Genomic DNA, 72,089 nt, shown 5'->3' on the forward strand with positions numbered 1-72,089 from the left:
TTTGCCTTTCTCTGAATTACCTTGCTTAGTGTGATAATCTCTAGGTCCGTCCATGTTGCAGCAAAGAGCAATATTTCATTGTTTTTTATGTTATGCCTTCTATTATGTTATGCCTTGTATTAAGTGATATATTTTCTATCGCCAATCTTCTATAAGACTTTTAATTGTGTCATTGCTTACTGTACTTTTTAAAATCAGGAATACATTAATGTCAATATTATAAAACTATAAGACCTCATTTATTTAGAATTGAAATCATAATTAATACATATTTTTCTGGCTCTAAAATCTAAAATCTTGCTATATAGATGTAAAATATAATGTTTAACAAAAAATTATAAACAATACTGGTATATTTTCATAATGGTAAAATGTCTCACACTAGTTTCTGATTCTCTGAAGCATGTGAGTATATTTTTCAGGTATATTATTTATACCTGAATAATAACCATATCCTAAATGGGCCTTATTAAATGAGCAATACAAAGAAATAGAGGAAAGAAATAGAAAGAGAAACACTAGAGCTCTCCTCAAGAAAATTGGAGATATCAAGGGAAACTTTCAAGCGAGGATGGGCACAATAAAGGACAGAAAAGACATAACAGAAGAAGAAGAGATTAAGAAGAGGTGGAAAGAATGCACAGGATAACTATACAAGAAAGACCAGGATACCACAATGGTGTGGTCACTCACCTAGAGCCGGACATCCTAGACTGAGACATCAAGTGGACATTAGGAAGTAATACTACAAACAAAGCTAATGGAGGAGATGGGATTCCAGCTGAGTTATTCAAAATCCAAAAAGATGATGCCGTTTAAGTGCTGCACCCAAGATGTCAGCAAATTTGGAAAACTCACCAGAGGCTAAAGGACTGGAAAATGTCAGTTTTCATTCCAATTCCAAAGAGGGGCAATACCAAAGAATGTAGAAACCTCCACACAATTGTACTCATTTCACATGCTAGCAAGGTTATACTCAAAATCCTTCAAGCTAGGCTTCAGCAGTATGTGAACCAAGAACTTCCAGATACAAACTGGGTTTCAAAGAGACAGAGGAACCAAAGATCAAATTGCCAACATTTACTAGAACATGGAGAAAGCAAGGGAATTCCAGAAAAATATCTACTTCCGCTTCATTGATTACACTAAAGCATTTGTGTGAATCACAATGAAGTGGAAACTTTTTAAAGAGATAGGATTACCAGACCACTTTCCCATCTCCTGAGAAACCTGTATGCAGGTCAGCAAGTAACAGTTAGAAGTGGACATGGAGCAACCAACTGGTTCCAAATTGGGAAAGGAGTGCTTAAGTCTGTGTATTGTTTATTTAACTTATATACAGAGTACATCATGCAAAATGTTATGCTAGATGAATCAAGCTGTCAGGGGAAATCCCAACAACCTTGGATATGCAAATAATGCCACTCTAATGGCAAAAAGTGAAGAGGAACTAAATAGCTTCTTGATAAGAGTGAAAGAAGAGTGTGAAAAAACTGGCTTGAAACTCAATATTAAAATAAAAAAAAAGAAAACCCCAAAACTAAGATCATGGCATCTGGTCCCATAACTTCATGGCAAATAGATGGGGAAAAAGTAGAAGCAGTGACAGATTTTATTTTCTTGGTCTCTAAAATCACTGCAGGTGGTGACTGCAGCCATGAAATTAGAAGACACTTGCTCCATGGAAGAAAATGTATGATAAACCTAGAGAGCATATTAAAAAGCAGTGACATCACTCTGCAGACAGAAGTACATATAGTCAATGATATGCTTTTCCCAGTAGTCATGTGTGGATGTGAGAGGTGGACCATAAAGAAGATAGAGTGCTGAAGAATTGATGCTTTCTAATTGTGGTGCTGGAGAAGACGCTTGAGAGCTCCTTGGATAGTAAGGAGATCCAACCAGTCTATTCTAAAGGAAATCAACCCTGAATATTCATTGGAAGGACTGATGCTGCAGCTGAAACTTCAATACTTTGGCCACCTGATGAAAAGAATCCACTCACTGGAAAAGACCCTGATGCTGGTAAAGACTGAGGGCAAGAAGAAAAGGGAGCGACAGAGGATGAGATGGTTGGATGGCATTACCAACTCAATGGACATGAATTTGAGCAAACTCTGGGAGATAGTAGATGACAGAGGAGCCTGGCGTACTGCAGTCCATGGGATTGCAGAGTTGGACAGGACTTAGCAACTGAACAATAGCTACCATAAAATTATAATTCACTGGCATACACTTAACAGAAACCTAACTAAGTGGCTTAATACATGCCTGCTTGTTAGTTTGTTTTTCCTGTCTGACATGGAACCTAGCATCAGATGAGCCATGTATAGTACTTCTATTTAAGATCTAGGCTCTTCTCTTCCTACTTTGCATTCTTGAAGTGAAGTGAAATGAAGTGAAAGTCTCTCAGTCGTGTCCGACTCTTTGTGACCCCATGGACTATACTGTCCATCCAATTCTCCAGGCCTGAATACTGGAGTGGGTAGCCATTCCTGAATACTGGAATGGGTAGCCTTTCTCTTCTCCAGGGGATCTTTCCAACCCAGGGATAGAACCCAGGTCTCTCACATTGCAGGTGGATTCTTTACCAGCTGAGCCACAAGGGAAGCCCTTGGTTGAAAACCATCTGTTCCACTTTCCAGGTGGGAGGATAGGTAAAGAAAAGGAGGCAAAAAGAAAAACAGCCTCAGCTGGCCCATCCAGATACCTGAGCTCATGGTTAGGACTGCATCAAATGGACATACCTAATTACAAGGAATTCTAAAAAGTGAATAAATTGAATGAGCACATTATCATCTTAAAACAAAAATGGAATTATCTTAAAAAATGAGAAGTGAAAGTTGCTCAGTTGTGTCCAACTTCTTGTGACCCCATGGACTTTATAGTTCATGGAATTCTCCAGGTCTGAACAGTGGAATGGGTAGCCTATCCCTTCTCTAGTGGATCTTGCCAACCCAGGAATTGAACCAGTGTCTTCTGCATTGCAGGCTGATTCTTTACCAACTAAGCTATGGATATTAAATTTAATATGCACTTATTTAATATCTGTATTTAAGACTCCAAGATTTTATTTTTTTTACCTTACCCTATTTGAAACCACATATTTAAGGGTTATTTCTATCTTTTCTTAGTAAAGTAAAAGCTCCAAAAATATGGAGAATTTGTTTTCCTTTTGCTCATTTTATTTTGGGGGCATAGACCAGTTCTTGGAATACATATGGTAGCCAATTAATATATATTTGTTGAATGAATGAATGAATTTTTTCATTCCTAAATTCAGTACAAATGTATTAAATGTCTATTTTGCATCCTTGTACTTGCCAGGATGCTGTTAAAATACAAACTCAAATAATGTCAATTTCTTAACATCAGCGTTCTTAAAGTTTATGAAGTCAGTCATGGGAACAGGTGAAATGATATGTGATAAAGGCCATGATTAAGGTTTGTACAGGGATGTTTTCCTGGAGATAGGGCATCTAAATCCAGGTTAAAAATGAATGGTTCTATGCGCTGGGGGAAGTACCATGAGGATTAGATGGTCAACAAGAGAGAGAGGAGGTTAATCAATAGGACAGAAAAATAGTTCATGAAATTAGGAGCTCCTGGCACACTCAGGAAATTTTAAGGAGTCTACTATATCCAGAAAAGAGTTTGTGTGTGTTGGGCCTGGCAGAGAAATTGTGGTAGCAGTGTGTAGATTGTGTGAGGACGGTTGAATTAGAAGACAAAGGCCAGGTTATAAAAGGCTTATTTGTCAATCTAAGAAAGTTGATCTGGAAGGCAAATAGAAAATTTGAAACTGCGTGACATGATTTGATTTTTAGAAGTACATAAGGTAATTTAGAGGTAAGGAGAAAATCAAGAGCAAAAAAGACGGTATAAACCTAGTTGGATGAGAGAATAAGTGAGATGGATTCCTAAAGAAGAGAGAATTACATGACATGGCAGCAGTTTAGGTGATGGGTGAGTATGAGAACAAGAAGAAAGAGTTGTACATGATTTATGATCTGAACTGACCACACAGAAATAGAGAAATACTGATTACACCTCAGGGTGGACAAAGTGGATAATTCAGTTTTACAAGTGTTTAGTCATTTTTCCATTTCTCAATGTTTCTTTGCTTGGCTTCCCTGGTGACCCAGATGGTAAAGAATCTTCCTACAGTGCAGGAAACCTGTGTTTGATCCATGAATTGGGAAAATCCCTTGGAGAAGGGAATGACTTTCCACTCCAGTACTTTTGCCTGGAGAATCCCATGGACAGAAGAGCCTGGCAGGTTACAGCCCATGGAGTTGCAAAGAGTCAGACATGACAGCGACTTTGACCCTTTGTTTTCTTCTCTCCTGATAATTAATAAAAAATAATTTTAATTCTTCCATTTGTAACACTCACTTAATACACTGTAGGAAATATAAGAATCTTTTCTTACCTTTCTAATTTAGACTTCATGGGGTTTTCTCTATTCTTAGTCCTTAGAGGAAAAAAATGCCTAAATTAACTTGAAGCAACTTGTAGAATTAATTTTACGTATGACATAACTTTTCCCCCCATATATTAACATTGATTCAGAAAATTTATCCTGCTACAGAACAAATTTCAATGAGTAAACAAAGAATGTGTTCAGATTACTCTGTTATAAGTTTCACTTGGAAATGAGAAAAGTCTCATCCTACCTGGAAGACATGAGAGGGACATACTTGCATTATCATAATTTTAATTTCAGCACCAATGAGTTCTGATTGCCAACAATCCTAATCTTGAATCTTACTTTTGTGTAATTTATTAACACTTGATAATGGAGGCCCTCTTTATAAATAGAAAATTGTTGCTTTTCACTAAGAATATGATAGCATGCTACATATTTATATTCAAAAGAGAACAAAATAAGGCAAATAATAAGTTGTTCAGACTCATAGACCTAATAAATTAGGTATGCGATTTGAAGTATTGAAGAATAGTAATAAGAAAATGAATCTCAGACTCCGTATTACTCTAGAGTGCCCTTTACACTCTATTGTGATCTTGTTTCTGCTGCTGAATGACTTTCCAGCTCTATTTATAATCAGCTACGTTAGGGACACCATAGTCGTGAGCATCCCCCTGAGAATGGTGCAAGGGTTTCTTGACTCCAGTGCATGAAAGCTATCTGTCACTTTATCTGATTGAGCTCTCTTAACTGATGCCAAGCCTGCTTATATAAGGGCATCTATACTTTGTCAGAAAAGCTTGTGTGGTTAGCAAGGCAGTGAGGCAAGATGGAGGGAGGAGGGGATGCCTTTGCTGAATGAATAATTTGATCCATGTGACTTTTTATTCTGATTTTAATTGTGATATTTAATGGTATGGCCTCTCAATTGGGAGAACATGAATTCTTATGGGGCAATTTCATCACTTGTGTCATAATTTGGCATGTCACATTATTTATTTGTTATAAACCAAGAACCCTGATACTGAGTTTAAGAAATCTATAGATCTACTGCTTGATAAAGAGAAAACTACATGTTACAGTATTTGTACTATAAAATCAATCATTTACTATTAAATTAGCACTAGTTCAAGGACAGTAGATGGTAGAAAGGATATTAAAGAGACATAAGATGCAATTCTTAAATTCACAGATAAATAATAATCATATCATATGACACTGATGATAAATCTGTAGGGGTCAGAAAGTGGATAAAACCACCATGAGGAGAAAAAGAAAAAAAGCACAGAAGTGCAGGGGTAAAATTAAGTTGTGAGACAGTGTGAAAATAAATCACTTAATCTTTTTGGTTTGCTTTTAATATCACATTTTTAAAAGGACAGTCTCAAAAAACAGATGTGGTACTTTAAGATAGCATCTTCTACATGAACCACACTGCAGATCTGTGGTTCCCTACAAACATGAGTAACAAATAAAATTTCTGCTTATTATAAACCACTTGAAGTGAAGAGGAAAATTTTGAGTAGAAAAGAGTTCAAAAGATGCATTTTCAACAAAACAAGCTTATGAGAAATGTGCTGTTTGGGTCTAAAGTAATTGTCAAGGTGTACCCTGGAGTAGGAAATGGCAACCCACTACAGTATTCTTGCCTGGAAAATTCCATGAAAAGAGGAGCCTAACAGACTACAATCCATAGGGGTGCAAAGAGTTGGGTGTGACTCAATGACTAAACAACAAAAACAAAACCATACTCCAAGGGTCGAATCACATCATCACAGGTTTAGAAGCAGGTGAAGAAGACATGAGTGAATCTTACGGATAGGGAAAAGGAGTGAATTTTGTGTACAGTTGGGAAAAAAAGAGTGGGAAGAACATCACAAACAAGGCAGAAAATTGATGAGCCTGTTACTATACTACATGTTATGGCAAGGCCAATGTTCAAATACCATACAACAGAATGGGCATTATGATCGACAAATGCTGGGATACTACCATGCAGATGGTAAACAGTGATTGTCCCAGACCCTCCAAATATTTATGCAGTTCTAGTCCCTTCCTTGAAACTCTCAAGAGTTTTCCCGAATCCTCAATTAAGTGGTTAAACCTGTAGCAACAGGGACTTTAGAACACAGTGCCAAACTAAGGTCACCTTCCATTCTGATGGCCCCATTGGTGCTAATGGCTTATTATCAATGTTATGCCAGCATTAATAATCTGGAATAATCAGATTAGACTATTAGAGCATCAAAAATATGCTTTAAATAGATATTTTAATTTCTTATATATGAAAATAATACTTTGGCTACCTGATGCCAAAAGCCAACTCTTTGGAAAAGATCCTGATGTTGGGAAAGGGCAAGAGGAGGAGGCAACAGAAGATGAGATGTTTGGATGGCATCATTGACATGAGTTTGAGCAAATTCTGGAAGATAGTGAAGGACAGGGAAGCCTGGGGTCCTGCAGTCCATGGGGTCTCAAAGAGTCGGACATGACTGAGCAACTGAACAACAACAAAAAAGCTGCAAAACCTATTCCTAGCAAATGTTAGCATCAGCATCCTCCTCCTTACCACATTTAGTGAACAGCAGGCATCTCTGCACCATCTCATCTAATCTTCTCTCAGAGCTTACCTGACAAGGTGGGAATTATTAGCCCCATTTCATAGATGAGGAAATTGAAGACTACAGAAGTTAAGTAAATTACTGCAATCACACAGCTGAGTTGGTTGCTATAGAAGTGAAAAAAAAAATTAAAAACAATTTTTTTGGCATGCAGCGTGTGGGGTCTTAGTTCCTTGACCAGGGATCAAACTGGGTTTTCCTGCAGTGAAAGCGTGGACTCTTAACCAACAGACCACCAGAGAAAGCTCTACAGAACTGAATTTAATCCTAGGTATATTGATTCCTGAATTTGGCATTTAACCTTTCTTTGTGTATAACTTTATTTTTCTGGGCTCCAAAATCACTGCAGATGGTGATTGCAGCCATGAAATTAAAAGATGCTTACTCCTTGGAAGGAAAGTTATGAACAACCTAGATAGCATATTCAAAAGCAGAGACGTTACTTTGCCAACAAAGGTCCGCCTAGTCAAGGCTGTGGTTTTTCCAGTAGTCATGTATGGATGTGAGAGTTGGACTATAAAGAAAGCTGAGTGCCAAAGAATTGATGTTTTTGAACTGTGGTGTTGGAGAAGACTCTTGAGAGTCCCTTGGACTGCAAGGAGATCCAACCAGTCCATCCTAAAGGAGATCAGTCCTGAATATTCATTGGAAGGACTGATGTTAAAGCTGGAACTCCAATCCTTTGGCTACCTGATGCGAAGAGATGACTCATTTGAAAAGACCCTGATGCTGGGAAAGATTGAGGGCCAGAGGAGAAGGGGAAGACAGAGGATGAGATGGTTAGATGGCATCACCGACTCGATGGACATGGGTTTGGGGGGACTCCAGGAGTTGGTGATGGACAGGGAGGCCTGGCGTGCTACAGTTCATGGGGACGCAAAGAGTTGGATACGACTGAGCTACTGAACTGAACTGAACTGAACTGTGTATAAAGCTGAAGGCAGAGGCCTTGGAACAGAAAACCTCAGAGGTTGCCTGCCTAAACGAAGAGGGGAACATCACTTTGTGGCTAAGATTAGAGGTTATAAAGCCAGAATGCCCAAGTTCAATTGGACTAGTTACTAAGCCTCTCTGAACCTCAGTTTCCCAGAGATGATAAGGGTGTACTTCCCCCATGTACTATTTTGCAAACAAAATAGGTGGAAAGCTTCGAGAAATGCCTGACAGTCATTTCTCTGGAGGCATCACTTTTTATTGACAATGTGGCTCTTTCAGGGTCTTCTAAAGGAGTCTGAGTGCCTTGTTGTTCAGTCTTGAAGTAGTGTCTGACTCTTTGTGACCTCATGAACTACAGCACGCCAGGGTTTCCTGTCCTTCACTATCTCTCAGAGTTTGCTCAGACTCATGTCCATTGAGTTAATGATGCCATCAACCATCTCATCCTCTGTTGTCTGCCTTTTCCTCCAGCCTTCAATCTTTCCCAGCATCAAGGTCTTTCCAATGAGTCAGTTCTTCACATCAGGTGGCCAAAGTATTGGAGCTTCAGCTTCAGCATCAGTCGTTCCAATGAATATTGAGGGTTGATTTCTTATACATGATTATACATTTGTAATGTGTATGTTGTAATACACATATGTAATAATATGTGTCCAGATTGAATTCTTGTTGAATTAGTTTTCTGTGTGCCACCTGTTAAATGCTGCTTTTTGTCAAGAATATGCTTTATATAGGACATTATTGGAAAATATTAATATTTGGATTTTAGAGAAAGCATTAATGTTTCATTTCCAGTAGAATAAATCTAGGTGTGATGCCTGCTAATTCAATTTTGTGTGCATGTTTCTTCATCATTAAATATGTATTTATATAATAATTGGCTTAATTATAAAAATATGCAGTTATTTGTATGTTCTATGCTCTAAAGAGCTAAAATAATTATTTTAACTTTGATTAATATTATAGTGAATTATTTATTGGGGCTTCCCTAGAGGCTCAGATGGTAAAAAATCTGCCTGCAATGCAGGAGACTCAAGTTTGATCCCTGGGTCAGGAAGATTCCCTGGAGAAGAAAATGGCAACCCTCTCCAGTATTCTTGCCTGGAGAACTCCATGGACGGAGGAGCCTGGCAGGCTACAGTCCACAGGGTCACAAAGAGTCAGACATGACTGAGTGACTAATATTTTCTTTGTTTTTCTTCTTGTTCTAGAGAGCTAAACTAGTTATTTTAACTTTGATTAATGGTAGAATGAATTATTTATTGAAAGGGAATTCTAAAAAGAGAGGAATCAAGTGTATTTTTGTTTTAAAAATTTAATAAAAATTGTTTAAGTGAAAGATTATTACCCATGCATACGTGCATGCTTAGTCGCTTCAGTCCTGTCTGACTCTCTGCGACCCTATGGACCATGGCCTGCCAGGCTCCTATGTCCATGGGATTCTCCAGGCACGAATACTGGAGTGGGTTGCCATTTATTATTACCAGAATCTTCTTTTTTAAAAAATCAAATATTTCATCTTTTCACTTTATTAGGGAGAACTATTACTTCAATAGAATTTGTGAGTTTCCGAAATTAAACTTAGTTATTTAAAACATAGACAATTAATTGTGTATTTACATATATGTCCCTAGGACCCCCTAAAAAGGCATGCTTTTTGTCAACAGTAGTTTTACAAGGTCCTTATTTTTGCATGCAATTTAATAATGAATTGTTGAAACAAAGCACTTTAATTTCCCAACATTCCAAGTTACATTCTCATTCTTGTTTTTGTTACTAAGGCTGTTGCTTTCAAATAATTGGAATTTATTGTTTAAGGGCTTCTTGGTTTCCTTAAATCAATCAACCATCCTCTGCTTATGGCTTCCTTGTGATTGCTTTTATCATTTTAGATAAAGAAATAGGAAAATTTTAGAAAAAAAAATTATATATACTTTAGCTCCGAATTTGCTGCTTGCACATGTTATGCTTATTCAACTTTAGGTTCAAAATTCTTTATACGCCTGTGTTCTGTGTGTGTCTGTACTTGTGTTCTTTGTGTTGCATGCCAATTGCAAAATGTATGAAATTATTTTCTAAACTTTTCTCCTTAGTAACAAATATATTATTTTCAATTTAATTTTGATTAAAGTTGGGTTATTTTATTATGAAACAATGATAATAAATTATAATAAAAGAAGAATCAGAGATCAGAAATTGTCCTTGCCTTCCATATTCAAAGATTCAGTAAATATTTGTTAAAGTGAAAGATCATTATAAGAAAATATGTTTCTTTCTATTCAGTTTCCTATAAAGGTAGGGGGTGAGCAGTGGAATTAGTTATCTGGGATTTCTTGAATTTAATTGCCTCAAAGTCTTGACATGCTACTTAGCAAATTTTCTTACCTAAAACAAATACCTTCTCTATTTCTCTGTATGTTGAGATGTAGAGTTGAACTCACCAAGCTGTCTTTCATATCCCTCACTCATCCTTTTACATGTTTAACAAGTTGAGAACTCAAAAATGATTCATGAATCTCATTCTTTAAAGTTGTTTTTTACCCCCAACAAAACCATCATTCTTCTGAATCCACTAGCTCCTAGGGGAGAGGGATAGAAGCTTTGGATAAGAATGTTCTAAAATACAACAGATTTTTAAGAAGCATCTGAATATGTCCCTAATTTATCATATGACACAAGATGAGAGAGTTATTTGTTTTTGGGCAAATTCAAGTTAAGAGGAAGGTCTGTATTTAATTACTGGATGAGAAAAAAGATAATTATGGTTAAGAACTGAAAATAGTATTTGTTTAATTTCCCACTATTAATAAAAAGTAAACTCTCTATTATGTGGATTATGGTGTTGACTTAAAGAATATTCACAACATAAAAGTTGAGAGTTATGTTTTATTCAGTGAGAACTTTTAACACTTCAAGTCTGAGAGACAGTATTTTAAGTGATCCTGTGAGACCTGCTCTGAGGAGGCAGGGAGAGGAACCAGTTTATATTGAAACTTTGCAACAAAGGGCAGGTAGTCTGAAGAGCAAAAGTATTTTTGTGAATTAAAACAAACAAACAAAACAGATATTCCAAGTTAAAGAATTTAACACTTTTCTGTTTATGGTTACAAGAGAAGACTTGGGCTCACTGAAATCATTCCTTTAATATACACCTCAGCAGTCTGGGGCCAGATTCCTGTGTTTTCATATCTTGAGCTTCCTTTTCTCAGGATCACCTTAGGGAGTGGCTACTGTCTGTTGGCTGTGAGATACCAGGTATTCTTCTTCCTGGGTTACTTCAGGGCTCAGTAGCTAGCATTGGAAGGATGTGATCACTGATGACTGCCATCTCAATGGCATGTGGACATTTATATCTCAGTTGTTCATAGATAATCAGTTGATAAATATAACAGAAGATCAACAATGCATCCATGAACTCAGAAAAATTGTAATAATAAGAGGAGGAGATTTGGAATAAAACAGATTGGATTTCTATTCCTACTGATCACTAACATCCTGTCATTTGATTTTCCCTTTTATTTTCCTAAAGGGTAAATGGGAAATGTCATGTAAGAAGATTATTTTCAGTCTTTAGCTAAGTATATTTTAATTACCCCTGCTGTTATCTTCCCACTTTGGCCGCATTCCTCCCCTTTTCTTCTTTACCTGTTTCCACATATCTATTGATACACAGATTTCACCCCATTGTCTTTCCCTTGTACCTCTTTTCCCTTGTCTGTATTCTGAGGTGTAGTCAACTCATATGTCTTTGTCAACTGTGCACAGGACTCCCACATCTCCAGCTTTCACACTGAACTGCTCCAGATCTTACATCTTCTTACTTATTCTCCATGAGTAATGTTTCTTTCACACTGAAACTGCTGCAGATCTGACATTTTCTTACTTTTCTCCATGAGTAATGTTTCTTTACCTGTTCTGTTTTACGTAAAATTATTGAGGTACAACCATTATTTACATCCATCCTCTGTAGATCGTTCCTTTGTCTTTTAATATTTTATTATTGAAAAAATGCTCATTTTATTGTCCAGATACTAGTGCTCATTAGATTTTCTTTTCTTTTCCTTTGTAATTAAACAAGTTGGTATCTTTTTTCATTAATTTACTTAGAACACAGGGAGCTAATGAGTTTAATTTGAATTTTTGTTATAAATAAACTATATTATTCAAAATTGTATAACTAATTCATGCTGCATTTTAGAATTTCATTTTTAAAATTCAGGCTAGAATGTTTATGTATCAAGCTTCTTGACTTGAATTTGAAGATAAAATATGTAAAATAACACCCACTAATTAAAAACTAATTTAGAAGAAACAGGGGCCATAAATTTTAACTTAGAAATTTTATAGGGTCTTGTTTCAGAGAAACAGTCTAATCCTTAATTTTGAAAAGGGTACAGTTCCAAGAGGTTTGGCAAACACAGCCAAGATTTAGATGGCTCCATCATTCCTCAAAATATCATCCTATCTTTTTGTAGTCAACTCGTCCTGCCAATCCTAGGCCTTGCCAGCCATGATCTGTTTGCTTTTTGTCTCTATGGTATTGCCTTTTACCAAATGTAATATAAATAAAACCATTTAGCTGTATTCTTTGGGCCTGGCTCTCTTCACTTAGCAAGATGAGTTTGCAATTCATCCATTTTGTCATGTATATCAATAGTGTTGTTACTTTTTATTGCATATTAGTATTTCATTATAATGTTAATATTAGTATTCCATTATATGAGGGTACTAGTTTGTTTAGCCCTCACCAGTTAAGGGACATTTGAGTTGTTTCCAGTTTTTGACAATCCAGTTTTCGAGGAAAGCTGCTGTAAATATTTTCATATAGATTTTTGTGTGAACACAAGTTTTCATTTCTTTTCAGTAAATACCTAGTTTAGAATTGCTAGGTGTTATGGTAAATACGTGTTTAATTTTAAAAAACATTGCATAGGTGCGTGGATTTATCTTTGGGCTTTCTATTTTGTTTCATTGATATGTATTTCTGTCTTTGTGCCAGTACCATACTGTCTTATCTTTGACAAAGGAGGCAAGAACATGCAATGGAAAAAAGACAGTCTTTTTAACAAGGGGTGCTGGGAAAACTGGTCAACCACTTGTAAAAGAATAAAACTAGAACACTTTTTAACACCATACACAAAAACAAACTCAAAATGGATTAAAGATATAAACATAAGACCAGAAACTATAAAACTCCTAGAGGAAAACATAGGCAAAACACTCTCTGACATAAATCACAGCAGGATCCTCTAAGACCCACCTCCCAGAGTAATGGAAATAGAAACAAAAGTTAACAAATAGGACCTAATTAACCTTAAAAGCTTTTGCACAACGAAGGAAACTATAAGCAAGGTGAAAAGACAGCCTTCAGAATGGGAGAAAATAATAGCAAATGAAGCAACTGACAAATAATTAATCTCAAAAATATACAAGCAACTCCTGCAGCTCAATTCCTGAAAAATAAATGACCCAATCAAAAAATGGGCCAAAGAACTAAATAGACATTTCTCCAAAGAAGACATACAACTAACAAACACGTGAAAAGATGCTCAACATCACTCATTATCAGAGAAAAGCAAATCAAAACCACAATGAGGTACCATCTCACAATGGTCAGAATGGCTGCTATCCAAAAATCTACAAACAATAAATGCTGGAGAGGGTGTTGAGAAAAGGGAACCCTCTTACACTGTTGGTGGGAATGCAAACTAGTACAGCCACTATGGAGAACAGTGTGGAGATTCCTTAAAAATCTGGAAACAGAACTGCCATATGATCCAGCAATCCCACTGCTGGGCATACACACTGAGGAAACCAGAAGGGAAAGAGACACATGTACCCCAATGTTCATCGCAGCACTTTTTATAATAGCCAGGACATGGAAGCAACCTAGATGTCCATCGGCAGATGAATGGAAAGAAAGCTGTGGTACATATACACAATGGAGTATTACTCAGCCATTAAAAAGAATGCATTTGAATCAGCTCTAATGAGGTGGATGAAACTGGAGCCTATTAGACAGAATGAAGTAAGCCAGAAAGAAAAACACCAATACTGTATACTAATGCATATGTATGGAATTTAGAAAGATGGTAACAATAACCCTATATGTGAGACAGCAAAAGAGACACTGATGTATAGAACAGTCTTTTGGACTCTGTGGGAGAAGGCGAGGGTGGGATGATCCGAGAGAATAGCATTGAAACATGTATATTATCATATGTGAAACAGATTGCGAGTCCAGGTTCGATGCATGAGACAGGGTGCTCAGGGCTGGTGCACTGGGATGACCCAGAGGGATGGGATGGGGAGGGAGATGAGAGAGGAGTTCAGGATGGGGAACACATGTACAGCCATGGCTGATTCATGAATAAATATTAAAAAAAAAATAAAAGACATTGCAAGCCTATTTTCTAAAAAATCCTACAGTATGTGTTTCCACAAGTAATGAATTGACATTCAGTTGTTCTAAGTCTTTGCAGCTACCTGGCATTATTAATTCCTTCTCCTTTAAAAAAAAATTAAAATTTATTGTCATTTTGTTAGATACGTAGTGGTATCTTGTACCACTACAATGGTGGTATAAAATTATTTGCATTTCTTTAAAGACAAATAATTATGAGTATATTTTCATTTGTATTTTACCATCAGTATGTCTTTTTGGTGATCCGTCTGCTCAAAAGTTTTGTGAATTTTTTATTGGATTGTTTTCTTACTCTTGAATTTACTTTACTCTTTACTCTTGAATTTGTATAAGTGTATATTTATACAAATATAGATATATGTATCTTTTTCCTGGATAAATATTCTTTTTCTCATGGATTTTTCATTTTTTTTTCATTAGCCTATGAATTATCTGCCATCAAAGGGCAGACACGCTGAAACCATACTCACAGAAAACTAGTCAATCTAATTACACTGGGACCACAGCCTTGTCTAACTCAATGAAACTAAGCCATGCCTGTGGGGCAACCCAAGATGGGCGAGTCATGGTGGAGAGATCTGACAGAATGTGGTCCACTGGAGAAAGGAATGGGAAACCACTTCAGTATTCTTGCCTTGAGAACCCCATGAACAGTATGAAAAGGCAAAATGATAGGATACTGAAAGAGGAACTCCCCAGGTCAGTAGGTGCCCAATATGCTACTGGAGATCAGTGGACAAATAACTCCAGAAAGAATGAAGGGATGGAGCCAAAGCAAAAAGAACACCCAGGTGTGGATGTGACTGGTGATAGAAGCAAGATCTGAGGCTGTAAAGAGCAATATTGCATAGGAAACTGGAATGTCAGGTCCATGAATCAAGGCAAATTGGAAGTGGTCAAACAAGAGATGGCAAGAGTGAATGTCGACATTCTAGGAATCAGCGAACTGAAATGGACTGGAATGGGTGAATTTAACTCAGATGACCATTATATCTACTACTGCGGGCAGGAATCCCTCAGAAGAAATGGACTGGCCATCATGGTCAACAAAAGAGTCCGAAATACAGTACTTGGATGCAATCTCAAAAACGACAGAATGATCTCTGTTCGTTTCCAAGGAAAACCATTCAATATCACAGTAATCCAAGTCTATGCCCCAACCAGTAACGCTGAAGAAGCTGTAGTTGAACGGTTCTATGAAGACCTACAAGATCTTTTAGAACTAACACCCGAAAAAGATGTCCTTTTCATTATAGGGGACTGGAATGCAAAAGTAGGAAGTCAAGAAACACCTGGAGTAACAGGCAAATTTGGCCTTGGAATATGGAATGAAGCAGGGCAAAGACTAATAGAGTTTTGCCAAGAAAACACACTGGTCATCACAAACACCCTCTTCCAACAACACAAGAGAAGACTCTATACATGGACATCACCAGATGGTCAACACTGAAATCACATTGATTATATTCTTTGCAGCCAAAGATGGAGAAGCTCTATACAGTCAGCAAAAACAAGACCAGGAGCTGACTGTGGCTCAGACCATGAACTCCTTATTACCAAATTCAGACTGAAATTGAAGAAAGTAGGGAAAACCACTAGACCATTCAGGTATGACCTAAATCAAATCCCTTATGATTATACAGTGGAGTGAGAAATAGATTTAAGGGCCTAGATCTGATAGATAGAGTGCCTGATGAACTATGGACAGAGGTTCGTGACATTGTACAGGAGACAGGGATCAAGACCATCCCCATGGAAAAGAAATGCACAAAAGCAAAATGGCTGTCTCGGGAGGCCTTACAAATAGCTGTGAAAAGAAGAGAAGCTAAAAGCAAAGGAGAAAAGGAAAGATATAAACATCTGAATGCAGAGTTCCAAAGAATAGCAAGAAGAGATAAGAAAGCCTTTTCAGCGATCAATGCAAAGAAATAGAGGAAAACAACAGAATGGGAAAGACTAGGGATCTCTTCAAGAAAATCAGAGATACCAAAGGAACATTTCACGCAAAGATGGGCTTGATAAAGGACAGAAATGGTATGGACCTAACAGAAGCAGAAGATATCAAGAAGAGATGGCAAGAATACACAGAAGAACTGTACAAAAAAGATCTTCACGACCCAGATAATCATGATGGTGTGATCACTGACCTAGAGCCAGACATCCTGGAATGTGAAGTCAAGTAGGCCTTAGAAAGCACCACTATGAACAAAGCTAGTGGAGGTGATGGAATTCCAGTTGAGCTATTCCAAATGCTGAAAGATGATGCTTTGAAAGTGCTGCACTCAATATGCCAGCAAATTTGGAAAACTCAGCAGTGGCCACAGGACTGGAAAAGGTCAGTTTTCATTTCAATCCCAAAGAAAGGCAATGCCAACGAATGCTCAAACTACCACACAATTGCACTCATCTCACACGCTAGTAAAGTAATGCTCAAAATTCTCCAAGCCAGGCTTCAGCAATATGTGAACTGTGAACTTACTGATTTTCAAGCTGGTTTTAGAAAAGGCAGAGGAACCAGAGATCAAATTGCCAATATCTGCTGGATCATGGAAAAAGCAAGAGAGTTCCAGAAAAACATCTATTTCTACTCTATTGACTATGCCAAAGCCTTTGACTGTGTGGATCACAATAAACTGTGGAAAATTCTGAAAGAGATGGGAATACCAGACCACCTGATCTGCCTCTTGAGAAATCTGTATGCAGGTCAGGAAGCAACAGTTAGAACTGGACATGGAACAACAGACTGGTTCCAAATAGGAAAAGGAGTACATCAAGGCTGTATATTGTCACCCTGCTTATTTAACTTATATGCAGAGTACATCATGAGAAATGCTGGACTGGAAGAAACACAAGCTGGAATCAAGATTGCCGGGAAAAATATCAATAACCTCAGATATGCAGATGACACCACCCTTGTGGCAGAAAGTGAAGAGGAATTCAAAAGCCTTTTGATGAAAGTGAAAGTGGAGAGTGAAAAAGTTGGCTTAAAGCTCAACATTCAGAAAACGAAGATCATGGCATCTGGTCCCACCACTTGATGGGAAATAGATGGGGAAACAGTGGAAACAGTGTCAGACTTCATTTTTCTGGGCTCCAAAATCACTACAGATGGTCACTGCAGCCATGAAATTAAAAGACACTTACTCCTTGGAAGGAATGTTATGACCAACCTAGATAGCATATTCAAAAGCAGAGACATTCCTTTGCCAACAAAGGTTCGTCTAGTCAAGGCTATGGTTTTTCCTGTGGTCATGTATGGATGTGAGAGTTGGACTGTGAAGAAGGCTGAGTGCCAAAGAATTGATGCCTTTGAACTGTGGTGTTGGAGAAGACTCTTGAGAGTCCCTTGGACTGCAAGGAGATCCAACCAGTCCATTCTGAAGGAGATCAGCCCTGGGATTTCTTTGGAAGGAATGATGCTAAAGCTGAAACTCCAGTCCTTTGTCCACCTCATGTGAAGAGTTGACTCATTGGAAAAGACTCTGATGGTGGGAGGGATTGGGGGCAAGAGGAGAAGGGGACGACAGAGGATGAGATGGCTGGATGGCATCACTGACTCGATGGACGTGAGTCTGAGTGCACTCCGGGAGTTGGTGATGGACAGGGAGGCCTGGCTTGCTGCGATTCATGGGGTCACAAAGAGTCGGACACGACTGAGTGACTGATCTGATCTGATCTGATGAATTATGTTTTGTTTTCATTGCTTTAAGTATTTCCTGCCCCTGATTTGTAGTATAACTTGCCTTTTTTTTTTTTTAAGGGACTATTATTTTTGGAGTATTATTAGGTTTATTACAAAATTGTGAGGAAGATACAGAAATTTTCCATATACATTCAGCCCCTGTGCCTGCATAGTCACCCACATGATTACTCACCAGATTGTATATTGTTTACCAAGGATGATACTACACTGACATACCATGATTATCCAGAGTCTGTAGTTTACCTTAGGGTTCAGTCTTGGTGTTCTCTGAGACTCCAGGGTCTGTAGTTTTGTGCCTGACATTGCTTTGTGTGACTACTCAATCATTATCGTTTCAAACATTTCTTCTGTTTTTTCTCTTTTTTTTCTTCTGATATTTAAATTACAAGTATGCTATACTTTTGTAGTTGTTGCACAGTCCTTGAATATCCTATTCTATTTTTATTTCCAGTCTTTGTTCTCTTTGCTTTTTGGTTTTGAGAAGTCAGATTCTTTCCTCAGCTGTGTCCAATCTACTTATGAGTCCTACAAAGTCATTCTCCATTTCTGTTATAGTTTTGTCTCTAGTATTTGTCCCTGACATCCCTGTTTCTTTTTGATTCTTTTTTCAGATTCATATCTCTCTGCTTAGATTGCCCATCTGATCTTGCACAGTATCATCTTTCTCCATTAGAATCCTTAGCATATTAATCATAGTTGTTTTAAATTCTCTAATAATACCAGCATCCCTGCTTCCATGCTTATCTGTCTCTACAAGTTTGTGTTTTTTGTCTTTTGATATGCCTTGTAACTTTTTACTGATAGCTGGACATGCTTTAGCATTAATAGAAAAATGGAACTGCGGCAAAAAACCTTTAGCAAATGTGGGGATGAGGTGTGAGGGGAGGGCAAGTGCTTTATAGTCAATTAGGTGTCAGTCCTTTAGTAAGCCTATGCCTCTGTGGTGTGAGCTTCACAGTGCTTGCATATTTTTCCCCACTTGGGTAGGACAGGATGGCTAGTGTGGACTGGAGTTTGGTACATATTCCCCCTTTCCCAAGGAGAAGGCTAGAGCTAGCTTGAGTTGGATAGTTCTCTCTCCCTGGGTTACTCTGGCTCTGATAATACTCTAGCAGGGTAGTTTTTAGTTAAATAGCTTCACTTGAGGGCAAGCCCCATTAAAAGGAATGGAATGCTCCACAATATTTCAAAATGGCTCTTATTCCCTCCCACCTGCTGGAAGGCTGAGAGGATTTTTCTTCTATATTTGCTGTGGGAGTTTAGTCAAGCTCCAGGTGGCGAATCTCATGATACTGATGACTGAGTCTTCCTGTACTTTTAAACTCTTCAGTTGTCTGGATTGTTTGTTTCAGTTCAGTCACTCAGTCATGTCTGAATCTTTGTGACCCCGTGGACTGCAGCATACCAGGCCTCCCTGTCCATCACCAGCCTCCAGAGTTTACTCAAACTCATGTCCATTGAGTTGGTGATGCCATCCAAGCATCTCATCCCCTGTCATCCCCTTCACCTCCGACCTTCGATCTTTCCCAGCATCAGTGTCTTTTCAAATGAGTCAGTTCTTTGCATCAGGTGGCCAGAGTATTGGAGTTTCAGCTTCAGCATCAGTCCTTCCAATGAATATTCAGGATTGATTTCCTTTGGGATGGATTGGTTGGATCTCCTTGACTCCTGGACGCTCAAGAGTCTTCTCCAACAAAAGCATCAATTCTTCAGCGCTCAGCTTTCTTTATAGTCAAACTCTCACATCCATACATAACTACTGGAAAAACATGTCTTTGACTAGATGGACCTTTGATGGCAAAGTAATGTCTCTGCTTTAATATGCTGTCTAGGTTGGTGTTAGCTTTTCTTCCAAGGAGCAAGCATCTTTTAATTTCATGGCTGCAGTCACCATCTGCAGTGATTTTGAAGCCCAAGAAAATAAAGTATGTCACTGTTTCCAATGTTTCCCCATCTAGTTGCCACAAAGTGATGGGACCAGATGCCATGATCTTAGTTTTCTGAATGTTGAGCTTTAAGCCAGCTTTTGCACTCCTCTTTCACTTTCATCAAGAGGTGTTTTAGTTCCTCTTCACTTTCTGCCATAAGGGTGGTGTCATCTGCATATCTGAGATTATTGATATTTCTCCCAGCAATCTTGATTCCAGCTTGTGCTTCATCCAGCCCAGCATTTCTCATCATGTACTCTGCACAGAAGTTAAATAAGCAGGGTGACAATATACAGCCTTGATGTACTCCTTTCCCTATTTGGAACCAGTCTGTTGTTCCATGTCCAGTTCTAACTGTTGCTTCTTGACCTGCATACCAATTTCTCAGGAGGCAGGTCAGGTGGTCTGGTATTCCCATCTCTTGAAGAATTTCCCACAGTTTGTTTGATCCACACAGTCAAAGGCTTTGGTATACTCAATAAAGCAGAAGTAGATGTTTTTCTGGAACTCTTTTGCTTTTTTGATAATCCAACAAATGTTGACACTCTGATCTCTGGTTCCTCTGCCTTTTCTAAATCTAGCTTGAACATCTGGAAGTTTACAGTTCATGTACTGTTGAAGCCTGGCTTGGATAATTTTAAGCATTATTTTGCTAGCATGTGAGATGAATGCAATTGTGCAGTAGTTTGAGCATTCTTTGGCATTGCCTTTCTTTGGGATTGGAATGAAAACTTAACTTTTCCAGGCCTGTGGCCACTGCTGAGTTTCCCAAATTTGCTGGCATATTGAGTGAAGCCCTTTCACAGCATCACCTTTTAGGATTTTAAATAGCTCAACTGGAATTCCATCACCTCCACTAGCTTTGTTCATAGTGATGCTTCCTAAGGCCCACTTGACTTCACATTCCAGGATGTCTGGCTCTAGGTGAGTGATCACACCATTGTCATTATCTGGGTCATGAAGATCTTTTCTGTATAGTTCTGTGTATTCTTGCCACCTCTTCTTAATATCTTCTGTTCAGTCCACAGCATTTCTGTCCCTTATTGAGCCCATCTTTGCATGAAAAGTTCCCTTTGTATCTTCAATTTTCTTGAAGAGATCTCCAGAATTTCCCATTCTATTTTTTCTCTCTATTTCTTTGCATTGAGCACTGTGGAAGTCTTTCTTTCTGCCCCTTGCTATTCTTTGGAACTCTGCATTCAAATGGGTATATCTTTCCTTTTCTCCTTTGCCTTTTGCTTCTCTTCTTTTCATAGCTATTTGTAAGGCCTCCTCAGAAAACCATTTTGCCTTTTTGCATTTCTTTTTCTTGGGGATGGCCTTCTTCACTGCCTTCTGTACAATGTCACAGACTTCCATCCATAGTTCTTCAGGTCCTCTGTCTATCAGATCTAATGCTTTGAATCTATTTGTCACTTCTACTGAATTAAACATTTACTGAACGTGGCCCTGCCCATCAGATCAAGACCCAGTTTCCCCCTCAGTCTCTCCCATCAGGAAGCTTCCATAAGCCTCTTATCCTTCTCCATCAGAGCACAAACAGACTGGAAACTACAATCAGAGAAAACTAACCAATCTGTTTATGTGGACCACAGCCTTGTCTAACTCAGTGAAACTATGAGTCATGCGGTGTAGGGCCACCCAAGATGGACAGGTCATGGTGGAGAGTTCTGACAAAATATGATCCACTGGAGAAGGGAATGGCAAACCACTTAAGTAATCTTGCCTTGAGAACCCCACATCTGGATTTAGCCTTCAGCAATTCATCAATTCAAGTTCAAGTTTTCCTACAACCAATAGTTGGAAGTTTCTGCTTATGAGTCTCTGCTCTGATAAGCCAAGCAATACCACACTGACTGTATTCTGAAAATCAGTTTGTGTGAGCTTTTCAACTTTGTTCTTTTCTCACATTTTTTTTGACAATTCTAGTCCCTTTATTGCCATATAACTTTTGAGTCAGCTTGTTAATCTCTCTCAAAAAGGTCTGTTTGGATTTTGATTGAGATTTCTTAAAATGTGTAGCTTAATAGAAGAGAATTGTCATCTTAGGAATATTGTCTTCGAATCTGTAAACAAAGTATGTCTCTCCATTTATTTAGGCCTTGTTTGATTTCTTTCACTGATATTTTGTAATTTTCAAGATTAAGTTAGTAAATATATTTTGTTGGATTTAAATATACTTATTTTATTATTGGTGCTATTACAAATGGTATTTTAAATTTGAATTCTAATATTTTATTGTTAGTATAGTCAGTTAGTTTTGATGTATTGACCTTGAAACTTGTGACTTTTATAAGCTCATTCATTAGTTCTATGTCAGTGTTTCTTACATTTAGTTTTTTTTTTTCATGTAGAATCATCATTTGTGAATGGACAGAAATTTTAATTTTTCTTTTATAATTTATATTCATTAAAAAAATTTGATGACTTATTAAACTGGTTAGGACCCTAGAACTATGGTGCATAAATGTGGAAAGAGAGAACAATCTTACTTTTTCCCGACCTTAAGGGTAAAATGTTCACTCAGACATGACTGAACGACTTTCACTTTATTCATTTTTAAAATTTTAATTTGATTTCATATGGTCAGAACACAACTTGTATGACTTGCATTTTTTTAAGTTAATGAGATTGATTTTATGGTGAAAAAAAATGATCTATCTTAGTGAATATGCCATGTGTACTTGTTAAATGTTTAAGAGTCTTGTTGTAAGAAGAGTCTTGTATATGTAGGTTAGATGGATTTGATAAAGAGTGTTTTTCTGCTCTTCAATATTTTACCTTTCATTTTCTGCCTATTGTATCAAGTACTGAGAGAAGAATGTTGAGATCTCTAACTGTAGCTGTGGATATGTCTATTTCTCTTCCAATTTTGTTTCCGTGTGTTATGAAGCTCTGTTTTTGGTGCATTGTATTTAGGATTTCTCTGCCTTCTTTGAAAATTGAGTTCATTACTGTTATGTCATCGATCAGATCTGTCACTCAGTAGTGTCCAACTCTTTGCGACCCCATGAATCACAGCACACCAGGCCTCCCTGTCCATCACCAACTCCCGGAGTGCACTCAGACTCACATCCATCGAGTCAGTGATGCCATCCAGCCATCTCATCCTCTGTCATCCCCTTCTCCTCCTGCCCCCAATCCCTCCGGGCATCAGAGTCTTTTCCAATGAGTCAACTCTTTGCATGAGGTGGCCAAAGTACTGCAGTTTCAGCTTTAGCATCATTCCTTCCAAAGAAATTCCAGGGCTGTACTCCTTTAGAATGGACTGGTTGGATCTCCTTGCAGTCCAAGGGACTCTCAAGAGTCTTCTCCAACACCACAGTTCAAAAGCATCAATTCTGATCTATACATCATTGTCTCTTTTGCTGTCTCATACACAGGGTTATTGTTACCATCTTTCTAAATTCCATATATATGCGTTAGTATACTGTATTGGTGTTTTTCTTTCTGGTTTACTTCACTCTGTATAGATCAGTCTTATGGACTCTGTGGGAGAGGGAGAGGGTGGGGAGATTTGGGAGAATGGCGTTGAAACATGTAGAAGATCATGTATGAAATGAGTCGCCAGTCCAGGTTTGATGCACGATACTGGATGCTTGGGGCTGGTGCACTGGGATGACCCAGAGGGAGGGTATGGGGAGGGAGGAGGGAGGAGGGTTCAGGATGGGGAACACAGGTATACCTGTGGCAGATTCATTTCGATATTTGGCAAAACTAATACAATATTGTAAAGTAAAAATAAAATAAAATTAAAAAAAAAAAAAAAAACAAAAGCATCAATTTTTCAGCGCTCAGCCTTCTTCACAGTCCAACTCTCACATCCATACATGACCACAGGAAAAACCATAGCCTTGACTAGATGAACCTTTGTTGGCAAAGTAATGTCTCTGCTTTTGAATATGCTATCTAGGTTGGTCATAACTTTCCTTCCAAGGAGTAATATAGTGCCCCTTATCTGTGGTAGGATTTATTATTCCAAGTCTATTTTTTGTCCAATATTAATACAGCTACTCCAGCTTTTTAAAAAAATTGCTTATGTATGTTATATCGTTTCCCATACTTTAACTGTATATTTAAAATGTGTTTATTGTTGATAATAGATCTTGCATTTTAATCTAATCTCACAATTTCCCTGTTAATTGGTGTGACTATGAATATTACTGGTATAAATTTTGCTATGATGATATCTGTTAATGCTTATTCAGGCTTTTTTTTTTTTTTAGGGGGAACTATTTTCTTTATTTCCTCTTCCATTTCTTTGGGTTAATTAAGCATTTATTTATGATTTAACTTTTTCCATATTTTTATTATTTATCCATTTTTAACTATTGTAGAGATTTCCTAAACTCTAAGCTTTACAATATACAACTTAACTAGGGTCCTCCTTGGATCACATGTTGTGAAGGACCATATATATATATGTATTATATATATACATATTATATATATAGTACTATATACTATATATATTGTATTATATATATATATTTTATACAGTATACAAAAGTACTATGTGTAACAAAGATAGCCCACAGGTTGGGAGGTGGATATATATATATAATTTCCAACTCCCAACCTGTGGGCTATCTTTGTTACACATAGTACTTTTGTATGTTGTATGCTGCTAAGTCGTGTTCGACTTCAGTCGTGTTCGACTCTGTGCAACCCAATGGACAGCAGCCCACCAGGCTCCACCATCCCTTGGATTCTCCAGGCAAGAACACTAGAGTGGGTTGCCATTTCCTTCTCCAATGCATGAAAGTGAAAAGTGAAAGTGAAGTTGCTCAGTCGTATCCGACTCTTCTTGAGCCCATGGACTGCAGCCTACCAGACTCCTCCATCCATGGGATTTTCCAGGCAAGAGTACTGGAGTGGAGTGCCATTGCCTTCTCCTGTATGTTGTATAAACATATAATAATTTGCTACTATTTGTGTTTTAGATAGAGTGATGTTTAATTCTATGTGTGAACTTTGAGAGTGTTTTTGGATAAACATTTAAATTGGGTTTCCCAGGTGGCACTAGAGGTAAAGAACCCACCTGCCAATGCAGGAAACTTAAAAGAGATCCCTGGGTTGGAACCCTGGGTTGGGAAGATCCTCTGGAGGAGGGCACAGCAGCCCACTCCAGTATTCTTGCCTGAAGAATCCCATGGATAGAGGAACCTGGCAGGCTGCTGTGCATAGGGTTGCACAGAGTTGGACATGACTGAAGCAATGTCACACACGTGCACAACATTTAAACTGGTGAATACTGGGTAACACAGATTGTCCTCTGTGGGTAGACTCTATCTAGTTGAAGGACTGAAAAGGAGAAATGACTAGCCTCCCTGTGAATGGAGAAAAGTTATTTGACAGATTGCTTTTAGACTCATTTCAGTTCAGTTCAGTTTAATCGCTCAGTCATGTCCGACTCTTTTGCGACCCCATGAATCGCAGCACGCCAGGCCTCCCTGTCCATCACCAACTCCCGGAGTTCACTCAGACTCACGTCCATCAAGTCAGTGATGCCATCCAGCCATCTCATCCTCTGTCATCCCCTTCTCCTCCTGCCCCCAATCCCTCCCAGCATCAGAGTCTTTTCCAATGAGTCAGCTTTTCGCATGAGGTGGCCAAAGTACTGGAGTTTGAGCTTTAGCATCATTCCTTCCAAATAGAGCTGCCCTAATGCATGGGTCTTGAGCCTACTGACCCATACTGCAGATTTTTGACTTTGCTGTTATAATCACATGAGCCAATTCCTTATGATAAATATGTCTCTCTTTATTTCTGTCTCTCCTTTCATATCTCTGTCTCTCCCTTCATATCTCTGTCTCTCCCTCTGCATCCTCACCTCTTCATATGTGTATTTGGAAGCCTCTGACTAATACAGATAGTTATCTTTCAGAGCAATTAAAGAAGCAAAATGTACTTTTTTACCTTTGTTTATTCTATTTTACCTTTCATGTTCAGTAAACTTCTTCATATAGATTCATGTTGCAGTCTGGTATAACATTCTTCAACCTGATAAGCTCCCTTAATATTTCCTTTAGTACTAGTCTTCTAGCAATAAGTTGTCACCTTTTTATCTGAAAGAGCCATTCTTTTCATTGCATTTGTGAAGTATATTTGTGGAAAGTGAATTTTTTCTTTCTGCACATTTAAATATTACTCTGTTATCTTCACATGCATGGTTTCTGATAAATGTAATGTAATTGATGTCATTCTTATTCTTATTTCTCCATTGATAATATATCTTTTTATTTTGTTGCAAGAATTTTTTCATTTTGGTGTAATGTGTGTGTGTGTGTGTGTGTGTGTGTGTGTGTGTGAAATTTATTTTGCTCAGAGGATGGTATCACAGACTCAATGGACAAGAGTTTGAGCAAACTCTAGGAGATAGTGAAGGACAGGGAAGCCTGGAGTGCTGCAGTTCATGGAGTCACAGAATTGGTCACGACTTAGTGATGGAAAACAGTAACAGTATCTCTGAGCTATTGGAACTTTGGTTTGTTAGCATAAATTTTAGAATATTCAGTTCAGTTCAGTTCAGTCACTCAGTCATGTCTGACTCTTTGTGACCCCATGAATCGCAGCACACCAGGCCTCCCTGTCCATCACCAACTCCCGGAGTTCACTCAGACTCATGTTCGTCAAGTCAGTGATGCCATCCTGCCATCTCATCCTTTGTCATCCCCTTCTCCTCCTGCCCCCAATCCCTCCCAACATCAGAGTCTTTTCCAATGAGTCAACTCTTCGCATAAGGTGGCCAAAGTACTGGAGTTTCGGCTTTAGGATGAGTCCCTCCAAAGAAATCCCAGGGCTGATCTTTAGGATGGACTGGTTGGATCTCCTTGCAGTCCAAGGGACTCTCAAGAGTCTTCTCCAACACCACAGTTCAAAAGCATCAATTCTTTGGCACTCAGCTTTCTTCACAGTCCAACTCTCACATCCATACATGACCGCTGGAAAAACCACAGTCTTGACTAGACGGACCTTTGTTGGTAAAGTAATGTCTCTGCTTTTCAATATGCTATCTAGGTTGGTCATAACTTTTCTTCCAAGGAGTAAGCATCTTTTAATTTCATGGAAGTTTGGAATATTACTGTAAGTTATTTCTTCAAATGATTTTTCTTCCCACTCTGAAGTTTTAATTTTATGCCAGTTATACCATTTGATATTGATTCAAAGTTCTTAAATCTTCTTATTCTGTTATTATCATCATCACTATTATTAATTTATTTTATCATTCAGTTTGGATCACTTCTTTTGAATTATCTTTAACTTAGGTCTTTCATTCTTTCCTTAGCTAAGTTGTGTGTACTTTCACTGAATTGATAAGCCTGTTGAAGGCATACTTATTTTCTTTTACATTTGTTTTAAAATTTCTAGCATTTCCAGTTAATTCTTATAGTTTCCATCTCTGCTGAAATTATCCATCTGATTTTTTATTTTGCCCACCTATTAGAATTTTTAATCCTTAAATTATAGTTACTTAAAATGTTTCTGTTGCAACATATGTGTCATATTAACTTCTTGGCAGTGGAGTTGTTTTTCCTCTTTTTTTTCAAACCTCATAATTTTTTGTTTTTGTTGTTGAGTACTATTTATTTTGTGTAGAATAATAGAAACTGAGATAAATATTTGTAATGTCTGGAGATGGGAACAGCATTCTTTTTGTTACTTCTTTAGTATCAAAGTTTAATTTAATAGAATGAGAAAATGAAGTAGATTTGCTCATCGCTGTAGTTACTTTCCATGATGACAGGATTCAAAATTTTCTAATGATATGTGTTTAAGATGAGGGCTTGTATCCCAAGAACATTTTCCCTCCCATCTCATCTCCCAAGGAAATATGGTAAAATCACCCTGGGCTGAAAAGAACTTTGTTTGAAAATGTAAGTTCAAATCTGTCTAACCTCCTTGTTTTATAAGTAAGAAAGCTAAAGTTATTTTTTTGTTTTTAATCACAAATTAGGAGTTTGGGGTTAACAGACACAAACCACTATACATAAAATAGATCAACAACAATGCCCTATCGTATAGTACAGGAAAATACATTCAATGTCTTGCAATGAACTATAATGGAAAAATGTATATACATATACACATGCCTTTCATTCTTTATAAAATACCTATGAGGAGTATAGAATTATATTCCTTTTCATATGATGCCACTGAAACTAATAATAAGGAAACCAAGTCTGAGTTCTCTTAATCCATCAGTGATGAGGTATTAGACCTTGAGAGAGATGATGCTCACTTCCAGGACACCTCGCCTGACCACAAATGCTCAGTACTGGAACTCTCAAATGGGTTTGGGCACCCTGTCTCTGTGACCATGCAATCTCACCTATATGAATATATTTTTGTGTTTTTCACATTGTATTATAATCATCTATTCATGTGTTATCAAAAACCTGAGTCTGAGCTTCTTGACCAACCTGCAGTTCACTTAGCCCACAGTTGGAATGGATTTTAAAATGCCTCCTGGAGTATGTGATGCTATAATATTGTCAAAAACCGAGGACAATAAAAACAAAAAAAGTAGACCAAGCAGTAAATCTAGTTCTCCCAAGATTTTTACCCAGTGTAACCCTTCTTTTCACAGAGTTACAAAAGAGAACCATTGTGTTTAATATATTGTGAATGTTGATTAAGACAAGTAACTTCAAAAAGGACAGAAAAAGAGGGACAGAAGCACTGAAAATAAAAGGTCAAGAACTATGTCCCAAAACATAAGTTAGAACAACGTATGTGCTCTTGTACAATTGCATGTGAGGGTATTTTTGTGTATGTATACATACATATGTATGATCACTGATACAATGGACATGAACTTGGGCAAACTTTAGGGGATGGTGCAAAGAAATGGAGGAAAACAACAGAATGGGAAAGACTAGAGATCTCTTCAAGAAAATTAGAGATACCAAGGGAACATTTCATGCAAAGATGGGCTCGATAAAGGACAGAAATGGTATGGACCTAACAGAAGCAGAAGATATCAAGAAGAGGTGGCAAGAATACACAGAAGAACTGTACAAAAAAGATCTTCACATCCCAGTTAATCATGATGGTGTGATCACTGACCTGGTGATCACATCCAGAAATGTCAGCCAGATATCCTGGAATGTGAAATCAAGTGGGCCTTAGAAAGCATCACTACGAACAAAGCTAGTGAAGGTGATGGAATTCCAGTTGAGCTATTCCAAATCCTGAAAGATGATGCTGTGAAAGTGCTGCAGTCAATATGCCAGCAAATTTGGAAAACTCAGCAGTGGCCACAGGACTGGAAAAGGTCAGTTTTCATTTCAATCGCAAAGAAAGGCAATGCCAAAGAATGCTCAAACTACCGCACAATTGCACTCATCTCACATGCTAGTAAAGTAACGCTCAAAATTCTCCAAGCCAGGCTTCAGCAATACATGAACTGTGAACTTCCAGATGTTCAAGCTGGTTTTAGAAAAGGCAGAGGAACCAGAGATCAAATTGCCAACATCCGCTGGATCATGAAAAAAGCAAGAGAGCTCCAGAAAAACATCTATTTCTGCTTTATTGACTATGCCAAAGCCTTTGACTGTGTGGGTCACAACTAACTGTGGGAAATTCTGAAAGAGATGGGAATACCAGACCACCTGACCTGCCTCTTGAGAAATCTGTATGCAGGTCAGGAAGCAACAGTTAGAACTGGACATGGAACAACAAACTGGTTCCAAATAGGAAAAGGAGTCCATCAAGGCTGTATATTGTCACCCTGCTTATTTAACCTATATGCAGAGTACATCATGAGAAACGCTGGACTGGAAGAAACACAAGCTGGAATCAAGATTGCTGGGAGAAATATCAATAACCTCAGATACGCAGATGACACCACCCTTATGGCAGAAAGTGAAGAGGAACTCAAAAGCCTCTTGGTGAAAGTCAAATGGAGAGTGAAAAAGTTGGCTTAAAGCTCAAAATTCAGAAAACTAAGATCATGGCATCTGGTCCCATCACTTCATGGGAAATAGATGGGGAAACAGTGGACACAGTGTCAGAGTTTATTTTTTTGGGCTCCAAAATCACTGCAGATGGTGACTGCAGCCATGAAATTAAAAGACGCTTACTCCTTAGAAGGAAAATTATGTCCAACCTAGATAGCATATTCAAAAGCAGAGGCATTACTTTGCCAACAAAGGTTCGTCTAGTCAAGGCTATGGTTTTTCTTGTGGTCATGTATGGATGTGAGAGTTGGACGGTGAAAAAGACTGAGTGCCAAAGAATTGATGCTTTTGAACTGTGGTGTTGGAGAAGACTCTTGAGAGTCCCTTGGACTGCAAGGAGATCCAACCAGTCCATTCTGAAGGAGATCAGCCCTGGGATTTCCTTGGAAGGAATGATCCTAAAGCTGAAACTCCAGTACTTTGGCCACCTCATGTGAAGAGTTGACTCATTGGGAAAGACTCTGATGCTGGGAGAGATTGGGAGCAGGAGGAGAAGGGGATGACAGAGGGTGAAATGGCTGGATGGCGTCACTGACTCGATGGATGTGAGTCTGAGTAAACTCCAGGAGTTGGTGATGGACAGGGAGGCCTGGCGTGCTGTGATTCATGGGGTTGCAAAGAGTCGGACATGACTGAGTGACTGAACTGAACTGAGAGACAGGAAGGCCTGGTGTGCTGCAGTCCATGGGGTTGCGAAGAGTCTGACACACCTGGGCGACTGACCAACAATACGTGCAATTATATGTGAGCATATACACACTTATGTACATACACACATACATATATAAATTTACAAATCGATTACTTATTAAAGATTGTGTTTGATAGAACCAATCTTGGTGCTCCCTTGAGAGACTAAATGAGAGAAAGGCAAATAAAATCAGTAGGCAGTTAGAGGCAGAGACAAAGCGTAACTAAATCAACCACCCCTTGATGCATGACTAAAGAAGAGCAGTGCTTATTAATGTTGGGTCATGGGTAAGAACCCATTGAACTGTATGACCAGAACTAGGAGGAAGTTTTGAATACTAATTTCAGGGCCTCACTCACGAGAATATGATTCATAGGGGAGGTGAAGGAAATACATATACATGGCCAACCCCATTGGCCACGCCAAATTATGGAATAAAGTACAAAAAAGGACTAGGTAATCCATACCATCTTCATTTGCACTGTTCCCAAAAGGACCTTTCAGTTTTCTCATTCTAGGAAGTCTGGCAATGTGTTTTTTCCTCTTTCTCTTAATTCTCTATGCATCTTTAAAATACATTGTTTCACTTGAGGAAATATAAGTCTGATTTAAAGTCCAACTAGCTTAAAGACATCTCATCTTTCATTTACTCTAGTACAGAAGAATAACTTCTAAAACTACTTATATTGAATATGGTAATTTTTCCTAGAATAACAAAAGTAGACATTGAATTGTTAATGTATAATTCAGTTCAATTTTCAAGAAAGATATAACCTGGTTTTTAGGTGTGATAGTACTTATACTTTAAGATCAGTTTTTTTTTTTAAAAAGGTATATGTTATTGTTTCATAATTAATATTTAAGAAGTTCTAATACATGCCCTATTGAAAATTCAGTTCCCAAATTAATAAACTATACAAAAACATTCTGTATCACCTAAAAACTTAAATAATATTGAAGTCCACATCATAAAGTATTATATTAAGATATATAAGAGAATATATGAAGGTAAAAAAAATCAATCAATGCATGTGTTAACATTCTCCAGAGAAACAGTGCATATATGTATATGTAGGCTATAGCTATTGGGTACTTACTCTGTGCCTGATATTGTTTTCAGTTTTAAGTGTTACACACAGACTAGTTCATTTAATTTTCAGAACTGTCATATGAACAAGTGCTACTATTACCTCATTTTACAGCTGAGGAAACTGAAGCTTAGAGACAGTGTTTAATGTCACACAACTAGTAAATGGCTAGATTGTGAAACAGACAAGTTGACTCCAGAACATACACACTTGAAAAACATCTAAGGACAAAACCTAATAGCATGCCAAGGGAGCAGATTATTGGGAGCAGATTATTTTCCCAAAAAATGTAATCCATAGTTTGATCATACCATTTATGCACAGGATTTTCATGATCAGTAAATATATCCATAATGAATGTATCATTTTGAATAGCCTTTCCCAAATTTACTACTTGAGCTTCAGTGACCATATGCTGATCTGGAACCTAGGTGTCAAAAATTCTTAGTGCTCTTTAACCATGCGTATTTATAGATTTCCAGATAAGTAGAGGAGTTTTATTTTCTGCTTTGATGGATTTGTGGACTTATTTATTGTAAAGTACTCACTAGAGAGAAACATTTAATTGTAAAACACCCCTAGTATCGATTCATTAAAATGAGGGTGTCATCATTAAACAATCTTCCCAAATCTTCCCATGCTATTAAAACTAATTGACCATGTCTCTTCTTTAATGTTAACTATGCATTTCATTTGCTTTCTACGGAAGGATTTATCTGACATTTCTACCCCATACATATAGCATCTCAAGATTATCACTCTTACTAACGTCCTCATGAAGGTTTTCTGCATCTTTGGATAAAAGGAAAATCATCGAGAAATTTTAAACGACTATGAATTTTAAAATTATTTTTACTTAATATATCCACTATTTATACGTCTAAACCACTAGAATCTGTTTAAGAAACACCAAAGCTTTATTTATAGTGTTTCCCATGGAACATTTTAGACTTTTCTTCTCAGTGTTAACTGTTCTCAGTTACCCTGCATTAATTATTTTATTTGACTAATCGCTTAGAGGAACGGTCATCATCCTTGTTGTTCCTGATGCCTCTTCAGATAATTATTCCCTAATTCACTTGCTTAAAATAGATTAAGAATAACTTTTTACTGAAGCTAGTGCTCTTTAGTAAATCCATTCACTCCTTCTTCATAAAGTGTAAACTCTTGGCACATGATTCATGGTTTTCTCTATCATCTGTGGACGTGTCTGTATCCACATGACAGACTTGTCCAATTACCTGACTTCCACGTTTCTTGATTTGTTTATCTCTATATCATCCACACTACAGAGGTCACATGCTAAACACTGTTTATGCCAGAAACTACTCTACAACTCCAGATTATTGAAACAAACATGAAAGTCTCTGAAAAAATTTCCTATTCCTGCTTGAGAGCTCAACAATTCCTAAGGGGACTTTTTCTTGACTTCTTGGGGACTTTCTTCTTGCTATGGATGTAGTCCTGTTCTTCTTTTACTTTTATTCATATCCATTTTAAGATCCCTTATCACTTCAGTAACAATTGCCAAACCTCAACACTGAGTAAACAAAGATATTCACTTACTGTCTATTGCCTTGCAGTTGATTGTTGTGCAAGACAATTATGCATTAGAATACATTTGAACTGCTGTTAATTTGTGATTAACTAATGCCAAGTGCCCTTTAATCAGTGTGGAAATTCTATCATGTTTCAAGCCTTCTTAATGCTCTTTAAACTTTGATTCTGTCAATTCACTGGAATTATTCTCAACAAATGGTCATGTTTTCTCTATCACAAAGAAAATATAAAACATAAAACAAGAATTCAGACAAACGTTCTTCAATTTTTGGACACCTGTGCATATTTTTACTTGTTTCCTTCTTTGAGAGTATGTGTTTATCTTTTTCTCTGTAGTCAATTTTCCACCATTGCTCTGGATCCTGTGCATTCCGAATTTCTCAAAGATTAAGAACAGTGGTTTTGAAACTACCCTTCCCTCCTTCTGTGTGAGGAGGAATATAGATGGCTAAGAGCTGTTTGCATTAGTATAGTGAGACATATATTACCAAAGAAAAATACAAATATTCATTTGCAATAATGCTCATGTAATTATTTCACAAAGATCAAGGTTAAAATTATGTTCAAAGAGGGAACTCAGATGAGATTAGATTGTATTAGTACTGAAATAACATTCACATTTTCTTTGTTAAAATGGGTTTTATTTTTATACAAAAAAAGTGAAAAACTTAGTCTCTTATAAAAATATAAGTAAGCTAAAATGGGAGCCCCTACATTTACTCACAGTTCTCTGCCTACAGGACACAGCATTTCCTATTTAGAGTCACAGGAACTAAGAGAAATCCTCATGATCATCTGGACTAGGTTGGAATAATTTACTTGGAAAGTCACAAAAAGAGACTAAGGTTGAATCCCAGAATGGAAGGGAGAAACACAAGTATTTTTCCCCCCATGGGTAGGTAAATTGTATAGATAAGAAAATTTTAAAATAAAAGTGAGAGAAAAAGGAGATGGTACACAGCAAAAGTGCAAGTCTGTACACCAGGAAGTAATAGAAAAACGCAAAATTATCTTCTTTGCATTTTCTGTACTATATTTTTTCTGAGAAAACTTGCTTCTTCACTCAAGAACTTTTTTTTTTTTTGCCTGATAATTGAGACTGTGTTAGGTCCAGAGAAATAGCCTAACAAACAAAATTTAGGAATACAGTAGTGATTACCTCTTAATCATATTTAGGGCCTCCAGCAGAGACAGAGATAAGGCTGGCTTGGCTTACTTGAGAATTACTACACAGTTTTTTACTGATTATCACAGTTATAGGGTGACCCAAGTGCCATGAGTAAAAGAGAAATCCTTAAGCAACGGATAAACAGGAAGGGCAAATCTCCTGCCTCTTCACACCCTCACTGCTCCCAAATATTACCATCAAAGAAAGCATGAAATTTCTTAGGACAAGAAAGAAGGCCCTGTAATAATAATTACATTGCCCATACCTGGATGCTCTTCATTTACTTATATCACTCTTTTTCTGTATTAGAATATTTTTTTCAACTCCCTGACTTTCTAAGACAATATTGTCAGCAACAAATTGAAGCCCTCCAGCTACCATCAGATTTCTCCTCTGTAATTACATTTAATAAAGGAGTAGTTGCTACCACTCACTTTCCATGTTTCTTATTTATTTACTCAACTTATTCATATTTGGCTTCTACTCATCCTCATCACTCTTTTGAAATACTTATGTTGATCTTCCTACTGTGTTTTTTGAGTTCTCTTAGTACTTGGTCTTTTGATGGCATCTCAAATGTCTTTACTATTTTTCAAAACTCCATCCCATTGGCATTGGCAATAGCACTTTCGCTTCATACTCTTTGGCTAATACTTGTTAGTCTTCTTTCCACTTCAGCCTTTTCTACTTGATTCTTAAATGTTGAAACTCCTCAAAACTTGTTCCTTATTTTCACTTTTATTTCATATTCTATTCTCTTTAGATCTTATCCATGTCAATATTTGATGTCAATATTTGATGCCATGTCTCCAGGACAATGTTGTCATTGGTGTTCAGTTGCTCAGGCATGTCTGACTCTGTGACCCCATGGACTGCAGGATGCCAGGCTTCCCTGTCCTTCACAATCTCCTGGAGCTTGCTCAAACTCACATCCATTGAGTCAGTGATGCCATCCAACCATCTCATCCTCTGTCATCTCATTCTCACCCTGCCTTCAATCTTTCCCAGCATCATGGTCTTTTCCAGAGAGTTGGCTCTTTGCATCAGCTCAAAGTATTTTGGCCAGGAGCTTAAGTTTTAGCATCAGTCCTTACAATGAATTTGCAGGGTTGGTTTCTTTTAGGATTGACTGGTTTGGTCTTGCTGTCCAAGGGATTGTAAAGAGTATTTTCCCATACCACAGTTTGAAAGCATCAGTTCTTTGGCATTCAGCCTTCTTTATGGTCCAACTCTCACATCCATACATGAATACTAGAAAAACCATAGCTTAGACTATCTGGATCTCTGTTGGCAAAGTAATGTCTCTGCTTTTTAATACACTGTCTAGGTCTGGCATAGCTTTTATTCCAAGAAGCAAACATCCTTTAATTTCCTGGGAACAGTCACCATCCTCAGTGATTTTGGAGCCCAAGAAAATAAAAGTCTTTCACTGTTTCCATTGTTTCACATTTATTTGCCATGAAGTGATGGGACTGGATGCCATAATCTTCGTTTTTTTGAATGTTGAATTTTAAGCCAGATTTTTCACTCTCCTCTTTGACCTACATCAAGAGGTTCTTTAGTTCCTCTTAACTTTCTGCCATAATGGTAGTATCATCTGCATATCTGAGGTTATTGATATTTCTCCTGGTAATCTTGCTTCCAGCCACAATTCATCCAGCCCAGTATCTCACATGATCTACTCTGCATATGAGTTAAATAAGTAGTGTGACCATACACAGCCCTGATGTACTGCTCTCCCAATTTTGAACCAGTCCATTGTTTCATGTCTAGTTCTAACTGTTGCTTCTTGACCTGCATACAGGTTTCTCAAAGGCAGGTATGGTGGTCTGGTATTCCCATCTCTTTAGGAGCTTTCCACAGTTTATTATGATCTACACAGTCAAAGGATTTAGTGTGGTTAATGAAGTAAAAGAAGATGTTTTTCTGGAACTCTAATTTCTCCAATGATCCAAAAAAATGCTTGCAATTTGATTTCTGGTTCCTCTACCTTTTCTAAATCTGGCTTGTACATCTGGCAGTTCTTGGTTCACGTAATATTGAAGCCTAGCTTGGAGGATTTTGAGCATTATTTTGCTAGCATGTGAAATTAGCTCATTGTATGATAGCTTGGACATTCTTTGGCATTGCCTTTTTTTGGGAATGGAATGAAAACTGACCTTTTCCAGTCCTGTGGCCACTGCCGAGTTTTCCAAATTTGCTGGCATATTGAATGCAGCACTTTAACAGCATCATCTCTTAGGATCTGAAATGGCCCAGCTTGAATTCCATCATCTCCACTAGCCTTATTTGTAGTGATGCTTCCTATGGCCTATTTGACTTCACACTCCAGGATATCTGATTCTGGTGATTGATTACACCATCCTGGTTATCTGGGTCATTAAGACCTTTTTTGTATAGTTCTTCTGTGTATTCTCGCCACCTCTTCTGCTTCTGTTAGGTCCACATCCTTTCTGTCATTTATTGTGCCCATTTTTGCATGAAATGTTCTCCTGGTATCTCTAATTTTCTTGAAGAGATCTCTAGTCTTTCCCATTCTATTGTTTCTTCTGTTTCTTTGCATAGTTTACTTGGGAAGTCTTTCTTTCCTCCCCTTGCTACTCTTTGGAACTCTGCATTCAGATGGGTGTATCTTTCCTTTTCACCTCCCTTTTGCTTCTCTTCTTTTCTCAGTTATTTGCCCTCTCAGACAACCATTTTGCCATTTTGCATTTCTTTTTCTTGGGTATGGTTTTGATCACTGCCTTCTGTACAATGTTACATAGTTCTTTAGACACTCAGTCTATCATATCTAATCCCTTGAATCTATTTGCCACTTTCACTTTATAATCATGAAGGATTTGATTTAGGTCATACCTGAATGGTCTAGTTGTTCCCCTACTTACTTCCTCTACTTTAAATCTGAATTTTGCCATAAGGAGTTCATGATCTGAGCCTAGAAATTTGTTTCTAGTTCTGAGTTCTCTGAATTCCATACCTCTATCCGCCTAACTACTACATCTTCACCTGGCTATTCCAAAGGCACCTAAACTCTACACACTAGAATCTAACCAGGGCTTTCTTTTTAAACTTTGCCAACTTTCAGGGTTTCTTTTTTGGATAAATTGACATAATGATACTTAAAATTTATATTCAGAATTTTTGATGATATAGATTTGAGTTACTTTCAAGGAACAATTCTGTGAAAGAGGATTTTAAATGGAAACAATTTCTAGAATGAGTGAAAGTGTTAGTCACTCAGTCATGTCCAATTCTTTGCCACTCCATGGACTATAGCCCACCAGGCTCCTCTGTCCATGGGATTCTCCATACACGAATACTGAAGTGATCCCTACCCAGAGATTGAACCCATGTTCTCCTGCATTGAAGGCAGATTCTTTACCATCTGAGCCACCAGGGCTTTAGAGTAAGGATCTCGTTTCAATAAGGTGGCTGTTCAACTGTTATTGCAGATTATTTAGGGCTGTTAGTTTAAAGCAATTGTATTTGTTTATAATATATTGCTGCTATGTTATTCTTTTTAAAAAAATCTTTGCTACTTGTTTCATCAGAAAAATTTAATTTTTAAAGTCATACAGTGATTTAAATATAGGATATTTTTATTATTATAATTGAAAATTGCAAGTCAAATTTCAATAGTATATATCACATTGTATCATGCCATTTTATTAAAAACTAAGTTTTAGTACAATTGAAGGAATGAAAAGTTGCCATCATTTTGGATATTACATTTTTTATTTCCCAAGCAGAATCATACTAATAATATCATCTCTACTAATAAGACTAAGATGGCCCATCAGTTTTAATTAAGGAAATCTTCTGTGGGTTGCCTTTTGAAAAAGAAATACTTGAGAATTTTATATCTCTTCAAATTGCTGACACAGACAGAAGTGTGAGGTCATTCCTTAGACTTTTTCATCACACCCAAAGTGAAAGGGAAATGGAAGCGTGATGAGAATTAGCCTCATTTGCCCATTTTGAGCTTAATAAGGCACTTTCACACAGATACCTAGGGCTCTCTTGTATCTGCACTAGTTCTAATTAATGCTTACCACCTCTTATCCCTGGGCTTAAGAACGAATCCAAAAGAATCCCCTTAGAAAGAGGAAAATAAATTTTCTCTTAAAAAAAAAAAAAGGTCTCTCTGAAAGATTTAATATAAATACTTTATGAAATAAAACGAATGATTTAGCATTTAGAAATAAATGAATGCTTCTTTCTATGTATGATGCAAACATTATGGGCAATTCACATTTTAATTTCATACTTGGTGCTTCAGCTTATGCTATGTTTTTAGTTAGTGCTGGCCTATTAAGCTGCTAATTTATCTACTGTTGTGAAGGCCTCTGGAAATGCTGCTCCATAAATAATAGAGCAGTGATCCATAACCACCTTCCATGTAACAGCATCAAGTCCACTGCAGCTAATAGGAACGAACTGCCGGTTGCTAGGTGCCAAAATGCTGCTTGCCTGTTTAGGAAGTGATACAGTTTTGTCTCCCTGCTAAGATGACAAAACTGTAATTAGAGATTAATCAAGAGCTACATTAGTGCCACAGTTTCCTGCAGTCTGACTTTTGTTGCCCACCAGCAGTTAAGTGCATCTGCCTGTATTTACCAGTTCTCTGGAGATTTAGAAATTTATTGTCATATTTACAGGAACAGCTGCCGTGCAAGTTGTCAAATCATAAAGAACTAACTCGAGAGAATGCATATAATTAACTACTCTGTCTTTAGTCTATTTATTTTTAAAATGAGACTTCATTTAGAAGGATTAAATAATATATTATATAACCAGCTTTTTTTGTTGTTGTTCTTGGATTTTGTTATTTTTCATTAAAACGTTTCCACCGACTATACAGTGATTTATACGGAATAAATAAAGATCAACTCAAATATTGGAAGGGAGACAAGTCCATGCTGGTAGCAAAGGAAATGTGGAACTTGTGATTATTCTGAGAGCTGGCATGGTGATGTATGTTAACATCACTGGAAGATTTATACTACTGTAGCTTTCTTAAGAAAAATAATTCTAAGACTTATTATGGAATTGTCTTATTTAAATTTCACTTGATAGTCCTTTAGGATTTCTGCTATCTCTTCTTTGGGGCAAATTATTTTTTTTCTTTTATATTTACATACGTAGCACTTTGTTTTTTTTTCAAATGCTGCGCACTGGGAACATGTTAACCACATGTTAACCACATCTTTATTTGTAGAAAACCTGGTATTCCTAGATAATGGTTTCTTTGTTTTAATTGATTACTATATCAAAGATAATGTCAAAATTAAGACTATTGGAATATTTTCAATGTAAATTGTACAGTTATGAGTAGTACTAAATAATAAATTCAAGCATTTTCCTTGTTACAAAATTACTTTAAAGTTGAAATATAATAAAATATAAAATGTATTTCTAGTGTTCTAGTTGTATAAAAGATAAATAGTTGTAAATGAAACCACTGGAAGCTGTATTCTTATGAGTATACTTTATAAAAATTATATACATATCACAGACACAAGCAACAATGTTTAAACACATTCATGGTATGTATATTATTTTGTATTTAGTATATGTGCTGCAAAAGCAAGCACTATTATTTTGTATCTAAAAGAAACAGACATTGATTCCATTTTGATTCTTCTAGCTTTGATTCTTCTAGTAGAATTTTGGAGCAGTTGTAACTCATTCTAATACTGTGTTAATACAATATTAGTACCATTAGAACTCAAAAGTTTTTAATAACATTGCAAAACTAAATACTATTTCCAAATGAGTTGAGGCTTTGTGTTCAGATTTTTAAACAGAGTACCATATTTCAAGTATAAAATATTCTTGGAATCACTAATTTGGGACTCAATAAGAAAAGTATAATTTTCTCAGAGTACTCGATACTTCTTTTATTCTTTCTTCCTAAAAACAAGGAAGAAAAAGTTGTTATTGCTTTTTATTGTCATTGTTTCTAAAAAGTGTATAATGTACATAGGTACCTACATATGTGTAGTCAGATAGAAATTTGTTAGTGTTTAGAACTATAATAAAATAAATTGTAAGATCAATTACAGAACAATTTGTACTAAAGAATGTCAAATTTACTTTGGATTTGTGTTTTTGTTTTTGCGTCAGTCTAATGTGACTAATTTCTGTGTATTTGAGAAATACCATTAATTTAGAAATAAAAGGTAAAATAGAAGAAATAAAGTATAAAAAGAAACTCAGCATCTGTTAACTGAAAGTGCTCGAAGGGGCTGATTGGAAGACTGAAATAGATCCCGCCTGCCCTCCATACTTACTGTCTGCAGTTGAGTGGGGAATCTCCATGCACTAGAGCCAACTTTAGCACTGGCAGTAGAAAAACATCTGGTTACTAACAAATTCTGAAGTCAGAGTTTTGCTGACAATTTATACATATTAGATTATAGTAATAGTGTTATATAATGTTTAAAGAATATGAAACTTTGAAGGAGATGAGTTTATTTTTGGAAATAGAGAATTCATTCACAATTTTTTATAATAATTAATTTAGCCAGAATAGAAAGAATTGGTTTTGAATAAGACAATATCCCTCTTATGTGGATAGTAACTTATAGAAATTTTTAAACAATAATGATATATACATTTCAAGTAACCTACATTTTTAACCACACCAATTCAGCCTATTAATAAATAAATATGTTAAGATAGAGAACATCATAAAATGAAAACACTGCTAAACACTAGAGTCTCATGGAAGTAAAGTATAACTAAGCTGGTAAAAATATTTAATAAGATTTTTTCTCCCTCCACATATATTCCCTTCAATCAAAAATTTTAGGACTCAAGAGTTTTTAATTTTAATTACAGGCAGACCAGTTATAGTTAGTTCAGTTCAGTCACTCAGTTGTGTTCGACTCTTTGTGACCCCATGAACTGCAGCACGCCAGGCCTCCCTGTCCATCATGCACTCCCGGAGTTCACTCAAACCCATGTCCATCAAGTCGGTGATGCCATCCAACCGTCTCATCCTCTCTCATCCCCTTCTCCTCCTGCCCTCAATCTTTCCCATCATCAGGGTCTTTTCAAATGAGTCAGCTCTTCCCATCAGGTGACCAAAGTATTGGAATTTCAGCTTCAACATCAGTCCTTCCAATGAACATCCAAGACTTGTCTCCTAAGCTGAGGCCAAAAATTTATTTTCCATAACATGTCATTATTGATGTAGAAAGCATGTCTGGGCAATAAAAGAAGTATGTTAGCAGCTGGTCACTAGTCTTGGTTTCATTATTATATTGTTTATTCTCCAGGCTGTTTAAGAAACATCAACAATTACAATACAAATACAAAACTAAGAATTGTCTGTGACCTTGAATTATCAAATTCCAATGATTTAGAGTAAACTGAGGTAGAGTATCCTACTGAACTTTGATGCATTGTTTTATTTTTAATTCATTTATGTGTGGTGTTAAATAAATTATTACCCAAGAAATGGTTGCTATCACTTAGTAAACTAGAGTAAATTCATCAGAGCAAAGTATGTCTCGGAATTGAGTACCATGCTGCTAATTTTCATTTTACAGGCACAAACAATGTGCCTCAATTTCTCCACATGAAAAAATGGAGAAAGTGAAATCTACTATATAGAGTTGATAGAGGTTTACATTATTTGCAACATGAAATGCTTAAGGTAGTATATATTATTGTTGAAAAGTCTATTTTAGGAAATCAGGTGAACATAAATACATTTAGAAAAGAAGCTGAGGTGTATTTTTACCATTATATCCAAACTATACTGCTGCTATTATTCTAATTGTATTTATTTTTAGAGTACAATTACACAAATGTAAAATGTGTTTACTTACATAAAAATTCAAATTATGCTATTAGACAATTTGTTATCTGTTTTGTTCCTTTGTTCTATATAATATGCTAAATGTTGTTAAAGAACTTTAAATATAATTTTGACATAATAATTCAATTAATGAATCTATCAAACAATTTCATCATCATCATAATCAATTAGTTTCTATTATTATCACAAAAGCACTTCAATGAGAATTATTCTAAAATATCCTCATTATCCCTCTCTTTAGGATAGGTGAAGGCAACAATTATTATTGGAATAACACATTGAAAAAAATGAAAGCTCTATTTTTCCAAATTACTTACTCAAAAAGCTATGCCAATTTCTGTTTTTTTAAGTACCTCATGAAAATCCTTTTGCTACCACACCAATTTCCCTATCAGAATTTTTTCATATTTTCTAATTTTGTGAAAGATAATGACATCTTTTAAAAGTTTGCATTACTTTATTGGTGATGTGAAATCTTTATTTTGTGTTTACTGACCCTTTGTATTTCTTCTTCTTTAAAGTGTCTAAATGATTTGAGCCATTTTTTCCGTGGCAGAGTTAGTATCTTCTTAGACTTGGAAGTTTTTGTGCAGTACTTTCTTGGAATCATCATGTTCATTTTGCCATTTGCCTTCTTGATATGTAACAATTAACATTTATTTACATCTAAACACCTTAGTAAAGTAATGCTCAAAATTCTCCAAGCCAGGCTTCAGCTATACATGAACTGTGAACTTCCTGATGTTTAAGCTGGCTTTAGAAAAGGCAGAGGAACCAGAGATCAAATTGCCAACATCCACTGGATCATCGAAAAAGCAAGAGAGCTCCAGAAAAACATCTATTTCTGCTTTATTGACTATGCCAAAGTCTTTGACTGTGTGGATCACAATAAACTGTGGAAAATTCTGAAAGAGATGGGAATACCAGACCACCTGACCTGCATCTTGAGAAATCTGCATGCAGGTCAGGAAGCAACAATTAGAACTGGACATGGAACAACAGACTGGTTCCAATGTTGAAAAGGAGTACGTCAAGGCTGTATATTGTCACCCTGCTTATTTAACTTATATGCAGAGTACATAATGAGAAACGCTGGACTGGAAGAAACACAAGCTGGAATCAAGATTGCTGGGAGAAATATCAATAACCTCAGATATGCAGATGACACCACCCTTATGGCAGAAAGTGAAGAGGAACTCAAAAGCCTCTTGATGAAAGTGAAAGAGGAGAGTGAAAAAGTTGGCTTAAAGCTCAACATTCAGAAAACGAAGATCATGGCATCTGGTCCCACCACTTGATGGGAAATAGATGGGGAAACAGTGGAAACAGTGTCAGACTTCATTTTTCTGGGCTCCAAAATCACTGCAGATGGTGACTGCAGCCATGAAATTAAAAGACACTCCTTGGAAGTAAAGTTATGACCAACCTAGATAGCATATTCAAAAGCAGAGACATTACTTTGCCAACAAAGATCCGTCTAGTCAAGGCTATGGTTTTTCCTGTGGTCATGTATGGATGTGAGAGTTGGACTGTGAAGAAGGCTGAGTACTGAAGAATTGATGCTTTTGAACTGTGGTGTTGGAGAAGACTCTTGAGAGTCCCTTGGACTGCAAGGAGATCCAACCAGTCCATTCTGAAGGAGATCAGCCCTGGGATTTCTTTGGAAGGAATGATGCTAAAGCTGAAACTCCAGTACTTTGGCCACCTCATGCGAAGAGTTGACTCATTGGAAAAGACTCTGATGCTGGGAGGGATTGGGGGCAGGAGGAGGAGGGGACGACAGAGGATGAGATGGCTGGATGGCATCACTGACTCAATGAACGTGAGTCTGAGTGAACTCCGGGAGTTGGTGATGGACAGGGAGGCCTGGTGTGCTGTGATTCATGGGGTGGCAAAGAGTCGGACACAACTGAGTGACTGAACTGAACTGAAACACCTTAACCTCTGGGATTTCTATAATGACTCTATGTTTCTAAAAATTCATCTCCCATTTCTATGTATGTTGATATTTTGTTATTTCTTCTCAGTCTTTTGAATGATTTTAATATTTTCATATAATGTTTAAGCACATTTGTACTTCATTTATACCTAACGTATGTAATAAAATTTAGCTTTTCTGTCTTTAAGTTAACTTCGCCAACAAAGGTCCATCTAGTCAAAGCTATGATTTTTCCAGTAGTCATGTATGGATGTGAGAGTTGGATTATAAAGAAAGCTGAGCGCTGAAGAACTGATGCTTTTGAACTGTGGTGTTGGAGAAGACTCTTGAGAGTCCCTTGGACTGCAAGAAGATCCAACCACTCCATCCTAAAGGAGATCAGTCCTGAATATTTATTAGAAGGACTGATGTTGAAGCTGAAATTCCAATATTTTGGCCACCTGATGCAAAGAACTGACTCATTTGAAAAGACCCTGATGCTGGGAAAGATTGAAGGTGGGAAGAGAAGGGGAGGACAGAGGGTGAAATGGTTGGATGGCATCACCGACTCAATGGACATGAGTTTGAGTAAACTTGGGAGTTGGTGATGGACAGGGAGGCCTGGTGTGCTGCAGTCCATGGAGTCGCAAAGGGTTGGACACAGCTGAGTGACTGGACTGAACTGAATACTGCTAAAATCATTTAGAAAGTAACCATTTATTTCTCTACTGGCTTACCATATAATGTTTTTATCATTTTTTTATTATAGCAAGGTATTATATACTGGAATCTCTTTCTGAATTATAAATTCTCCATTAATCTTCTTTGTAATATTTGCAATATGACCCTACTGCTTAGATTTTTGTTAGTAAATCTGAAAAACTTAAAAATATTAATGCTTTTTCTAAAATTATTTTTAGTTATTAAATCCCATTTACCAAATCTTCCACTTAACGTTTGTCAGATCCCAAATAAATTCCACTAGTGTTTTGTTGGAATTGTGCTGAAACCCAATTGCAATTTGAAATCAAGCTTCTTCCTTACAAAATCCATTTTTTTCTGTCACACATCATGGTGTGTCTCAAGTCTCTATATAGTCATTTTTGTCACTCAATATTGTTTTTTTTAAAAAAACATTTTTTAGGTAGTTGTAACTTTAATTAGTACTTTACATTAGCTTTTAAATCTTTGTGGTAACCCTATTAGGTAAATATTATGATTATCATCATTCTGTAGATGAGGAGATGGGAGTTAAAGAGGTTAAGGAGCTTATTCGTGCTAGTAAGTAGCAGAGGCAGGTTTTATCTAACTCAAGCCCAGATGCTTACCCATCACACCTGTTGCCTCTCAATTATTGGTGGTTATAACTTGGGAAGGAATTTTGATCCTGAAAATATCATTCAATGCAATATAATGCTGGCTGCAGTAAATATAATAGTTTAACAGTCTGTTCTCATTTGCCTTTTTGTATAAAAAGTAAACAGCTTTCTGATAAAGTAATTATCTTTTGAATATTTTAGTGGCTCATACTTTATATAAGCTTTTTTACTTAGACCTGGACCATTCAACTTGAATTTGGTGTAAGGCCCACAAGGAAGGAATGAGGGAACAAACCTGTACTTTTAATTAATAATCATGTCAAAGGCATTTGAACAAGGGCTTTCTACATTCAGAGGGCACAAGAGACAGTAAAAGGTTTAACAATTTCTTACAACAAGCTTGGAATATTCCACAATAGTTAGGTGACCACAGTAGCCTGTGAGGGTGACTCTTTCCCTGAATATGTTGTTTATTGCTATATAGGTGATTTTCAGCCCTATAATTATAGGGCTGAAATTTTAGGGCTTTAATTTTAATTGGGATAATTTTACTCTTCAAATTTCTCTGGTCTTCAAATACTATTTATTAATATGTCTTTAAATTCATGGATAATCTCTGACGACCATTCTTCAGAATAAAATTTAATTACAGATCAAGATAAAACAGCCACAAAGACATTTGATGTGAGGTCTGCTCTTTTATTAATATGTAAATTACACCAAGAAATTTAATTTGTCCAGGTGAGGTTTTGCAACTTGAATATAAAGTGAAAAGTACTTTCTTTTATTAATGAATGGGTAAAAGTAATCTAGAAGCAATACACTGATTCAAATATGTATTGCTCTTTTATGGGGCAGTTAACTTTTGTACCATTAATATTCCATTCTTCAGCTTCTCCACCTGCCAATCAACTATTGATGTTCTAGAATTTTACTTTGTGTAACTGAAATCCAAGTGACTTGTTCCTGAGTCTTTGCATATATTTTTGAATTGGCTTCAATTCCTTATATTTGAATCATGTCACTGAGCTACATTTTTCACATTTGGTCACAAGAAGAAAAGTGGTATCTATGGCAACAGAAAAGTTGAAGTGTGATTCCTGACAGGGTTTTCATGTGACAGCAATGACAGCCATCTTTGTTAAGTAATACTATGTTAAGATGGTCTCTTTTGTGTCAAATTTAATGTTACATCCAAAATTGAGGAATTACAAATTTAAAAAGACAGCTCGCCAATTAAAATGCATATATGAGAGTCTTTAGGCAGAGTCCTTGTGACCTGCCTTTTTGTTCAATGCTTGATTTACTAAGACAAGGACTAGTGTTCCAAAATAATGATTAGAAGGAGAAGAATCAAGATGGTGGGATAGGAGCGCATGAAATTCATCTCTCCTCACAGGTACATCAAGAATACATCTACAAATGGAACAATTTTTACACAGCACCTGCTGAAGACTGGCAGAAGACTTGGACTCCTAAAAGAGGAACAAAGATTCCCTCACAACTTGGTAGGATGAAAGAAAGGGAAAAAGTGAAGAGGAATCAAAAATGGGGCCAGCAACCCTGGTGGGAAGCTGAAGATGAGGAAAAGTTCCCTCTCTCAGAAATGCCTCCCCCCACAACAATGGGGAAATGAGCTGGGACAGAAAAGGCCTTTTGAAGGATTGAAGGAGAATTCAGTGGATGGTCTGTGGACAGCAGGGCAGACAGAACTGCAGGCCTGGCCTGTGCTGCAGCCCTGCACAACCCAGCCTGAATCATGCATGCCCTGTTGTCGAGGAAGGCTGGGTGCTGGAAAGTGTCGTTTGGAACATGGACCAAGGGAAGGGACAGCTGTTGACTGTGGAAAGCCAGCCTGAAAGGACAGGAATAATGAGCTCCATAACTAGGAAGGTTGGCAGAAAAAGCCCAGGACACCATGGAAGCAAGTCATTGTTGTGTGGAGTAAAAGAGGTAGGGCTGCCATTGCAACCCCCTTCCCTACCCACTGACTTCAGCCTCTGCAGACACTGGGACGGGCACCCATCTGAGCAGGCTCGCCCACCTCTCAAGTCAAGGCCTCCTCTCACCTTGGCTCCAGGGACCTGAGCACTGCCCATCCCAAAGCTTCCTCAGGAATCAGCCGTGGGTACCCCTGCTTGAGAGGAGAATTTGCCAATGCTGGTGGGTTCTGAGTGCTAAAGTATGGGGCTGAGAGAGCAGATCTGGAGACAGGACCACTGTTGGATGTGCAAGTACAACAGAAGAGACAGGCGTGAGGGGTTCTGCAGCTGGGAATGTCCCTAGAGGAAGTGTGGTCTGCCTAAGAAATGAGGCACAATTCTTGAGCGGATCATAAAGGGTGGGGCTGTCACTGCCCCCACTTGCCAACCCCTGCCTCTGCAGGCACTGAGAGGGACTCCCACAGGAGTGAATGAGTCTGTTGCAACTGCTCGCCACTCTCTTGCCACCGCAGGCACTTCAGGCATACCCCAATTGTGCTGCTATACCCGCCTCCCATAAGCATGCCCCAATCAGCTGCTGCTTTTGCTCCCTCTTAACTGTAAAGGGAACAGATATATGAGGGTGGTGCAAATGCAGAGGTGTGGCCCAAACCAAAGCTGAGCCCCAAGTACAGTGCAGCTAAGGAAGAGGAATGGAAATCTCCCCATGCTGCCACACAAGCTGTGGATTAAATCCTTGCAATTAGCTTGGTAAATCCTGCCTCTGGAAATATCTGAATAGAAAATGACTGTTCCCACTACTGAGACCAGTATAGTTTTAGCAGCAGCAGCACTGGAGGCAAGTATATGAGAGAATGACACAGTGCCCATAGCAAGTCCAAAGACCTAGCTAGAAGCGTTGAAGGTCCTCCTAAGGTGAGTGTTAGCTGTGGTTCACTGTGGAGAGGACACTGACAGGAGAGGCCCCAAGGAATATTCTTATTACTCTTATTCTTTGTATTTGTTTCACTTTGTTCAGTTGTATTTATTATTTTTTGTTTTTATTTTTAACATATATTTTTATTTTACTTTTTTTGTTGTTTTGTGCTTTTTCCTTATTTTTATACTTTTTGCTAATAACCTTTATGTGTTTTCTGTTTGTTTGTTTTTTTTCCCCTCTTCTTTTTTGGTTGCTTTCTGCTGTTTTTTTGTTTGTTTGTTTTGTTGTATTTTTTGGTTAGTTTAGTGTTTGTTTTTATTTTTAAGTTTATTTGTTTGTTCTCTTGTTTTTTGGGTTTTTGTTTGTTTATTTCTGCTTTATTATTTGTTTCTGATTGGTTTTGTTTTTATCATTTGTCTTGGATTTGGTTTGTTTGTATTACTTTGTATGTGTGTATGTGTGTGTGTGTTGTTGTTGCTGTTGGTTTTTGTTTCTCCTACTAGTCTTAGGTTCTGTTTGTTTTCTTTTCTTTTTTTTCTTTTTTCTCTGCCCATGCTGCATGGCTTCTGGGCTTTTGTTTCCCTAGCCAGGAGTTGGACCTGGGCCTTTGGGTTGGGAACACCAAGTCCAGGACACTGGACTACCAGAAAATTCCTAGGTTCAGTGAATATTAATCAGTATGTGCTCTCCCAGAGGTATCCGTATTGATACTAAGACCTGACTCAACCCAACTGCCTGAAGGTCCACTATGAACATCTTATGCCGAACAATGAGTAAGACAGAAACACAGCCCCATCCATCAGAAGACAGGTTGCCTAAAGTCATACTAAACTCCCTTTCACCTCAATGCACACCACCTGATGTGACCCTGCACATCAGAGGAAAAGGACCAAGCTCTACTTCCCACCAGGAAGCCTACACAAGCCCCTAGAACATCCTCACTAACTGGGACCAGACAACAGAGGCAAGGGGAAATACAACCCTGTAACCTGCAGAAAGGAGACCATAAACAGAGTTAAGTTATACAAAATGAGATGACAGAGAAATGTGTTGCAGAGGAAGGAGCAAGGTAAAAACTCACAAGATCAGATAAAAGAAGAGGAAATAGGCAATCTACCTGAAAAAGAATTCAGAATAATGATAGTAAAGATCCACAATCTTAGAAATAGAATGAAAGCATGGATCAAGATGATACAAGAAATATTTAACAACAATCTGGGAAAACTAAAGAACAAGCAATCAGTGAACAGCACAATAATTTAATGGAAAAAAAACCTTTGAAGGAATCAGTAGCAGAATAACTGAAGCAGAACCATAAATAAGTGAGCCAGAAGATAGAATGGTGGCAATAACTGCTGAGGAGCAGAAAAAGAAAAAGGAATGAAAAGAAAAGAGGAGGATTTCAGAGATCTCTGGGACAACATTAAACACACCAACATTTAAATTATAGAAGTCTCAGAAGAAGAAGAGAAACAGAAAGGGCCTGAGAAAATATTTGAAGAGATTATAGTTGAAACTCCAATTTTAGCTAAAACTCTAATACTTTGGCCACCTGAGGTGAAGAACTGACTTATTGGAAAAGACCCTGATGCTGGGAAAGATTGAAGGCAAGAGGACAAGGGTATGACAGAAGATGAGATGGTTGGGTGGCATCACTGAAGCAATGGACATGAGTTTGAGTAGGCTCTAGGAGTTGGCAATAGATAGGGAAGCCTGGTGTGCTGCAGTCCGTGGGGTCACAAAGAATCAGACATGACTGATGGACTGAACTGAACTAATAGTTGTAAACTTTCCTAACATGGAAAATGAAACAGTCAACCAAGTCCAGGCAGCATAGAGGGTCCCATACAGAATAAAACCAAGGAGAAGCATGCTGAGATATGTATTAATCAAATGAACAAAAATTAAATATAAAGAAAAAAAACATTAAAAGAAATAAGGGGAAAGAAACAAATAACATACAAGGGAATCCTCATAAGGTTATCAGCTAATATTTCAGCAGAAATTCTACAGGCCAAAAGGGGGTGGGAGGATATATTAATATTTAATTTGATGACCTGAGCCCGATTCCTGAATTGGGAAGATCCCCTGGAGAAGGGAAAGGTTACCCTCTCCAGTATTTTGGCCTGGAAAATTCCATGGACAGTATAGTCCATGGGGTTGCAGAGAGTCAGACTTGACTGAGTGACTTTCACATCACTTCAATGTGATGAAAGAGAAATAACCAAGATTACTCTACCCAGCAAGGATTTCATTAAGATTCAATGAAGAAATAAAAAAGCTTTCAGTTCAGTTCAGTTGCTCAGTCGTGTCCGACTCTTTGCGACCCCATGAATCGCAGCACGCCAGGCCTCCCTGTCCATCACCAACTCCCGGAGTTCACTCAGACTCACGTCCATTGAGTCAGTGATGTCATCCAGCCATCTCATTCTCTGTTGTCCCCTTCTCCTCCTGCCCCCAATCCCTCCCAGCATCAGAGTCTTTTCCAATGAGTCAACTCTTCACATGAGGTGGCCAAAGTACTGGAGTTTCAGCTTTAGCATCATTCCTTCCAAAGAAATCCCAGGGCTGATCTTCAGAATGGACTGGTTGGATCTCCTTTCAGTCCAAGGGACTCTCAAGAGTCTTCTCCAACACCACAGTTCAAAAGCATCAATTCTCTGGCGCTCAGCCTTCTTCACAGTCCAACTCTCACATCCATACATGACCACAGGAAAAACCATAGCCTTGACTAGATGTACCTTTGTTGGCAAAGTAATGTCTCTGCTTTTGAATATTCTATCTAGGTTGGACATAACTTTCCTTCCAAGGAGTAAGCGTCTTTTAATTTCATGGCTTCAGTCACCACCTGCAGTGATTTTGGAGCCCAAAAAAATAAAGTCTGACACTTTTCCCACTGTTTCCCCATCTATTTCCCATGAAGTGATGGGACCAGATGCCATGATCTTCGTTTTCTGAATGTTGAGCTTTAAGCCAACTTTTTCACTCTCCACTTAAGACAAACAAGTGTTGAGACAATTCAGTACCACCAAACCAGCTTTACAACAAATGCTAAAGGAATTTTTCAAGGTGGAAAACACAGAGAAGAAAAAGACCTACAAAGACAAACCCAAAATAAAACAATTAAGAAAAGTGCAATAAAAACATGTATATTGATAATTACCTTAAATGTAAATGGATCAAATGTTCCAACCAAAAGACACAGGCTGGCTGAGTGGATACAAAGTCAAGCCCCATATATATGCTGTTTACAGGAGACCCTCTTAAGACCTAGGGATACATGAAGACTGAAATTGAGGGGATGAAAAAGTTATTCCAAGCAAATGGAAATCAAAAGAAAGCTGGAATAGCAATACTCATATTAGACAAACTGCACTTTAAAATAAAGACTGTTACAAGAGACAAGGAAGGATACTAAGTAATGATCAAGGGATCAATCCAAGAAGAAACTATAACAATTGTAAATATTTATGCACCCAATATAGGATCACCATATACATAAGACAATAGTGTCCATTTATTGGCATTGATTGTAATAGCTGCATATGATCCTTTGTATTTCTGCAGTGTCAATTGCAATTTCTCCTTTTTCACTTCTAAATTTATTGAAATTGACAGTAATACAATAATAGTGAGGGACTTTACCACTCCATTTACACCAATGGATAGACAATCCATACAGAAAATTAATAAGGAATTACAAACCTTAAGTGACACTTTAGATAGACTTGATATTTATTGGACATTCCATCTGGAAGCAGAAGAATACAGTTACTTCTCAAGTGCACACAGAACGTTCTCCAGGATAGATCACATCTCAGTAAGTTTAAGAAAAAATCATATCAAACATCTTTTCTGACTGAAACAGTTGAGATTAAAAATCAATTACAGGAAACAAAACAGTGAAAAACACAAAAACCTGGAGGCCGAACAATATGCTACTAAATAACCAAGAGATCACTGAAGAAATCAAAGAGGGAAGTTAAAGAAACAAATGACAAATTACAACATAAACATGATGGCTTGAAACCTATGGGATGCAGCAGTAACAGTTCTAAGGGGAGAGTTTATAGCAATACAATTCTACCTCAAGAAAAGAGAAATGCACCAGATAAACAACCTAACCTTACACCTAAAGCAACTACAGAAATAGTAACAATAAAAAAAAACCCAAAGTTAGTAGGAGGAAAGAAATCATAAAGGCCAGAGCAGAAATAAATGAAATAGAAATGAAGAAAACAATGGCAAATATCAATGAAACTAAAAGCTGGAACTTTAAGAAGATAAACAAAATTGGTGAACCTTTAGCAAGACTCATCAAGAAAATAGGGAGAGGACTCAAATCAATAAATTTAGAAGTGAAAAAGGAGAAATTGCAACTGACACTGCAGAAATACAAAGGATCATATGCAGCTATTACAATCGATGCCAACAAATGGACACTATACGCCAATAAAATGGAAAGCCTGGAAGAAATGGAAAAATTCTTAGAAAAGTACAACCTGCCAAGACTGAACCAGGAAGAAATAGAGATTATTATCAGATGAATCACAAATAATGAAACAGACACTGTGATTAAAAATCTTCCAACAAACAAAAGTCCAGGACCAGACAACCTCACAGGAGAATCTTATCAAGCATTAGGAAAGAGCTAACACCTGTCTTTCTCAAACTCTTCCAAAATATTGTAAAGGGAGGAACAATCCCAAGCTCTTTCTACAAGGCCACCATCACTCTGATACCAAAACCCAACAAACATATTATATAAAAAGAAAATTACAGGCCAATATTGCTGTTGAACATAGATGCAAATATCCTCAACAAAATACTTGCAATCTGAATCCAGCAATACATTAAAAGGATCATATGTCATGATCAAGAGGGATTTATCCCAGGGATACAAGGATTCTTCAATATACACAAATCAATGTGATGCACGTATTAACAAAATGAAGAAAAAATAGATGCAGAAAAACCTTTTGACAAAATTCAAAATCCTTTTACGACAAAAACAAAACAAAACAAAACAAACTCTTCACAAAATGGGCATAGAGGGAACTTACCTCAACAAAGTAAAAGCCATATATAACAAACCCACAGCAAACATCATTCTTAATGGTGAAAAACTGAAAGCATTTTCTCTAAGAGCAGGAACAAGAGTATCCTCTCTTGCCAATATTATTCGACATAGTTTTGAAAGTCCTAATCACAGCATCAGAGAAGAAAGAGGAATAAAAGGAATCCAAAGTCAAAAAGAAGTAAAACTGTCACTCTTTGCAGATAACATGATAGTATATGTAGAAAATCCTAGTGATGGCCCCAGAAAACTACTAGAGCTAATCAACGAATTTAGTAAAGTTGTAGGACATAAAATTAATACACAGAAATCTCTTGCCTTCCTATATAATAACAATGAAAGATCAGAAAGAGAAATCATGGACACACCCCCATTAACCATTGCAACAAAAAGAATAAAAAACCTAGGAATAAATCTACTTATCATGGGAAATAGATGGGGAAACAGTGGAAACAATGTCAGACTTTATTTTTCTGGGCTCCAAAATCACTACAGATGGTGACTGCAGCCACGAAATTAAAAGACGCTTACTCCTTGGAAGGAACGTTATGACCAACCTAGATAGCATATTCAAAAGCAGAGACATTCCTTTGCCAACAAAGGTTCGTCTAGTCAAGGCTATGGTTTTTCCTGTGGTCATGTATGGATGTGAGAGTTGGACTGTGAAGAAGGCTGAGCACCGAAGAATTGATGCTTTTGAACTGTGGTGTTGGAGAAGACTCTTGAGAGTCCCTTGGACTGCAAGGAGATCCAACCAGTCCATTCTGAAGGAGATCAGCCCTGGGATTGCTTTGGAAGGAATGATGCTAAAGCTGAAACTCCAGTACTTTGGCCACCTCATGCGAAGAGTTGACTCATTGGAAAAGACTCTGATGCTGGGAGGGATTGGGGGCAGGAGGAGAAGGGGACGACAGAGGATGAGATGGCTGGATGACATCACTGACTCAATGGACGTGGGTCTGGGTGAACTCCGGGAGTTGGTGATGGACAGGGAGGCCTGGCGTGCTGCGATTCATGGGGTGGCAAAGAGTAGGACACAACTGAGCGACTGATCTGATCTCATCTGATGGAGACAAAGGGGCTTCCATAGTGGCTCAGACAGTAAAGAATATGCCTGCAATGCAGGAGACCTGGGTTTGATCCCTGGATTGGAAAGATCCCTGGGAGAAGGAAATGGAAATCCACTCCAGTATTCTTGCCTGGAGAATTTCATGGAGAGAGGAGCCTAGTGGGCTACAGTCCATGAGGTCACAAAGAGTCAGACACCACTGAGTGACTAGCATTTTAACACAAGGAGAAAAAAGACCTGAACACAGAAAACTATAAGGTACTGATGAAATAAATCAAACATAACACAAACTGATGGAGAGCTGTACCATGTTCTTGGATTGGAAGCATCAATATTGTGAAAATGACTCAGTTCATTTCAGTCACTCAGTCCTGTCTGACTCATCATGACTGCATGGAGCACAGCCTGCCAGGCCTCCCAGTCCCTCAACATCTCCCAGAGTTTACTAAAACTCATGTCCATTGAGTCAGTGATGCCATTCAACCATCTAATCCTCTGTTGACCCATGCTGTTTCCACCTTCAATCTTTCCCAGGGTCAGAGACTTTTCCAATCAGTCAGTTCTTTGCATCAGGTGGCCAAAGAATTGGACTTTCAGCTTCAGCATCAGTCCTTCCAATGAATATTCAGGACTGATTTCCTTTAGGATGGACTGGTTGGATCTCCTTGAAGAGTCTTCTCCAACACCACAGTTCAAAAGCATCAATTCTTCGGCGCTCAGCTTTCTTTATAATCCAACTCTCACATCCATACGTGATTACTGGAAAAACCATAGCCTTGACTAGACAGACTTTGTCAGCAAAGTAATGTCTCTGCTTTTTAATATGCTGTCTAAGTTGGTCATAACTTTCCTTCCAAGGAGCAACTGTCTTTTAATTTTGTGGCTGCAGTCACCATCTACAGTGATTTTGGAGCCCCAAAATATAAAGATTCTCACTGTTTCCATTGTTTCTCCATCTATTTGCCATGAAGTGATGGGACCAGATGCCATGATGTTAATTTTCTGAATGTTGAGTTTTAAGTCAACTTTTTCAGTCTCCTCTTTCACTTTCATCAAGAGGCTCTTTATTTCTTCGCTTTCTGCCATTAAGAGTGGTGTCATCTGCATATCTGAGGTTATTGATATTTCTCCCAGCAATCTTTACTTCAACTTGTGCTTCATCCAGTCCAATATGTCTCATGATGTACTCTGCATATAAGTTAAATAAGCAGGCTGACAGTATACAGCCGTGACTTACTCTTTTCCCAATTTGGAACCAGTCTGTTGTTCCATGCCCAGTTCTAACTGTTGCATCTTGACCTGCATACAAATTTCTCAGGAGGACATTAAGGTGGTCTGGTATTCCCATCTCTTGAAGAATTTTCCACAGTTTGTTTTGATCCATACATTCAAAGACAATAAAGCATAAACAGATGTTTTTCTGGAACTCTCTTTTTTAATGATCCAATGGATGTTGGCAATATTTCTGGTTCCTTTTGCCTTTTCTATATCCAGTTTGAACATCTGGAAGTTCATAGTTCACGTACTGTTGAAGCCTGGCTTTGATAATTTTGAGCATTATTTGCTACTAGGTGAGATGAGTGCAGTTGTGCGGTAGTTTGAGCATTCTTTGTCATTGCCTTTCTTTGGGATTGGAATGAATATTGACCTTTTCCAGTCCTGTGGCCACTGCTGAGTTTTCCAAATTTGCTGGCATATTGACTGCAGCACTTTGACAGCCATCATCTTTTAGGATTTGAAATAGCTCAACTGGAATTCCATCACCTCCACTAGCTTTGTTCGTAGTGATGCTTCCTAAGGCATACTTGACTTCACATTTCAGGATGTCTGGCTCTAGGTGAGTGATCACACCATCGTGGTTATTTGGGTCGTGAAGATATTTTTTTGTATAGTTCTTCTGTGTATTCTTGCCACCTCTTCTGCTTCTCTTAGGTCCATACCATTTCTGCCTTTTATTGTGCCCATCTTTGCATGAAATGTTCCCTTGTTATGTCTAGTTTTCTTGAAGAGATCTCTAGTCTTTCCCATTCTATTGTTTTCCTCTATTTCTTTTCATTGATCACTGAGGAAGTCTTTCTTATCTCTCCTTGCTGTTCTTTGGAACTCTGCATTGAAATGGGTGTATCTTTCCTTTTCTCCTTTGTCTTTCACACCTTGCCTTTGTAAGGCCTCCTCAGACAACCATTTTGCTTTTTTTTTTTCCCCTTGGTGATGGTCCTGATCACTGCCTCCTGTACAATGTCATGAACCTCTGTCCGTAATTCTTCAGGCACTCTATCAGATCTTATTCCTTGAATCTATTCATCACTTCCATTGTATAATCATAAGGGATTTGACTAAGATAATACATGAATGGTCTAGTGGTTTTCCCTACTTTCTTCCATTTAAATCTGAATTTTGCAATAGTGGTTCATGATCTGATCCACAGTCAGCTCCCAGTCTTGTTTTTGTTGATTGTATAGAGCTTCTCCATCTTTTGCTGCAAAGAGTATGTATGTTAGTTGCTCAGTCATGTCTGACTCTTTGCAATCCCATAGACTGCAGTCCCACCAGCCTCCTCTGTCCATGGGATTCTCCAGGCAAGAACACTGGAGTGGGTTTCCATCTCCCTCTCCAAAAGGAACTATATAAAGAAAGAAAGTGATGTCGCTCAGTCGTGTCCAGCTCTTTGCGACCTCATGGACTGTAGCCTACCTGGCTCCCCCAGGCTCCTGGCTCCCTTGCCTGGAATATTCCAGGCAAGAGTACTGGAGTGGGTAGCCATTTCCATCTCCATGCAAAGAGTATGATCAATCTGATTCCAGTATTGACTATCTGGTGACGTCCATGTGTAGTCATCTCTTGTGTTGTTGAAAGAAGGTGTTTGCTATGACCCATGTGTTCTTTTGGAAAAACTCTGTTATCCTTTGCCCTGCTTCATTTTGTACTCCAGTGCAAATTCTGAATAGACAAGTTAGGAAAGAATTGCTCCCCATAAGTTGATCCAATACTGAAATTGTGTCAATTTTGTAAATTTCCACCTTTTAAATGCCTCTGTTGCTATAATAGTGTTTCTCAAGGTTTATTTGGTTATTTATGATTGTCTGTTATGTTTCAGTCAGGTAACACTGGATAGGTTCTAAAATTGGATGAACTTGGATTAGAATATTGGAACACCAAGTCTAAAAACTCTTCGTTATTTATCTTTGAAAAGTATACTCAGTTCAGTTCACCTCAGTTGCTCAGTCATGTCTGATTCTTTGCAACCCCATGAGTAGCAGCACGCCAGGCCTCCCTGTCCATCACCAATTCCCAGAGTTCACTCATACTCATGTCCATTGAGTCAGTGATGCCATCCAGCCATCTCATCCTCTGTCATCCCCTTCTCCTCCTGCCCCCAATCCCTCCTAGCATCAGAGTCTTTTCCAGTGAGTCAACTCTTTGCATGACGTGGCCAAAGCATTGGAGTTTCAGCTTCAGTATCGTTCCTTCCAAAGAACACCCAGGACTGATCTCCTTTAGAATGGACTGGTTGGATCTCCTTTCAGTCCAAGGGACTCTCAAGAGTCTTCTCCAACACCACATTTCAAAAGCATCAATTCTTCCACGCTCAGCTTTCTTCACAGTCCAACTCTCACATCCATACATGACCACTGGGAAAACCATAGCCTTGACTAGATGGACCTTTGTTGGCAAAGTAATGTCTCTGCTTTTTAATATGCTGTTTAGGTTGGTCATTGGAGAAGGCAATGGCCCCCCACTCCAGTATTCTTGCCTGGAAAATCCCATGGATGGAGGAGCCTGATAGGCTGTAGTCCATGGAGTCGGACACGACTGAGCGACTTCACTTTGACTTTTCACTTTCATGCATTGAAAGGAAATGGCAACCCACTCAAGTATTCTTGCCTGGAGAATCCCAGGGATATGGGAGCCTGGTGGGCTGCTGTCTATGGGGTCGCACAGAGTCGGACACGACTGAAGTGACTTAGCAGCAGCAGCAGCAGCTAGGTTGGTCATAACTTTCCTTCCAAGGAGTATGTGTCTTTTAATTTCATGGGTGCAGTCACCATCTGCAGTGATCTTGGAGCCCGAAAAATAAAGTCTGAGACTACTTCCACTGTTTATCTATTTCCCATGAATTTATGGGACCAGATGCCATGATCTTCGTTTTCTGAATGTTGAGCTTTAAGCCAACTTTTTCACTCTCCTCTTTCACTTTCATCAAGAGACTCTTTAGCTCCTCTTCACTTGCTGCCATAAGGGTGGTGTCATCTGCATATCTGAGGTTATTGGTATGAGAGAGTCATTTCCTAGGCAGGTTGATAGGGAGTCTAGGGGTCCCCAAGGAGAGAGGGGTCTGGAATTCTCAAGGAGGAAGAAAGGACAAACTTTTTTTTCTTTCTCCACATTCCTTAGGATTATATAACAATAATGTATCCTGCCTGAGGACAGTCTCTGGATTAAGGACAGTCTTTGGATTAAACCTTCTGGCTAATTCTGTTATCTTAAAATGTAAATTATGGGAGTAGGTCTGATGAGGTCTTTACAACCCCCAGACATTCTTTGGATTCATTAGAGAGTATATAACTTCATTGTCAACACTAGCAAGCGGGTACTCTTTCTGCCCCCTTCTGATGCCTATGTCAGAAGCTTTCTCTATCTCCTTTATACTTTAATAAAACTTTATTACACAAAAGCTCTGAGCGATCAAGCCTCGTCTCTGGCCCCGGATTGAATTCTTCTCCTCCGGGGGCCAAGAATCCCGGTGTATTTGCGTGATTCAACAACAACCTTTCATCTTGGGGGCTCGTCTGGGATCCTTCAGGACAAGGTAAGGATGCTTGGAGCTTTAGTTCTTTGTTCTCTTAGTGAACACGTTTTCTGCTGTGCTTTACTAACTCTACCGTGTGCTTGTGTGAATGAATGGCATGCCCTGCATGAAGCAAGTAAGGAGCCCTGCTCTGCGGTTCCACGGTGATCTCATACAGCTTATGGCAGAAACCTGTCGGGGGTTATACCGACCTGCCAATGCCAAGAGGCACCCAATGTCTCCTTCGGGAACTGACCAGAAATGGGCAAAGCATGTGGACCGAACTCTCCTTTCTCAGTCAAACTTTTCAGTCTCTTTGACCATTTCATAACTCCTTGGGAATTAGAAGTACTAACCTAATCTATCGGATCATAGACTTTCAAGGGACTTGTGATCTATACTGTTACTGTGTACTGTGGCTTAGGTCCCAAACTTGAATTCGTAGTCAAGAAAGTGTCTAGCCTCGCTAGGAATCGAAAGTTCGGAAGCTAGATGGAGCTCTAGCTCCCAGAACATCTCTGAGGTTAAAGGTTACTCAGATTGGGACTGCGATGGTTTTTTTTTCTTTGGTAATGCCAGCTCTTAGTGGATCAGAAGAGGCTGTTATACTGGTGTGGTGATGCTTGGAAAGAACATCTCAGTTTTATGTTAGTGTCAGTCTTATTGTAGTCAGGAAATACTCAGGGTTGTGCACAGGCACTCAGGTGACGAATGTTTCCTACAGCGGTCTTAGCTTGGGAGGCATTCCGGAAGGTTACTCTGATTCACCCCGGGTGACATCAGAGGCAAGCAAGGTTAAGGGTGAAGAGCTGGACGTCAAGTAGGGATGCTATCAGGTCTACCCCTGGTACATCCTCACCCCATCTCGGTGGTAGAACCGGGAGGGACGAGTACGGCGCCTGCGTCGGTAAGGGACAGACTAAGTCCGACCAGGAAGGAAAAGCTTTTGGTGTAACGTCTGTCTACACCCCCATCTAGAGCAGGGAGGGACGCCTCCGGTAGAAAAATGGCCTTGGTCGCTTTTTTTCTCTCTTACAGATGGGAGCTAACAATTCCAGCCTCACTCCTTTGAACTGTATCCTGAAAAACTGAGATAGATTTGATCCCCAGGGCTTAAAAAAGACACACCTGGTCTTCCTATGTGATACTGCATGGCCACGGTATCCATTGGAGGATGACGAACAGTGGCCAGTTGGAGGGGGTCTCTTAAGTATAATACTGTTCTACAATTAGACCAGTTCTGTAAGGAACAAGGGAAATGGGTAGAAGTAGCATATGTGTTGCCCTTTTTCTCTCTGCGAAATATGCCAGACTTACGTCCTAAGGGTATAGATTTGGGTGTGAAACCTTCAGCTCCCTCCTGTCCTCTTCCTTTGCCCCCGTACCAGGGACTCCAAACTGGGATTCAAACTGCCCACATGGAGGTCCAAACAACTCCTGTCTCAGTACGACCTCAGACTACTCTGGTTTCAGTAGAAACTCAGACCATCAAAGTAAGTGATGAGATGGAGGACAGGAGACAAAGAGAAGAGGAGAAACAGGTTTCTCCAATCTATCCCTGGGATCATATGCGCAGAGCAGCCAGAGAGACTGAGGAACAGCCACACAAGCTGTTGCCTCTTTATGAAACACCCACCGGGAGAAATAATCAGTCTGTGAGAGTTAATAAGCCTTTTTCTTATCAAGAAATACAAAGAATCAAGGAGGATCTGGGAGACTATTTAGAGGACCCAGAAAAATATATCAGAGCTTTTAAAGGTGTTACTTTGCTTTATGACCTCACTTGGAAGGATGTGATGTATATCTTGGGACAAACGCTGACTCCTGAGTCAAAGACTCGAATTTTGGGAAAAGCGGTTGCTTATGGAGATGAATGGCTTGGTAATGAATCAGTAGGGAAGAGGGAGAACGAGATAGCGGCCCTCCCCACTGGGAATCAGGCAGTCCCAACTATAGAACCAGACTGGGACTACAACACAGCTAAAGGAAGATGGGATCAGAGTCATTTTGTTAGATGTATTCTTGAAGGACTTAGGCAGGCGCGTTCTAAGCCTTTAAACTATGGCAAATTGGCAGACATAGAACAGGAGGGGAAGGAAGCTCCTGGTAAATTCCTAGATAGACTGAGAGAAGGCCTTCGCAGATTCACTGAGATTGATCCCGAAAGTGAAGAGGGAAAAGTGATCTTAAAGGATAGATTTCTCACTCAGTTGGCTCCAGATATCCGCCGTAAGCTATTAAAACAGGCGTATGGACCAAATCAGTCTTTAGATACTCTGTTACAACTGGCTCAGACAGTCTATTATGGTAGGGAATATGAGGAAAAGAAAAAAAGGCAAAAAAAGACAAAGGAAAAGGCGGAAGCCTTCGCCATGGCTATGAAAAACGTTCTTAAACAGCCTGAGAAAAATGCCCAGAGGGGCCCAGGTGAAAAGGGATGGGCTTGCTACTGCTGTGGAAAGGAGGGGCACCTCAAGCGGGATTGCCCTCAGGCATCTAAGCCGCCCCCGGCTCCATGTCCGGTCTGCAAAGGACCACACTGGAAGAGAGACTGTCCCCAGAGGCGTAGGTCTCCGGGGTCAGACTCTCAAGACAATCAGGACTGAAGGTGCCCGGGGGTCCCCACACAAGCTCCCGTCCTAATTACACCTGAGGAACCCCGGGTATTAATAGTTGTGGGGGGCCAATCCGTCGATTTCCTTTTAGATACTGGGGCAACTTATTCTGTGCTTACTGAAGCCCCTGGCCCACTTTCTTCCCGATCCGCTTCCGTAATGGGACTGTCTGGACGAGCCAAAAGGTATTATTTCAGTTATTCTTTATCTTGCAACTGGGATTCTGTGCTGTTTTAACAGAGTTTCTGATCGTGCCAGAATCTCCCTCACCCCTTTTGGGAAGGGATATACTGAGCAAGGTCCTATGGGCTGATGGAAAATCTGTGGGTCGAGCACAAAATGCTATTCTTGTAGTTGTTAAGCTCAAAGACCCACACATATTTCCACATAAGAAGCAGTATCCACTGAAACCTGAAGTTAAAGAAGGGTTAAAACCCATCATCGAAAATTTAAAGGAACAGGGACTATTAATTCCCTGTAACAGTCCTTGCAACACTCCTATTTTGGGTATAAAGAAATCGAATGGTAAATGGAGACTAGTTCAAGATTTACGAATAATAAATGAGGCTGTAGTTCCTTTACACCCCGTGGTGCCTAATCCTTATTCTCTATTGTCTGAAATTCCTGAACCAGCCAAATATTTCTCAGTAATTGATTTAAAGGATGCCTTCTATTCAGTGCCTTTGGCGGAAGAAAGTCAATTCCTATTTGCCTTTGAAGACCCTACGCAGCCAGCTTCTCAGTTAACCTGGACAGTTTTGCCCCAGGGATTTCGTGACAGTCCTCACTTATTCGGACAAAGTTTGTCACGGGATCTACAAAACTTTAATAGCTCTGAAGCAGTGGTGTTACAATATGTAGATGATATTTTGCTCTGTGCTGAGACAGAGGAAGCTTGTTCGCGAGCCTCAGAAGATTTCTTAAACTTTCTGGCAGGCTGTGGTTACAAGGCATCAAGAGAAAAGGCTCAGCTTTGTCAACAATCGGTTAGATATCTGGGCCTAATCATATCAGAAGGGACTAGGGCCATAGGCCTTGAGAGAATTAAACCTATACTAAATCACCCCCTACCTATGACTTTAAGACATTGAGAGGATTTTTGGGAATCACAGGTTACTGTCACATTTGGATTCCAGGTTACGGGGAACTTGCTCGGCCTTTATACAAACTTATAGCTGAAACTCAGCAGGCCCAAACCGACAAACTGGTTTGGTCTCCAGAAACTCAAAACGCTTTTAAGGTTCTTCAGACTGCTCTCCTGCAAGCTCCAGCTCTGAGCTTGCCCACAGGGTCAGAATTTAATTTGTTTGTCACTGAAAGAAAAGGTGTGGCATTGGGAGTTTTGACACAACCCCGAGGGCCTCACCAGCAACCTATTGCTTATCTAAGCAGAGAATTAGTTGTAGTTTCATGTGGGTGGCCCCACTGCCTAAGAGTAATTGGGGCAGCGGCTTTATTAGCACCTGAAGCTTTAAAAATAATTAATGGACGAAACCTTACTGTACTGACTTCTCATGATGTGAGTGGAATCTTAAATTCTAAGGTTAATATTTGGATGACAGACAGTAGGCTTCTTAAGTATCAGTCATTGTTGTTAGAAGGACCAGTAACTAAACTTAAAGTTTGTGGAAATTTAAATCCTGCCACTTTCCTTCCTGAGAAGGAAAATGAAACACCTGATCACGATTGTTCTCAATTCCTAACTTTAAACTATGCAGCTCGGGAGGATCTAAAGGATACCCCATTAACCAATCCTGACATGGAAATATTTACAAATGGCAGTTCTTTTGTTCAGGAGGGAAACCGTAAAGCAGGTTACGCCATGGTGACTGCTGAACAGGTTTTAGAAGCAAAATCTCTCCCCCAGGGAACCAGTGCTCAGTTAGCGGAGCTTGTGGCCCTGACCCGAGCTCTAGAATTAAACAAAGGGCAGCAGATGGGCCTGATAATCTATGTGAGTCTACTTCTGCTGACTCCAAAAATCCTGAGTCTGCAGTTTGATCCTCAAGACAATGTCTTCCTGTCCTGGGCTCACTCTTATGCTGCATTCCACAATCGGTCTAACTGCTGGGTCTGCGGAGAGCTCCCCTCTTCGTCAGTGGAAGACTTCCCATGGTGGACATCCCCATTTCAAGAAAAAGACTTTCTCCAAGTCTGTGAATACCTTCAACAACAATCACATGCGATGCCTCTTCTTCATCTGATGACATCTACCAACCCTAAAATGGACTGGTGCAACACTTTGTACTCTAACTATGGACATAATGTGACTTTCAATTTTGATTATACATTGTCTCGGTTCAATGACTATTTTGCTACATATAAGGAAAATAGGTCTAGATCTAATGGTTTTTTACTTGACGTTTATCAAATATGGGATGAGGTTACATGGCTAACTCCTGAAAAAGGACATTTAATATCTACTGCCTTTATATGCTGGGAACAAACAGAGCCGTCCCCAAAAGTTAGCCAACAACTTATTTACAATGATTGGAAACAAATGGGATATTTGTCTCAGGAAACATGCAATGTAATCATTCCCGTGTTTTCCAATCCCAGTTCAGGTTCTCCCTTTGTCTGGCCAGGCACGAATTGGGACTGGATATCTCAGTCGCGCTGGCTTGCTCCAAACGGGACTTATTGGATATGTGGCTCTTACCTATGGGCATGGCTCCCCCCTGGTTGGATAGGGAGATGCACCCTGGGTCTAGCCTTTACTCGTGGCTTTATATTTTCAGAGCTTCCAGAAAAGCCTGCTAATTTACCCCACCTTAAAACTCAGTGGGCAAGGTCTGTATTTTATTGGTATGATTATTTGGCTGCAGCGTTTGTTCCCTCTTTGGGAACTACAGATGTTATGTTACGAGTGGATGCTTTGACTAATTTTACTCAACAGGCATTACAAGATTCTCAAAAGGCTATTTCAGCTCTTAATGCTGAACAAGCACAAATTAGAAAGGTGGTTTTACAAAACAGATTGGCTCTAGATATTCTGACAGCTGCACAAGGAGGAACTTTTGCCATTATTCATACCCAATGCTGTACATATATACCTGATATGAGCACGAACGTCACTCATTTTACTAACCACATGAACAAGATGATTAGGGCCATGGACACTCCTGAAGCCTCAATTGCTTCACTTTGGAAAACGTTAACTAATTCCCCATGGTGGACAACTATCTTAATTACAATAATTCTGGTTGTTTTGTTCTTGCTGTTTGCTCCCTGCATCTGTAATTGTATAACTGGATTTGTTTCTAGCCGCATGAAAGCTTTTAAGTTACAAATGGTTGCTCAAACTCCTGCTACTGCTGTAGCTTCCTCCAGCTACTATTTGGGGCCCCTGGATCAGATATCCTCAATATGAGGATTAGGAGAATATGTTGCCTCACCAATTTAGGGACAGCGCCCCTTATCAGCTTGGAAGCAGTTATGGAACGAGAACGACGCCCCTTTTCCCTAGGCAACATAATTCTCCTAAAAGAAAAGGGGGGAATGAGAGAGTCATTTCCTAGGCAGGTTGATAGGGAGTCTAGGGGTCCCCAAGGAGAGAGGGGTCTGGAATTCTCAAGGAGGAAGAAAGGACAAACTTTTTTTTCTTTCTCCACATTCCTTAGGATTATATAACAATAATGTATCCTGCCTGAGGACAGTCTCTGGATTAAGGACAGTCTTTGGATTAAACCTTCTGGCTAATTCTGTTATCTTAAAATGTAAATTATGGGAGTAGGTCTGATGAGGTCTTTACAACCCCCAGACATTCTTTGGATTCATTAGAGAGTATATAACTTCATTGTCAACACTAGCAAGCGGGTACTCTTTCTGCCCCCTTCTGATGCCTATGTCAGAAGCTTTCTCTATCTCCTTTATACTTTAATAAAACTTTATTACACAAAAGCTCTGAGCGATCAAGCCTCGTCTCTGGCCCCGGATTGAATTCTTCTCCTCCGGGGGCCAAGAATCCCTGTGTATTTGCGTGATTCAACAACAACCTTTCAGGTATTTCCCCCAGCAATCTTGATTCCAGCTTGTGCTTCTTCCAGCCCAGCGTTTCTCATGATGTATTCTGCATATAAGTTAAATAAGCAGGGTGACAATATACAGCCTTGACGTACTCCTTTTCCTATTTGGAACCAGTCTGTTGTTCCATGTCCAGTTCTAACTGTTGCTTCTTGACCTGGATATAGATTTCTCAAGAGGCAGATCAGGTGGTCTGGTATTCCCATCTTTTTCAGAATTTTCCACAGTTTATTGTGGTCCACACAGTCAAAGGCTTTGGCATAGTCAATAAAGTAGAAATAGCTGTTTTTCTGGAATTCTCTTGCTTTTTTGATGTTCCAGTGGATGTTTGCAATTTGATCTCTGGTTCCTCTGCCTTTTCTAAAATCAACTTGAACATCAGGAAGTTCACAGTTCACATATTGCTGAAGCCTGGCTTGGAGAATTTTGAGCATTACTTTACTAGCATGTGAGATGAGTGCAATTGTGCGGTAGTTTGAGCTTTGTTTGGCATTAACTTTCTTTGGGATTGGAATGAAAACTGACCTTTTCCAGTCCTGTGGCCACTGCTGAGTTTTTCAAATTTGCTGGCATATTGAGTGCAGCAAGTATACTAACCTTTGATTAATTATTTGAAAAATGAGAATAATTCCACCTGCAGAATTTTAAAGATTTAAAAGGGTAAGGCAAAAAGCTCAGGACAATGCCTACCATACAGCACACTCAGAATAAAATTAGTGTTTATAACTGTAATTATGAATGCTTTGTGATGATATGCTTCTGTAAATCTATACTTCTATATCTGTAGATTGAACTGCATTTGTATTTTAGGGACTCTGATTCTTTAAAATTGCAATAATAATTTTATTCAGGAAATAAACTCTTGTAGTTTTGCTTCCACATTTCTACTGCTTTTATGCCTGTTATTATTTATGATATTAATTTCACAACTACTGGTTGTTTTTTTCGTGGGGAGGAAGCTAATTGTCCACACAAAGGCAAAGACAGAATTTGGAAGACAAGCAAGTAAATATCTAGCGTGGGCACCACTGAGAGAAGGAGAAGACTACAGAAGCTGCAAACAAACCCATATTTACCTTGATCACTGTGGTTCAATCCAAGTTTAAGGTCAGGCATAGCAGAGCACATAATTAGTGTAGTTCATGCAAGTCTCAGTGTGTGAGAAGCAGAGTGTTTTATCCTCATGAAATAAACATTGACTTTGAAATGTTTAAAAATACAATTGCATGCTTTTTTTTACTTATTAATTTGAAGAATTATAAGTAAGGAATTGTTGTATGTGATAAACAAAATCAAGGCAAAAACTATGAATTTAGAAAATATGTTAATATATCAATGATCATTTACTAGTAAAGGCTGTAGTTCACCAGTAATGTGCAAAGGTACTTTTTCCACTGGGGGAAAATATCCAAGTAAAGCAGAAAATCCCAATAAATTGCTTCTGTTTAGTATCTACCTGTTGCACTAATTCACAAATACTTCTAAAGGAGAAAAATTGAAAATGTCTTTAGTAATGGCAGTATTTTATATGCAAAAATATCTGGAGTAATGAACTAAGATACAAAATTTAACTTAGGTATTCTGATTGACTTTCCAAAATATTAAATATGTAATCTAAAGAAACAAATGAGTATAACTTTTTACACATTTAGTCACACTAGCAAACATAAAACTCAAGTCACATTTGATAACTGATTCTATTATTTGTATGTTTTAATGAAAAGAATTCTAAGTCAAAATTTCATGATACGGTTTAACTACATTCATTTATAAAATATTTTCTTAATATACAAAGATTCTTAGCTAAGTGTTAAGAAGGCAAAACACTTACAACTGATTTGGAGGCACAAAATATTTTGAATATTTATCAAAGATTAGTAAGAATGATTTTCAGCATCAGATTATCGCATTTTATATAAATGCTGTAAGGTTTATATGTTGTCTATTGAGTTTTTGGTTATTCACATAGAATTCTGCAAGGAAGGATGAAGAAGCCAAAAGGAGTTTTTAAAAAGTGATTTTTCAAGTAACAAAGTTCCATTGAATTAGAGAAGAATACTTCATAGCTGTAACTTCAGCAGTCACTTGGGATCAAACACTAAATCCAAAAGGCATCTACATGGCACAGATGAACAATTTTGTTCTCCACAATTACCTTGATTGTAGATAATCTGATTTGGACTGCTGTGTGTGTCTGTGTATGTATGTATCTAATCTTACATAAGAGTTGATGCCTTTGGTAGCTGAATTAGGTCAAAATACAAAAGACAAAATAACTAATAAGTAAGAAACATTATCAAGATTTTAAATCTACAATTGTACTCTATTTCCCCAAACCCAGAGCTTTGATGAAAATTGTTTATTGCATGGCTAAGTTCTTATCTGGAAGACATCTGGGCTTTGAAGATTTTTACCATAGTCTTAGAAATAAAAAATTGAGCAAATTGCAGTGCTTTTCTGTAATTTTGTAAAACAGGGTGTTTCAAGATAAATTATACCAGTGGACTGTATCTGTCTTGTACCACAAAACACATGTAAAATACCTGTAATTTAGTCATTTCAAGGCATGCATGAAAAAGGTAATAAACACAAATACAGACATCCTAGTTTGCAGACATGCAGACTTCACAAGTTAGAAAGATCTCAGGCTTACTAAATATCAAAGATAAAATCTGTACTGCACACCAAACTACTGAAAATTGCCTTCAAATTTAAGGTGCAATTTATTTCAAATGGGGTAAAGTTGTAGCTGGAAGAATTGAAGCATACAAAGCTACACCTAAGTTTATTATTTCATATTTACAATGCAAACCCACAAACACATACATGCAAACAATATATGCCCAAATTATATTCTTTACTGTTTCATTTGTAATGGCTTGACAGTTTTAATATTTAATTTACATCAAAAACTTTATTTTAGAGCATATTTTTCTCTTCAAAACTTTCTGACTTGAAGATTTTTTCAAGATTTTTGGGGATACTTGGAAAATTTTTCTTAGAATAAAATTTTGTTCATGACATTAAATTATAAAATCATATTTTGCTTTCTAAAATTAATACCAATAATATGTGTTACTTTATTAATAAATATTTTTCTCTATAAATTGACTGTTAATGACCTTAGTCATGAATATGAGAAACATATTCAACTCTAGGCAGAAAGGACACCTCAAAAATTTACAAACACAGTACAACAATATCTAGCTTTTACCTTTCCATCATAAGATACTGATGTAAAAGAGATAAAAATAATGAAGTATTCTTTTTTTTTTTCCAAGTCCCATACTCACCTGCATCACATTGTGAGTAGATTAAAACTCTATTTTCCTCACTATTTCAGCAACAGATACAGGTAAATAGGTGGAGAATTCACAACTGCAATATGGACAACTTGGCATGCATAGAACACTGACATTGATCTCAGGATAACAAACCTTTTACCTTTTATCTGTTCAGAAGACAAAATGAACTTGATCTCTCAAATGATCTTTGTAAGTATGAGAATTCTAAGTCTTAGTGTCATAGTAGGACTTGTCTTATCTGTGCCCATATAGGTAGGGAAAGACATAAGATAATCAGTAAAACATCTTTTGGGGAAAAGTAAAAAGCTAAACAGTAATATTCATGCAAGAGTAGAAGAGTTTTTATTTACAAAGTGACAATGATCATGGAGGATATGAGTTGGGTAGGTGTCAGAGGACTTCTGGGTAAAGTAAATTTTATAGAGTATTTTCTGGCATTTTGGATTCTTTTGCAACCTTGGTTATCTCAAAGGTTCTGCCTTTTCTTAATAGTCTTGCTTATTGCTGTGAGTCTTATGGTAGCCCCAGGAAATCTCTATACTTCAATAAGGCCAGCCTCATGGGCCTGTGACCTGTGACATTGGACAGGGCCTGTCATTCAGTAGTGGGGTTTAATGTCACTTGGTTTACATCGATGTGTTGAAATTCTTGATAATATAATCTTTGAACTTGTGTTTGTAAATGATATCCAGTGGGACAATGAGATGTGCAAATGAACAGAGAATATGCTCACAATACATGTCTGCCCCAGTTCTTGCTGTGTCATATGCATAGAGCATTTCTGATGCCCAGGAGCACAAGTTTCCTATTGATCTATGATTGTGAGTATTCAGCCAGGCTCAGAGTACAAAGTAAAAACATGTTACATTTCCATTCAGTTTGTGAGGTCACTGATGGGAAACCATCTTTTCAGTTATTTGAGCCAAATTTGATTTGAACACAGAAGGAAGGCAGTGGTCTTCTAAAAAACACAATGGCCAAGGAACCCTGTTTTGTCTTTTCACTTGTATTACTCCTTTATACCTGCCAACCATTTAGTTTGAAAATGATGATTTAGAAAGTAAGGAGAAGAGGGCAATCCATAGTTCCTTTTCCTTTCAGCTCTTCCTTAGTCATGATGGAATGTATGTGTATCAAGTGAAATGAAACCAACTAGTTTTGTACAACTTTCTCTATGTTCTGGTAAGAATGAAACATATGTGCGAGCATGAGCAAAGGAATACAAGGTGTGTAATTTTGGTGATTCTATGTATGAGTTAAAAACTCTTATCTTTATAGTTAAAACTGGCATTGCACAGTGTAAAGAAGAATGGCAAAATCCATGCTACTGATTTTAACATATAATTTGTCTTTACTTATAAGATTAAATGCCAAAATACATTATGACAAGTTGAGAGGTGGTGTGTGTAGAAGAAAAAAATCCTTTATGTTTTATAACTTTAATAGTAGTATTTTCATGTTTTCTTCAACAAGAGACCCTGCATTTTTATTTTTCACTGGGCCTCCAAAACTGTGTAGTTAGCCCTATCTTTCTCAATATTAACAAATATATATTGTGTGTTTACTCTGCCTATAGCGGTGCCAGGCACCTGGGGTGAGGTGTGGGAGGGCAAAGCATTTTTCAAACTCATTTAATTTTTCATAATTATGTAATTATGTGATAGTATTTTTGTTTACCAGATGAAGAAAATGAGATTCAATGTCACAAAACAGATACAAAGCAAAACCAGGATTAAATCTTTAATCTGTATGACTCTAGTCCCCATCCTCTTCCCCCTCTCTGATGACAGTATAATTAACTTTCCAAACTGGGATACTTTTGACAATAAAATGACCTGATATTAATAAATACTCCAGAACAACTGACATAACTGACTGTGTGAAGTGAAAGATGACGTGTCATCTCTCAAGCTGTAAAAGTCTTCCTCGTATGTAGATGGTCATTTTATCTGTAGGAGGAAGGTCTTTTTCAGCACTCAGTACATACTTCACAAATTATTTGCCAAATAAATAATTCTGTGCCGAGTAGATCCTAAATATCATATGGTTATAATTATTCCAGAGGTAAAATTTGCAAGTAAGTGTATGGCAAAACAAATGCAATATTGTAAAGTAATTAGCCTCTAATTAAAATAAATAAATTTAAATTAAAAAAAATAAATTCAGAGAGTACATCTCTAAAACCTTTAGAAAAAAATAAAGGAATTAAATTTAATTATAAAATGTTTCATTTTTATTTCATTTAGTTTTAAGCTGCAGGTATTATATCAAACAGTATGATATTGGTTCTCCCCTGGTGACTCAGCTGGTAAAGAATCTGCCTGCATGAGGGAGGCCTGCGTTTGACCCCCGGGTTGAGAAGATCCCCTGGAGGAGGGCATGGCAACCCAGTGTTCTCGCCTGGAGAATCCCCATGGACAGAGGAACCTGGCAGGCTACAGTCCTTGGGGTCACAAGAGTTGGACACAACTTAGCGACTAAACCACCATGATACTTGGATTGTAGAAGACCAAATCACTTGCATCCATGTCCCATTAAGAGTTTTAGATTTCTCCATCTATTAGTGTCCTCTGTGCATCCCACACAACAATCAGTGCATCTTAGGGCAAAGTTGGGACTTAATCAGTGTTTATGAGTAAGACTAGCTATCAGAACATTTATGGACACAATTCTAAGAATAATTGTTAAGAACTTCTTTATCAAAATGTAATACTTTGGGAAAATAATTAAGATATTTCCCTGATAATAAAAGATGTGATTCTCATATTGAGAGG

The sequence above is a fragment of the Bos indicus genome, chromosome 20 (genome assembly GCF_029378745.1).
Source record: "Bos indicus isolate NIAB-ARS_2022 breed Sahiwal x Tharparkar chromosome 20, NIAB-ARS_B.indTharparkar_mat_pri_1.0, whole genome shotgun sequence".
Lineage (NCBI taxonomy): Eukaryota > Metazoa > Chordata > Mammalia > Artiodactyla > Bovidae > Bos > Bos indicus.